The sequence below is a fragment of the Zingiber officinale genome, chromosome 5A (assembly GCF_018446385.1).
Source record: "Zingiber officinale cultivar Zhangliang chromosome 5A, Zo_v1.1, whole genome shotgun sequence".
NCBI lineage: Eukaryota > Viridiplantae > Streptophyta > Magnoliopsida > Zingiberales > Zingiberaceae > Zingiber > Zingiber officinale.
The window spans coordinates 99533597-99605196 of NC_055994.1; the positions used below are offsets into that span (position 1 = coordinate 99533597).

The 71600-nt window shown below is 42.8% G+C and overlaps 4 protein-coding genes and 1 long non-coding RNA gene across 33 annotated transcripts; 3 read left to right on the forward strand and 2 right to left on the reverse strand.

Annotated features, from left to right (window-relative positions):
* Positions 1 to 4686: 4686 nt before the first annotated feature.
* LOC121981198 lies at positions 4687 to 26612 on the reverse strand. Of its 29 annotated transcripts, XR_006111758.1 has the most exons (14): positions 26349 to 26612; positions 26197 to 26234; positions 24442 to 24508; positions 21874 to 22036; positions 21480 to 21792; positions 21294 to 21393; positions 20203 to 20322; positions 19667 to 19786; positions 19449 to 19580; positions 19108 to 19337; positions 18822 to 19025; positions 18638 to 18730; positions 18138 to 18239; positions 4687 to 4899 (listed from the first exon to the last, which is right to left on the reverse strand). XR_006111758.1 is itself a non-coding variant. In XM_042533611.1 (8 exons), exons 3-7 carry the CDS (start codon positions 21307 to 21309, stop codon positions 18205 to 18207), a joined length of 423 nt encoding a protein of 140 aa, XP_042389545.1. In that variant the 5' UTR covers positions 21310 to 21393; positions 26203 to 26234; positions 26349 to 26612; the 3' UTR covers positions 4687 to 4899; positions 18138 to 18204. The 29 variants fall into 29 exon arrangements, 11 of the variants coding, with proteins under 11 accessions (XP_042389545.1, XP_042389543.1, XP_042389541.1 ...); XR_006111757.1 differs by lacking the exons at positions 21294 to 21393; positions 21480 to 21792; positions 21874 to 22036; positions 24442 to 24508 and adding exons at positions 4986 to 5048; positions 5139 to 5186 and having other exon boundaries at positions 26203 to 26234; XR_006111759.1 differs by lacking the exons at positions 21294 to 21393; positions 21480 to 21792; positions 21874 to 22036 and having other exon boundaries at positions 26203 to 26234.
* On the forward strand, positions 24747 to 25148 carry LOC121981200. The gene is made up of 3 exons (XR_006111773.1): positions 24747 to 24838; positions 24912 to 24990; positions 25097 to 25148. It is a non-coding gene; the product is annotated as an uncharacterized LOC121981200 (long non-coding RNA).
* A 472-nt stretch (positions 26613 to 27084) lies between the features above and the next one.
* On the forward strand, positions 27085 to 28603 carry LOC121983060 (putative UDP-rhamnose:rhamnosyltransferase 1). The gene has a single exon (XM_042536044.1). The coding sequence runs from the start codon at positions 27118 to 27120 to the stop codon at positions 28504 to 28506; it is 1389 nt and encodes a 462-aa protein (XP_042391978.1). The 5' UTR covers positions 27085 to 27117; the 3' UTR covers positions 28507 to 28603.
* An 11186-nt stretch (positions 28604 to 39789) lies between these two features.
* LOC121981201 (protein NUCLEAR FUSION DEFECTIVE 4-like) lies at positions 39790 to 42571 on the reverse strand. Its single transcript, XM_042533613.1, has 3 exons — positions 42104 to 42571; positions 40536 to 41449; positions 39790 to 40452 (listed from the first exon to the last, which is right to left on the reverse strand). Exons 1-3 carry the CDS (start codon positions 42410 to 42412, stop codon positions 39921 to 39923), a joined length of 1755 nt encoding a protein of 584 aa, XP_042389547.1. The 5' UTR covers positions 42413 to 42571; the 3' UTR covers positions 39790 to 39920.
* Positions 42572 to 63952: 21381 nt separating this feature from the next.
* On the forward strand, positions 63953 to 65073 carry LOC121983061 (heavy metal-associated isoprenylated plant protein 35-like). The gene is made up of 3 exons (XM_042536045.1): positions 63953 to 64067; positions 64145 to 64220; positions 64293 to 65073. Exons 1-3 carry the CDS (start codon positions 64044 to 64046, stop codon positions 64877 to 64879), a joined length of 687 nt encoding a protein of 228 aa, XP_042391979.1. The 5' UTR covers positions 63953 to 64043; the 3' UTR covers positions 64880 to 65073.
* Positions 65074 to 71600: the final 6527 nt, after the last annotated feature.

Here is a 71600-nt window from a genome sequence, read left to right on the forward strand (position 1 = left end):
CTTAAAAAAAGGCAATGCCTGATCTGCTGATCGAGATAAACCTAGATGCAGTTATTCTGCCCATCAACTTATGGGCTTCTTTCAAATTTTGAGGTGCCTGCATGTCTCGAAGCGCTTGAACCTTCTCCAGGTTGGCCTCAATTCACCGCTCAGTAACGAGGTATCCCAGGAATTTTTCCCCTTAAGCTCTAAGCAGGCACTTTAATGAATTTAATTTTAACCCATATTGCCGCAGTGTACCATAGGTCTCTTCTATGTCAGAAATCAAATGTATTGCTAAGGTAGATTTGATGAGTATGTCGTCTACGTAGACCTCTACGTTCCGACCTCTCTGCTCCCGGAAGATCTTGCCCATCATCTGCTGATAAGTAGCTCCTGTGTTGCGTAGACTGAACTGCATAACTGTATAACAGAATGTACCGTCGGCTATGATGAAGCTGACCTTCTCCTGATTTTCTGGGGTGAGAGGAATCTGATGGTATCTCTGATAAGCATCAAGCATACAGATCCTTTCGCAGCCCGAAGTTGAATCTACCATCTGGTCAATCCTTGGTAGCGGGTAACAGTCCTTAGGGCTAGCTCAATTGAGGTCTCGGAAGTCGATGCGGACCATCCACTTATTGTTAGGTTTGAACACCAAGACCATGTTAAAGAGCAAGGGCAGAAACTGTACCTCTCTAATGTGTCCTCCTTTAGCTCAGATGATCTTATTTTGTTCAGCTGAGAAGTTCTGCTTCTTCTGCTGGACTGGCCAGGAATCAGGCAAGACGTGTAGCTTGTGTTCGGTACCTCAGGCTTAACTTTCGGTAGCTCCTTGGGGGACCAAACGAAGACGTCCTTGTTGTGCGTTAAACATTCGACCAGATCCATCTTGATTTCCATCGACAGGTCATGGGATATGCGGGTGAGGCTCTTCGGGGGTTCAGGATAAAGCTGGATCTTCTCCCAAGGAATGAACTCTTCTTCTATAGGAAGAGGCTCCTCTTGGATGACATGGATTCTTCCATCCTGGGTCTGTTGAGCCTTGCGGGCTTCGACCTTCACCATGTTGACATAACACCTGTGGGAGACCGGTTGCTTACCTCTAACTTCCCCGACCTGGTCTCTCATAGGGAATTTAATCTTCTGATGGAAGATGGAGGTTGCCGCTCGAAACTCATGCAGTGCAGGTCTTCCTAGGATGACGTTGTAGGAGGATGAAGAATTCACTACGATGAAGGTGCTCCTCCGTGTCCTCACCAACGGCTCGCTGCCCAGGGATATGACTAGTTTTATTTGACCCATGGGTCTTACCTTATTGCCAGTGAACCTGTACAAGGAAGTGGCTACGGATTAGAGCTCACTAGCATCGATCTGTATGCCCTCGAATGCATTCTTGAACAACATGTTGACAGAGCTTTTGGTGTCAACGAAAACCCTGGTGGCGATAACAGCTTTGATTATTAGGGCATCATCATGAGGGAGCTTCATTCCCTCCAGGTCTTAAATCCCAAAGCTGATTACGGGCCCTGCAGCCTATTCTCGGCTCCATCCCACCGCATGTATCTCCAAGCGGCGCTCATGGAACTTTCAAGCTCTGGTGGAGTCTCCATCAGTGGGCCCCCAGAGATTATGCCAATCTCTCAGATGACGATATTTCCTCTATTTTCTTCTTCTGAGGATTCTGTTAGATCCTTGCCCCAGTCTAGCTGCTAGCTTCCCTGACTTGTACTCTCGGGCAAGGATTTACCTGACTGACCTGTGGCAGTAGGTGAGTTGGCTAACAGCTTCTGAAGCTTAGGCGCAATCTCGAGTGGAGGTAGGCCCAGTTTGGATGTCCGTCGGGAGTCACAGGCGAACTGGACGTAGTCTCCCATGTAGTGAGTGTGGGATTTATGATAAGTGTAGTAGCGAGGCCCCCACTGGCCAAGTCTAGGGGCTTGGATAGCTGTGACTCGTTACTCCGCCCTAGATTCCTGACCAGGCGGACATCCTGGTGGGGCCTCCTTAGAGCGGGGAAAGGGTCGAGCTGGAGGTTGGGGCGACCTTCTCTCTGGCTTGCTGGCAAGAGCATTGGCAGGAGTAGGCGCCTTGTCTGGGCTTCTTCTACATTAATGTAGCTAGCTGCCTTTCCCGGCACTCATTAAAATTCTTTACTAGCTCTCGGATGAGAGCTCGGATGAACTCCCCCTCCACCAGACCGTGGGAGAAGATGCTCATCAAGATCTTCGAGGTAGCGGATGGGACATCCTGGGCTACCTGGTTGAAGTGTTTGATATAGTTTCTCAAGGATTCCGTAGACCCTTACTTAAGGGCGAAGAGACAATGATCCGTATTCTGATATTTCTTGCAGCTAGTGAAATGATGTAGGAAAACGTTCTTGAAGTCTTGAAAGTAGGTGATGGATCCGTTCGATAATCTATCGAACCACTTTTGTGCCGAGCCAGAAAGTGTTTAAGAACACTCGGCACTTGATGGCGTCACTGTACTAGTGCAGCAATGCAGCGTTCAAAAATTTTTGAAGATGATCATCTGGATCCTTGCTACCATCATATTCTCCAATAAATGGGGGCTTGTACCCCTTCAGTAGCTTTTCCTCAAGTACCTTTAGAGAGAATGACACTTGCTCATCGGACATCTCCCTGGCTCCTCTCGGAGGACTATGGCTTTCCCTTTTTTTGAATCTCTGAGTTGGGAACTCTCGGCCATGGAGGCCTGGTGTTGCTCCTTCTGATTATAATAGTCTAGACCCTTGTTATAAAGTTCGGGCAGGGCTCGCGATAGAAGGTTTGAGGAAAATCCACAGGTTGTTTCCTCTTAGACCCCTGTCAGAAACGATGGTTTGGTCGTTTGAAACTGCAGGCATCTTGTGTGGTGTGAAGCAGTGGTGTGTTTTTCGGTAGCCGCTCGCCTCTTGGCCTCCTTGAATAGTTCGTACTCTCCTGCTATCATGGTGATGTTGATCTTTCTGGTATCCTCCATTGTCACGCTCCAGAATAGGTGAAGGAAGTTCCCACAGACGACACCAAATTGATCCTGTCCAGAATCTGAGACAGACAAAGGCCAGTTGAGATGGTGTCGATTTTGACGGAGAGGCGACTTGGACATACCTAGCGTATGTGCACTGGAAAATGGACCCCCCCCCCCCCACGTAGGGCTTAGGGACAGTGGTGACGAAACCGGCGGTACTTGGGCTCTGTGCACACTCAAACAGGCACACGGAGCATTAAAGACCAGAAACCAAGGAAAAAGTCCCCGACGCAGGCCCTCCGACGCTCAAGTCAGGTACTTTTTCTCCGGAAGAACAGTGTACGAAGGAAAAAGAATTATAGATGGCGAGTGTGTATGTGTGCATACCTGCTCAAGGGAGAGGACCTCTCTTTTTATATGACAATGCGTACCTCTGGAGCCTAATCGTTATTAGAGAATATCGGGTGTCAGGACCGGTTGGGTGATGAAGGACACGTGGTGCCCTCTCATTGGTTGAAAGAAGATTCCATTCTCAGGAAATGACTGACCATTGGAATATTCCCTGGCTGGGGACAGTTATTCTCTGACAGGTGGTTACGATTCTCTGTCGTTAATATTGGGCTTCCCATTTAGAGGTGGTGTTCAGCTTGAGTCTTGATAAGGAAGATGAGCCACGGTGACCCGTCTAGGAGTTATTTGTTACTTGTATATGATACTAGCGGGAGATCCATCCATTGCGTCTTGATCGCTGCAAGGTCGGTCGAGAGTTGTCTTATTTAAAGTGTCAGACCTGGCTACGCGACTTGAGCTGAGGACACCCGACACATCGGAGCAGGCCTAGCACTACTCTAGGCTGCACCTTGTGTTCCAGATCTGGGGATGAGAATGAATTGTAGTGGGTCGGTCAAGTTCTATCGGAGACTATGATGATATGAGAATATGATGAGAGACTCATCTTTCGTGGTTTGACTATTGAAGGACCGGTTGGGAGTTGTATAAGTGAAACTACCGAGACCATTTGTAAAGCCCGAGCTAGGGGATTTGATCAGTCTGGAGCAGGTCGGGAACTAGTTCAAGCTTTGTTATACGTGCCTGGTCTGGGAACCCATCCTGCCTATGATCAATCAGGAATTCTGCGCCTGATAACATAAGGCGGTCTAACTCTCTCTTTCTTCTAATATTTGATTATCACACACTACAAGAAAATTAGTCTATCATGACACATAAATGTCCTTATAGCATATTTATAGTGACATTAACGTTTTGGTGACATCTGCCAAAAACGCCCTATAAAGTGATGTCGTCTTAGACCCTCCTCAATTTCCTGACATTTTATAATGTCGTTATATAATATCAATGCTAACAGTAATAGTGTCCTAATTTAAAGATATAACGACACTCTAAAATGTCAAGAAAAGTCTTTTTCTAAGGACATTTTCATATGTCGTGTTATCATCATAACAGTGATAAAACTAAATGTCACTAAAACTCATTTATTATGATATTTATATTTTTTATAAGGACAATAAAAAATGTCAGTAAAGATAATTTATAAAATCATTTTAAATATCACCTTAACTAATCTATTATGACATTAACAAATGTCATTATAATAATTTATAAATATATTTAAAATGATCATTAATATTTATATATAATATATAACATGAATTCAATATTTGTACTTCATCATAATCCATCCATCTTTTAGAATAGAAAAAAAATCATAAAATATAATTTAAAGTGCAAATAGATAATCTAAATTCATCCAACAAATATTTGAGTCAAAGTTACAAATGCAAACTAACGACAAGTTCTTTACATCCAAAACTAACAACACACTACACTTAAAATATTAAGTTTTAGAACAGAGTCTTATAAAATAGAAACTAACTAGGCAGACCATCTTCAACCATCGTATTGCTTCACAAAAATCCAAGTACCTATCACCTACAAATACAATAATTTTTATTAGTGAAATAAAACAATGAAGACAAAAAGGTAATAGAAATAATGATAAAGATTAAATATCATACCAAACAAGAAAATGTAAAATATCAGATCATATTCACCTAATAGTAATCTTCGTTTACTGTTAACTGCAAATGCATTTCATATGTATTTAAAATTATAATTACATGATAAATATAAAAAATTAATAATATTTCAATGAAAAGTAGAAAATATACCAGATGATAAGGCCAAGATATCATTCCTCCAAGTGCATCCTCAAACTTCTGTAAAAGATCATAAGGTCTAATTAAACTCTCTTCTGGTTCCAGGACAACTTGTATTCTTACTTCACACCAATTTGGTCCTAGTGCTTGTTGTTGATACAGTCTGACCTGGCTGTTGTTTTGATGTTGACACGGATTTAAGTTTGTATCAGATGTTAATTAAACTCGGTTTGATTAATGATCAAGGTTGATCAAGTGGAAGGGAAAAGTCCAAGTTGGAAACTTGGCACGCGAAGTCGGAGAGGGCTCGGTAGCTCGTTCTCCGGACTAGGTCGGAGAGGGCCCTGTGAGCTCGTCTCCGGACCCACGAAGCCCGAGAGGGCCTGAGCTCGTTCTCCGGACCCGAAGCCGGAGAGGGCTCCTGAGCTCGTTATCCGGACTCGACGAAGCCCGGAGAGGCCCAGCTCGCCTCCGACTAGGCCGAAAGGGACCTAAGTGGACATTCCATGATACATTGGATCGCCAGACCGATCCAGTGATACATAAGATGCTGGATCGGCATCGATCCAAAGGAAACCAGTTTCCATGGATCGGCCTCGTGACCGATCGAAACACTCAAGAAGACATCGAGTGTAACTGACCATGACCGATCAGAAACACCCGCAGCACATCGAGTAACTGATCGGTCTTGGAGACCGATCAGGAGAGGGTATTGCGAAGAGAAGAAGGCATGGATCGGTCGTGGAGACCGATCCACCTGCAGTCTGATCGGTCTCCACGACCGATCAGATAAGATGCGGACCGATCAGGAAATGTCCTGATCGGTCCATGGATCGATCTGGTGACCGATCCACACACACAATCAGATTTGTTCGCTGTTTCTGCGATTCTTCCACTGCATTTGATCTGCCTGATTCATGTGATATAATCCTCTGTGTTGTTAGCTTTTGAGTTTGCAGGATCACAGGTATCATTCCAAGCCTAATTTCAAATTAAGTCCATAAGAGGAATACGACAAATGGCCTTTCTGCTGTGATTCGCGGCGTATGGTGCATTTGAAGCATCAACGGCTACTGGTGTGATCTGGCTGCGATCCGCTTGACTCCTGGTGATTGGTTCGAGCTCAGAAGACACCAGTGAAGGCTGTGATTTCATTTGTGTGAGTTCAGAGAACCAGGTAAGGAGGAAGAGGGATTGGCTGCAGTGACGATTCTGTGCAGTTTGACCACGATCCGTGATAGCAGAGAACAGGGGCTTAAGAAGCAGTAAAAAGGGAGAGGAAAGAAGAACAAGAAAGCAAGAAAATGAAAGAAAACAAAACGTTCTGTTGATCGTTGAGGTGTGCTAAGTTCTTGAGCTCTCGGGAGAGAAACTGCTATCTGTGAGTTCTCTGTTTCCACTGATTCTTGCGTGGTTGTAAGCGTTAGTTCATTCTTGTTTGCCACCGAGCTCTGTAAGTCTTGTGCTTTAACATATATATTTCTTGAGACTTTGTGGAGAGGTTACTCCACCGAGAAGGAGGATCTTTAGCCGGAATTTATCCGGGGTGCGATCTACCGAAGATCAAGGGGTCGTCCACCTTACGGACACCCCGAGGAGTAGGGGCAAGTTATCCCCGAACCTCGTAAATCCGTGTGTTAGTGTGCTTGTTTCCTCTTTGTTTTAGTTTCCTAATTCCGCTGTGCTAACAAGTTTCTTTGTAGAAATTTGTGTTTAAGTTTTTAAGAGGCTATTCACCCCCCCCTCTAGCCATCTAAGATCCTAACAAGTGGTATCAGAGCCTGGTGCTCTTCATCTGGACTAACATCCTAAGGAGCAAGAAGATGACCATGAAGGAAGGATTCAGCACCAACAGACCACCCTTCTTCGATGGAGCAGATTTCCAATATTGGAAGAGCCGCATGGAGTATTACCTCAAGACGGATATCTCCATGTGGTTCTCGGTCAAGGAAGGATTCACACCACCAAAGGACGAAGAAAGTAAGGAACTCGATTCATCAAGGTGGTCTACCGAACAAACTCGTAAAGGGCAAGCCGATGCCAAGGCGGTAGTCACCTTACAATGTGGGATTGCCAAGGACCAACTCGTCAAGGTAGGTCCATTCTCGAGTGCAAAAGATTTATGGAACAAGCTTATCGAGCTCCAAGAAGGAACTTGAGATTCTCGGATAGCCAAGAGGGACCTATTCTTGAATCAACTACAAAATCTCACCATGAAGGAAAACGAAACGGTAAGTGAACTACATGGGAGGTTCAAGGAAATCATCAATGGTCTACATTCCGTGGATGAACGCGTGGAGAATCGCGATCTAGTAAGGTATGCTCTTAAAGTCTTTCCAAGGAATGCCTTGTGGTCATCTATGGTAGATGCCTACAAGGTTTCCAAGGATCTTTCCATTGTTAAATTAGACGAATTCTTTTGTGAAATGGAACTTCATAAACTTGCTAACAAAGGTCAAAGATAGAAAGGTATTGCCTTAGTTGCAGGACCAAAGAACAAGGATGGAAGAAGAAAGAGGGAAAAGAAGAAGGAGAAAGAGATTTCTGTTGGTGCAGTTAGCACTAACGATTTAACCCAGGTTTTGATGAATGACAAATAGGTTAAGTTAGTTTTGTTGTTGTCTGACACTTTGATCGAGTGTGCAGGAGAAGTCCAGACAGGTCGACGGGCTAACCGGATGTCTGGCACGAAGTCCAGCTAGGTCGACGGGCTGACCGGATAGCTGGCAAGAAGTCCAAGCGAGTCGACGGGCTGACCGGACGCTTGGCAAGAAGTCCAGCTAGGTCGACGGGCTGAACGGATAGTTGGCGAGAAGTCCAAGCGGGCCGATGGGCTGACCGGACGCTTGGCGAGAAGTCCAGCTAGGTCGACGGGCTGACCGGATAGCTGGCGAGAAGTCCAGACGGGTCGACGGGCTGACCGGACGTCTGGCAGGTAAGTGAGGTAAGTCACCGAGGAGAGTGATCGAGGACGTTCCCAGGAAGGGAACATTAGCGCCGATCCGGCTTAGAACCATTTCGGATGTCTAAGTCGAGATCGACTAGATTCCGGTCCCGGAAAGACGGAATCTAAGTCATACTATTTTGCTAATTCATACTCACTTTGCTTTTGCTAACAATCTGTGTGCAGGTAAATTTGCCTCCGGACTAACATTTGTCTTGCAGACATTATTTGATAATTGGACAAAGTCTCGAGGAAGTGCGGGAGGGAAATTTCATCCTGTCACGTCGCCGCCACGTGGAGCTCACTGGTTGGACTTGCCACGTCACAGGCCGGAAGGCATCCAGGGCGCCCCGAGCCTCATATAAAAGAAGGGTCAGAGGAGAGCTTCAAAACAACAACGAAAAGAAAAGTCTTCCACTGCTCTGCACTTCTGCGACGCTAACAAAGCTCCGACACTACGCTTCTTTCTTGTCTTTATTGTCGGTATTTGCTTTTCATTTTCATTAGCATTCATTGTACTATTTTTTGTAATCATTATTCCGAACTACTAGTGAATTGCCCAACGAAAGTACTCACGGAGTACGGGCTTTCGAGTAGGAGTCGTCACAGGCTCCGAACGAAGTAAAAACATCTGTGTCTATTTTACTTTTCAGCTGCGTTTATACTCGTCTTTTTCGAATCGATATTCACCCCCCCCCCTCTATCGAATCTAACGGTCCTACAATTTCTTCATCTACATCCTCCTCCGAGTCCGATGATGAAGGTGGATCATCATCAAGCGAGATAGCAAATTTTGTGAGGAGGATCATGAGAAGAAGCCGAAGATACAAAGGAAAAGGTAAACCTAATGATCAAAATATCGATAAGACTAATGTTACATGTTATGAGTGTAGCAAGAAAGGCCACTACCGGAGTGAGTGTCCAAAACTCAAGAAGGAGGAACGGGCCAAAAAGAAGGAGGAAAGAGCCAAGAAGAAGAAAGCTCTCAAGGCCACTTGGGATGAATCTTCCTCAAGCTCATCGGAGGAGGAAGAGAAGAAGGAGAAGAGTACTCGGCAATTGGCACTCATGGCAAGGGAGGAGTCTGAGTCCGAGAGTGATGACTCAAGCACTTCAGCCGCGGCTTCATCATCTTCGGATGATGAAGAGGTAACCTCTTCTCACTTAGAAAAATGCTATAAGACTATTACACATTTGTCTACCTTGCTTAAAAAATCAAAAACAGAAAATAAATCATTAAAAGAAGAAGTAGAAAACTTGAGGGCCCTTAGGGAAGATGAGGTTGATGACCTATATCTAGAGGTCCTTGAGGATGAGAACAAGGCCTTGAAGGGTGAGGTTGAAAAACTCAAGAAAATGCTTGAAAAATTCTCAACTAGCTCTAAGACCCTAGACATGATTCTAAATGCCCAAAGGGCGGTCTACAACAAGGCTGGATTAGGATACCAACCTAAGGAGTCTAGCTTTATTTCTTTAGTGTCAAGAACCCAATTTCATAGATCGCATGTTTCTAGGGTTCATGAGACTAGGAAGAAGGTAACAAAGGCATGGGTGCCTAAGTCTTTCATTGTAGATGCATTAGGTCCCAAGATTTGGGTACCTAAAACATCTATCTTTCGTGTCTTGTAGGCATTGGTAAAGGGGGAGCGTCTATCAACTTGGTTTGTTGATAGTGGATGCTCCAAGCACATGACTGGGGACAAGTCACTATTTTCTACCATTCAAAACAAAAATAGAGGTAATGTGTCCTTTGATAATAATGGTAGCCTTAAGGTTATAGGGGTTGGAGACATTCATATATCCGAATATCTCCAAATCAAGAATGTCCTTCTAGTCAAGGGGATGACTTTTAATCTCCTAAGTGTCAGTCAATTGTGTGATACGGGTTATACAATTGAGTTTCATTCGAGTCAATGTCTAGTCAAAAACATTGACACACTTGACACGGTACTAGTAGGCACAAGGGTAGATAACATTTATCAAGTTTCTTTTAAAAGTGCTACTAATGCTCTTGCTAAGTGTTTCATGTCAAAAGAAGAAGAATCGTGGCTTTGGCATAGGAGGTTAGCTCATGTGAACATGAAGAATATCCGGAAGCTGGTCAACAAAGGGTTAGTGCGAGGCTTACCAAGCATCAAGTACCAAAAGACCAAATTGTGTGATGCATGCCAGAAGGGTAAGCAAACTAAAGCGCCTCATAAAGGTAAAAGCGCTGTAAGTACAACTACTGCCTTAGACTTATTACATATGGATTTGTTTGATTGCAGTAGTGTTATTTCATTAAATGGAAGTACATACTGTTTAGTGATTATTGATGACTTTACTAGGTATACATGGACCTTCTTTTTAAAAACTAAGGATCAAACCATAGATATTTTTATTTCCTTTTGTAGAAGAACTGAAAATGAAAAATCAACAACAATTAAAACCATTAGAAGTGATCATGGTGGGGAATTTCAAAATCATAGGTTTTTAGAATTCTGTCAAGAAAAGGGATATAGGCATGAGTTCTCTACTCCAAGGACCCCACAGCAAAATGGGGTTGTGGAGAGAAAGAACCGAGTCTTACAAGAGGCTGCACGAAGTATGCTCAATGAGTACTCACTACCGAGTTACTTATGGGCTGAAGCTGTAAATACAGCTTGCTATGTGCAAAACCGAATCCTGATACATAGGTTTTTAGGAAAGACTCCCCATGAACTTTGGTTTGGAAAACCCCCTACAATTAAACATCTTAGGATGTTTGGTTGTAAGGTGTTTATTTTGAACACCAAGGACCATCTTGGAAAATTTTCGGCCAAGGCTGATGAAGGGATACTGGTCGGGTACTCGCTCACCAGCAAAGCCTATCGAGTCTACAACAATAGGACTAAATTGATTGAAGAGTCCTCTGATGTAGCTTTTGAAGAAATCCCTAACTTAAATGATCAATCAAGGGATGTAGGAGAAATTCAATTTGAACTTAGAAGACTAAGTTTGAATGATCGAAACATAGAAAGAGTCGAAGTTGACTCTGATGATAATGAGCAAAGGCAACAAAGAACTCAATCTGATCCGTTGCCTGATATTGAGTCCTTGCCTGTGCCTAGTGAGATCATTCATGAGGCACCACCAACACCAAGACAATCTAGGATAGCCACTAGTCATCCCCAAGACCAAATTGTGGGAGACATCCAACAAGGGGTTAGGACTAGGTCATTCTTTAGAAATGAGTCTAATGAAGTCGCATTGATTTCAGAGATTGAACCAAAATTAGTTGATGAGGCATTGTGCGATCCTGATTGGATCATAGCTATGCAAGATGAGTTAGGTCAATTTGAAAGGAGCCAAGTGTGGGACTTAGTTCCTAGACCTAAGAAGACCACCATTATTGGAACTAAATGAGTCTTCAAAAATAAGTTAAATCAAAAGGGAGAAGTTGTAAGAAACAAGGCAAGACTTGTAGCCAAGGGCTATAGTCAAGTCAAAGGTCTCGATTATGATGAGACTTATGCTCCCGTGGCCCGATTAGAGTCCATTCGTTTGATGCTAGCTTTTGCTGCACATAGAGGTTTCAAGCTCTATCAAATGGATATTAAATCTGCCTTTTTAAATGGCTTTATTAAAGAAGAAGTCTATGTTGAACAACCACCGGGGTTTGTGAATACCGAAGCTCCAAACCACGTGTACAAGCTCAAGAAAGCACTTTATGGGCTTAAACAAGCACCACGAGCTTGGTACGAAAGGTTGTCAACATATTTACTAGAAAAGGATTTTGTAAGAGGCCAAATAGACCCAACACTATTTCTGCGTAGAGATGGTGAAAACATTTTTGTAGCCCAAGTGTATGTCGATGACATAATTTGTGGCTCAAATAACAAGGGCTATTTGAATGAATTTATTTCTCACATGGAAAGTGAGTTTGAGATGAGTCTAGTAGGAGAATTGACATTCTTCCTTGGACTTGAAATCAAACAAACTCGAGATGGAATTTATGTCCATCAAACGAAATACACTCAAGAGATGCTCAAAAAATTCAACATGAGTGACGCTAAGGAAGTGTCCACTCCAATGGCGACAAACACTCGTCTTGACAATGATGAGAGTGGGAAACCAGTTGATCTAACGCAATATAGAAGCATGATCGGTAGTCTTCTATATCTCACAGCTAGTCGACCGGACATACTTTTTGCTGTGGGTATGTGCGCTAGATATCAAGTTTGTGCCAAGGAATCTCATTTAACTGCAGTTAAGAGAATTCTAAGATATCTCAAGGGCACAATTAGAGTAGGACTGTAGTACCCTCGTACAGAGTCTTTTGATTTGATAGGCTATACCGATTCCGATTATGCTGGATGCAAATTGGATCGGAAAAGCACTAGTGGAGGTTGCCAATTTTTAGGTTCATCGTTGATTAGTTGGTCAAGTCGGAAGCAACATTGTGTTGCTCTCTCCACGACCGAGGCTGAATACATTGCCATGGGAGAGAGTGTATCACAATTGTTGTGGATGATTCATACTCTAGAAGATTATGGACTTTCATATAAAGGAGTGCAAGTGTTGTGTGACAACATTAGCACAATAAACCTAACGAAAAATCCAGTCCATCATTCAAGGACCAAACACATTGAAGTGCGTCATCACTTCATTAGAGATCACGTAGCTAGGGGAGACATTGCACTCACATATGTTGAGTCAAAGTCAAACTTAGCCGACATTTTCACCAAACCCCTTCCGGAAAATGAATTTAGTCATTTAAGGAGAGAATTGGGGATGTGTTTGGCTCAATAGGCCATTAGGATTTCATCATGATCAATAAGGACAACTAAAACTACAAGAGAAATTGGGAAATTAATTTGGGCAACTTGGGGACATCTCACACAAACTATAAGGTTTAACAAATTATTTTTGTTTGCTAAATATGGGGTGAGATGCTAGGATCAACCAAATTATTCAAAATGTATCATGCATCCCTTGAATAATTAGGTTGAAGAGACATAAATTGAGTATGGGGAAGGCCATTATACAATTCATGTGTATTTGGCTCCTAGATCTTACTCATATATTCCAACCAAGGAACCTTGGTTGGACCTGTGTCTAGAAATCATCTAACCTTGTTGATGTGTTGAATGATACTCTTGATTGATACCTTCCTGATTTTGATTGAAAATAGGACAAGTTGGTGAAGAAATTTTGACATATTTTGACAAACTTGTAACTACTCATAGCAAGGATATATTTTGAACCGATAGCCTGAGTTAGATTTATTACCTTGGTTCACTATAGATCATAGTTTCAGCAAACAAACAAAACAAACTTCTCTGGTTTTGAAACTTTGAGATTCGACACATTTGTTATGAAGTGTCTGAAACTTTCGAGCCCTAAATAATTCCAAATCATTAGAGCTCATCATTAGGAAATATTCATTGGTATCACTGAATATAATCTGTGGGCTCTTCAGATTCTAGGTTCTGAACTTGGAAGTTGTTGAACCAAGTTTCAGAGCTTTCGATACGAATTTCAGAGACTGAAATCACTGATTATCAGACACTGATCGATCCAGGGACCGATCAGGATGCTATCTGATCGGTCTCTGATCGGTCCGGGATCGATCAGGAGGTTCCCTGATCGGTCCCCACGACCGATCAGGTGGCTTTGGTACGTGATCGACCTCTGATCGGTCCAGGGACCGATCAGGAGGTTCCCTGATCGGTCCCCACGACCGATCAGGACAGTCCCTGACCGATCAGGACGTTCCCTGATCGGTCAGGATTTCTCCTGATCGGACAGTCGTCCGATCTTATGATATGATCACCCTCTTTAACTTCCCCCAATTCTTCGTCCTCTCATTTCACGCCGAAAACCCTAGCCGAACCACTCCTCAGTCCCGACTCTTCTCTTCATCTTCTCCGAAAGCCTCAAATGGCGCCCAGGTAACTTCCTTTCTCCCCAAAATCTGTTCATTTTTGGTATTTTAGCTTCTTTTCACAGTTTATCTCTGTGTGTTGTCTCGGTTCTCGACTCTGTGGCTCCCGTGGACTCCCATTTGCCCCGACCATGTCTCATTTTTGACCTATTTAGGAAGAAATCAGCCGGTGAGGGTACTTCTAAGTCATCTGCTGAAAAATCCAAGTCCCAGGCACCCTCCCAACCTCAACCTTCTTCCTCTTCGAGATTTCCGAACCGACAGTTTGAACAAGCGTTTCAACAGAGGACATTCAAGCTACTCCCATGTCGGTCTGTGGATCGAAAGTACATGGATGAGTTTTGTCCCTCTGTATCCGAAACCCTGGCTTATTATAAACTTGACTCGTTAGTCTACCTAGAAAGGGACATCAACTATGACCTAGTATCTGAATTCTACAACAATCTTCATCAGGCCAATGATGGTGCTTATAGAACTAGAGTGGCTAAGAGAACTATCGATTTCTCAGTTGTATAATTCTTTGGGTATCTAGGTTGCCGAATGTGTTCAGGAGATCCTTTTCCCATTTATCCTGATTTGCCTCATCCTTTACCTCCTCCATTTGATGTCTCACCTGATTCCATCTATGAGTACTTCTTCGGTCATCCTAGACCAGATGGACTGGATGAGTTGGATGTCGAGTTTCCTACTTTTGCGGCTCTGAGACTATCTCCTCCTGACTATATTCTTTTTAAGGTAGTCACAAACTGTCTTCTTCCAATCACATCCAAACCTCTAGCAGAGATCCGATCCTATCATTGTTTGATGCTTTATGGGTTGCGTCGGCGTCTCGACTTTGACATTATGTCCAGCATCTATTCTTCAATCATCTCATATACTCAGCCTAGCAGCTCCACTATTTATATGCCTTATGGGCATATAATTACAGATTGGCTCGAGACCCTTCTGATAGATGTGTCTAAGGGTAGGATAGTGAAGATGGTCAGACAGGATTGCAGACTTGGGAAACGGGCATTTTCCAAGTCCGATATCTTGGGACAGAATGGGGTTGTTCGGTGGAAGGATGGGAGAGGTCTGGGAGAGTTACCACGGGCACTTCCTCGACAGGTTGCTGCTGCTCCTCCTGCTGCTGATGAGGCCGATCCTGATCTGCGCTGGCAGATCGCTGAGCTAGAGAGCCGCTTCGATCAGCACGATGAGCTGCTGTCTGCTGAGCTTCATGGACTGCGTGTTCGGATCGACCAGCGCTATGATGACTTACGCAATCAGCAGTTGGTGACGCAGCAGCTGCTTCTGGGTTGGATGGCCAACTACCCACCTCCACAGCATTTCTCGGGTCATCCACCTTCGAGCTCCAGCATGCCGCCTCAGGGTTACGTGCCTCCCGCAGATGATGATGAGGTTCCTCTTGTTGAGGATATTGATTGATACATTCTGTGTGTCACTTTGCCTGTCTGTGTTCTGGATGCTATTTGTTGGATATCTTTGTCTGACCTGGATACTTATGCTACTCATATATTTTTGCTATTCATTTGTCTATTTCTTGCTTTTCCTTATGCTTCAGTTCATATTAATATGTTGTTCCTATGCCATGACTTGATTATATCTTATCTCCTTCTTGCTGTCATATAATACACTTAGAGGGAACTCTAGGTGCATTAAGAAAAAGACAGTATGAGTTAAGGGGGAGCCTTATGAGTTTTGTCACCTCATTTGCACTTTTTCGGTGTTTGACAAAGGGGGAGAGGATACCTAAGTTTAGAGATGTATGAAGGCTTGATTTTAGGGGAAAAGATAACGGGAAGGATCTTGATTCCCGTTATTGACTTAGTGGTGCATCCATCTTAGGGGGAGGATCTTGATTCCCCTAAAATTATGAAAATAAGAACATTTCTTATCTAAACTTAAATCGTGTTGTCAAACAACAAAAAGGGGGAGATTGTTGATACAGTCTGACCTGGCTGTTGTTTTGATGTTGACACGGATTAAAGTTTGTATCAGATGTTAACTAAACTCGGTTTGACTAATGATCAAGGTTGATCAAGTGGAAGGGAAAAGTCCAAGTTGGAAACTTGGCACGCGAAGTCGGAGAGGGCTCGGTAGCTCGTTCTCCGGACTAGGTCGGAGAGGGCTCGGTAGCTCGTTCTCTGGACCTGACGAAGTCGGAGAGGGCTCGGTATCTCGTTCTCTGGACCTGACGAAGTCGGAGAGGGCTCGGTAGCTCGTTCTCCGGACTAGGTCAGAAAGGGACCTAAGTGGACATTCCATGATACATTGGATCGGTCGGCAGACCGATCCAGGGATACATAAGACAGTGGATCGGTCGGCAGACCGATCCAGTGAAACTAAGTTTCCATGGATCGGTCTGGTGACCGATCAGTCTGTGGACCATCAGGGAATCCGATCGGTCCATAGACCGATCGAACACCCTTATCCCTTCCGCGATCTTAGACCGATCGGGAGAGGGTATTCGAAGAGAAGAAGGCATGGATCGGTCATGGAGACCGCTGCGGCCCGATCGGTCTCCACGACCGATCGAGAAGATCGGACCGATCAGGATATGTCTGATCGGTCCATGGATCGGTCCGTGACCGATCCACACACACAATCAGATTTGTTATTTCTGCGATTCTTCCACTGCATTTGATCTGCACGATTCATGTGATATAATCCTCTGTCTTTGTTAGCTTTTGAGTTTGCGGGATCAGGTATCATTCCAAGCCTAATTTCAAATTAAGTCCATAAGAGGAATCGACAAATGGCCTTTCGCTGTGATTCACGGCATGGTGCATTGAAGCATCAACGGCTCTTGGTGTGATCCGTCACGATCCGCTTGACTCGGTGATTGGTTCGAGCTCGAAGACACCAAGACGGTGATTTCATTGGTGTGAGTTCAGAGAACCAGGTAAGGAGGAAGAGGGATTCGCTGCAGCGACGATTCTGTGTAGTTTGACCACGATCTGTGACAGCAGAGAACAGGGGCTTAAGAAGCAGTAAAAAGCGAGAGGAAAGAAGAACAAGAAAGCAAGAAAGTGAAAGAAAACAAAACGTTCTGTTGATCGTTGAGGTGTGCTAAGTTCTTGAGCTCTCGAGAGAGAAACTGCTATCTGTGAGTTCTCTGTTTCCACTGATTCTCGCGTGGTTGTAAGCGTTAGTTCATTCTTCTTTGCCACCGAGCTCTGTAAGTCTTGTGCTTTAACATATATATTTCTTGAGACTTTGTGGAGAGATTACTCCACCGAGAAGGAGGATCTTTAGCCGGAATTTATCCGGGGTGCGATCTACCGAAGATCAAGGGGCCGTCCACCTTACGGACACGCCGAGGAGTAGGGGCAAGTTATCCCCGAACCTCGTAAATCCGTGTGTTAGTGTGCTTGTTTCCTCTTTGTTTTAGTTTCCTAATTCCGCTGTGCTAACAAGTTTCTTTGTAGAAATTTGTGTTTAAGTTTTTAAGAGGCTATTCACCCCCCCTCTAGCCATCTAAGATCCTAACACTTGTCTCCCTACTATAGTATTTGGATCCATGCTATGGAGCACTCCTTTTGCCACAATTTTCGTTGAATCAAATAAACTTTTGATCAAAACAAAACATCCAATCTACATAAAAGTGCAAAAGAGTTAAAAATTTAAAGAGTTTGAAGATATGTGAAACGCATAATAAAAAATGAAATTAAATAAACCTTACTCGTAAAGATGGATGATGAGGAACAGACATTTGTGGATTACTATTTGGTGATGTGTGTTGATTACTATTACAATTTGAAAAATGACTCTAGTTTGATTGCTCAGAAATTTTAGCTTCTAACATTGTAATATGTTGGCCTTGCTTTTTAATTTGCTCATCCATTTTTTCTAATTTTGTCAGTTGTTCCATCACTAGTCGATTGCATGTGCCACGACTAGGAACTTCTCCCCATAAATCAGATGGACTAACACCATCACCAAGCATACGTACTCGACCAGGTCTATCTGATCCCATGATTTGAGCAAATATATCATTCTGATTCACTGGATCATTAGAATCTTCAGGAAGTTGATTTGTTAATTCATTCATTGCAACTTTTATCAAAACATAACATGTTGATACTTATTAAATATATAATGATAATTAAAATAAATCATTTTTGCTACAACATAGTTGAAGAGTATAAAAATAGCTTACCAATCTTTCTGCTACAATATTACTTGAAGGACTTCCATTGGCATGAGTAAAGCAAGCCTGGAATAATTCAACTCATGATGGAGGGTATCCTTTTTCTTTTTCCTGCAAATATTCAAGTTCATCTCAATCTAATAAACATGTGCCAAATTAGATAACTTGTTAAATAAGTCAATATTCACTTCTTTGTAAAATCATTGCGTTTTCACAATTAGATAACTTTTATATCTAAATTCAAGTTGTTACAACATGTTATCCATGCATAGACTCACAATAGCTCTAGTTCTATACTATATAAACATGTGCCAAATTTTTATAGTAATTTCAGTTTGGTAACTACAATAATTAAAATGCTTATTTGAGCTAGTTGGTCATGATTTGCTTACTAAATTATCTATCTTTCTTTAGTAAAAAGTGACGAATGAATACAATTATTATGCTTGAACATTCTAGTGGGGATACTAAAACTCGTATAGAATTATAATATGAATAAGAAGAATTACCAATTTGTGTTACACTTGAGCAAAAGATGTCCTTCCAGTGGTTTGATGCATTATCTTGTGCTTTCTGGCAGCTTTATTTTTTTCGCACATTTCCTAATATATTGAAATACACACATGTTAGTCAAAATAAAAATCTATATGCGATTAGAATCAAATTATATTCTAAATAAAAAAAATTATCTACCTTTGATTTTTCTTTGTTCCAAAATGTAATTAGTCACATATACGGTTCGGCATGAGCTCTTTCATCTCTTTGTTCTAACAGGACTTGAATTGATAATTCAGGATTATAGTACTTCTTTTTAAGTTCTGACTTCCAGTTTCTCCATTTTTTTGCTATTGAGAGTAGTGTCCAATTTTCTGTCCCCGGAGGAAGATCATACTTTTCCTACCAAAAATATTTAGATAAATTATCATTGCATAAATTTAAATTCTTAAACACTAAAATAATGCAAAAGTATTTTAGTTACCTTTATAACATTTAACATATCTTTCTTTTTTTTCCGTTGGCATTTTATGCCAATTTTCCACATCAATTGGACAATACTTACCATTTCTTGCCAAAGACCCCAAGAAATCAGTAAATTTATTTCTTTTTGTTCCTATAGGACGCCCCATATCATCACATGTAATCTCAATGTATGGTAATGTGCTAGGTCGACCCCAAATTTCTTTCATAAACGTAGGACCTCTTTTTTTCCTATTAGTATTACGAAGTACATCATCACTATCTATGCACAAAAGTTAAAAAAGATATTTAAGATAACGTATAAATAATAAAATAAAATATTATAATTTTCATATATGTTACCTTCATTAGATTTTTCGTTCATATCATCATTTTGGTCTGGAACTAAAGAATTATTTTCAACATGTGGGATAGGATCTTGTACATCAACATGGAATTGATTTGAAGCTGCATCTCTTTGATTATTCAAGGTACCTTGCATATTTTCCACCATAAATAAAAGTATTGATTCAAATAAACAAATGCAAATAAAAATTTATATGCATAATTTTAGATAATACCTTGTTCAATTGAATGTCGATCTGTGTGATTTGTACGCATAGCTGATGGTTCCATATCAATCTCAGTTTGAAGTTTAAAGAAAGATTTCCTTTTAGTTCGACGCTTAGGAGTTATTCCTACTGCAAATAATAGTTAGTTACAAATTATAGATGATACAGAATCATAAACCTTCTAATATCAATTATAAATGAAGGACCTCTTTTTTTCCTATTAGTATTACGAAGTACATCATCACTATCTGTGCACAAAAGTTAAAAAAGATATTTAAGATAGCGTATAAATAATAAAATAAATTATTATAATTTTCATATATGTTACGTTCATTAGATTTTTCATTCATATCATCGTTTTGGTCTGGAACTAAAAATTATTTTCAACATGTGGGATAGGATCTTGTACATCAACATGGAATTGATTTGAAGCTGCATCTCTTTGGTTATTCAAGGTATCTTGCATATTTTCCACCATAAATAAAAGTATTGATTCAAGTAAACCAATGTAAATAAAAATTTATATGCATAATTTTAGATAATACCTTGTTCAATTGAATGTCGATCTGTGTGATTTGTACGCATAGCTGATGGTTCCATATCAATCTCAGTTTGAAGTTTAAAGCGAGACTTCCTTTTAGTTCGACGCTTAGGAGTCATTCCTACTGCAAATAATAGTTAGTTACAAATTATAGATGATACAGAATCATAAACCTTCTAATATCAATTATAAATGAAGGACCTCTTTTTTTCGTATTAGTATTACGAAGTACATCATCACTATCTGTGCACAAAAGTTAAACATGAAAAAGAAGTGCATAACACCATATATCATTCAATCATCATATAAAAATCCAAATTGTACTGTTATTACAATGATAATTAAATAAGCATAAATGCATGAATCAGATAAATTTTCATCACAAATCAGTATCAATTTCCACTCCTGCAACATCATCTCGAATCCAAACCACTTCTTCATGTTCATTGTAGTCTTCAGAATTACGAATATTACTTTGAAGATATGTATCAACATCTGCTATAGGCTGCATTTTATGCTTTGTTCGTGCATCAGTGGTGATAATGACATGCCAATCACAATCAATTGGATCTTCCACATAAAATACTTGCATAGCCTGAGATGCTAAAATATAAGGCTCGTTATGACGCCTAACATTTTTAAAATTTGCTAACACAAAGCCATCCTCATCCAATTTTAGCCGTTTGCCTTTGGAGACCCACTCACACTCAAATAACACAACTTTTCGACCTCCTCCATAGTTTAACTCAATCACATTTTGTAAAATCCCATAATAATCAAGTTCACTTAATACTAGATTATGATCTCTTATACTTGAATAACTTGAAGTAGTTGCCCTAACAGTTACATCACAATTTTGAGTTTTTCTCTTACGTTCCATTTCCTTTGTATGAAACCTAAATCCATTTGAAATAAATTTTTCATATCGTATGCCAATGGCATCCGGGCCTCTGGCAATTAATCTCAAATCACTTGACACTAGATCATCTGCTGCAAGGTTTATATCTTCAATCTATCATACAATAAGTAATTAATCAATCATATTTGAAAATAATTATAACATATAATTTTAATAACTATTACAACACAACTTACATGACTGACAAACCATGAGGAAAACGTTTCACTATGTAAACGCTCAATTTGATGTGGTGGAATATGAGAATGACTTTGATTCAGAATTCTTCGATGTCCACTACAAAAAAGAATAATAAATTTATAAATAAAGATGACTTAAATAGTTATATATTTGAACACATGATTTATATAAAAAAAACATACTTTATATATATAAGATTGGATGTGATGACAATTGAATAATACATATTGATGTGCCTTCTTTAATATCTCAATGTCAAACTTAGTTGCAATGGTCTTTCCAAGTGCATGACCTGAGTAGTTGAACACATCTAATGCAAATGGAGAGTCAATATTTATATCATCATTTCTTGATGTTTGATTAAATCTTGTCTCTACGTAATCTGCTAAATATAAATAACAGAATGTCAAACATTCCTCAGCTAAATACCCTTCAGCAATAGATCCTTCTGGTCTACTTCTATTTCGAACATAAGACTTCGATGTTCCCAAGTACCTTGTGTCAAAACACAACAATTTGTATTATTTACCTAACAAACTATTTATTAAAAAAATATCAATAAGATTTGTATAATACCTTTCAATTGGATACATCCAACGATAGTGAACTGGCCCAGCAAGTTGTACTTCAGTTGCCAAATGAATAGTTAGATGAACCATTATGTCAAAAAATGATGGAGGAAAAATCTTTTCCAATTCACATAGGATCACAGCAATATCTCTCTTTAAACGAACCAAATCTGTAGGAGAAATTACTTTACAACATAACTCTTGAAAATATCTGCTTAATCTAATCGAAGGAATCTGAACAGATTTAGATAAAGTTTTGCGTAGTGCTACTGGCAATAATTGTTGCATCAAGATGTGATTGTCATGACTTTTTAGACCACTTAATTTTGCCGGTTTCATTTGAACACATCGTGATATATTGGATGCATAGTCATCTGGAACTTTGATTTTTTTTAAGACCTTGCAAAATATATCTTTCTCTTTTTTCCCCCATTGAAAAAGATGCGGGAGGTAAATAAACTTTATTTGATCCTTTCGAAATAGGATGAAGTGATGATCTTATCCCCATTTCTTGCAAATCAAGTCGTGATTTGAGATTATCTTTCGATTTTCCTTCTATATTCAGCAATGTCCTACAAATAGATTCACATACATTCTTTTCAATATGCATAAGGTCAAGATTGTGACGTATCACATTATCTTTCCAATATGATAAATCAAAGAATATACTCATTTTTTTCCAATTGAATGGCAGAGCTGAATTATCATTAACTGTTTTTCCAAAAGTAAATTTCAAATTTTTCAACTCATTTATCACCATGTCTCCTGATAGTGTAGGTGGTGGTCTTCCATGCTCTTCTGTGCCATCAAAAAATTGAGCATTTTTTCGAAATACATGATCACTATTTAAAAACCTCCGATGACCCATATAACAATAATTTTCACCATGTTTTAGCCATTGTGAATGTGTAAATTGATGACAGACTGGGCATGCAAGTTTTCCTTTAGTACTCCATCCGGATAAGTTTGCATATCCGGGGAAATCACTTATTGTCCATAGTAATGCAGCATGCAATTGAAAATTCTGTTTAGTTGATGCATCATATGTTTGAACTCCTATCTCCCATAAATCCTTCAAATCTGCAATAAGAGGTTGCAAGTAGATGTCGATGTTATTCCCTGGAGCGGATGGGCCAGGTATCAATAGTGACAACATAAAGTATAGTTGCTTAATACACATCCATGGTGGAAGATTATATGGCATTAAAATAACTGGCCACGTACTATGTGTCACACTCATATTTTTGAATGGATTAAATCCATCTGATGCTAAACTAAGCCTTATATTCCTAGGATCCTTTGCAAATTCTAGATGCTTATGGTCAAATGTTTGCCAAGATGGAGAGTCAACCGGATGCCGCATGTAACCATCCTTTGTACGGGATTCAGAATGTCATCTCATATGGGATGCTGTTTTGGATGACATGAACAAACGTTGTAATCTAGGCTTTATTGGAAAATACCATAAAACCTTACGTGCGATTTTTCTTTTCTCACCAGTAGGATCATTTTCAGATGTTTCCCATCTAAGCTCACTACATATTTTGCATTGAATTCTGTCTTTATCCAACCTCCAAAACAAAGTGCAATCATTAGGACAAACATCAAACTTTTCATAACCAAGTCCTAATTGCTTCATCAATTTTTTTGCTTCATAGTACGACTTAGGCAAATCATCCATTGCATTTGGAAATGCTTCTCTCAATAAATTTAAAAGCATATCAAAAATCCTGTTGGTCATTTTCCCTAGACACTTCAAGTGAAGCAAACGAATAATAAATGCAAGTTTTGAGAATTTCTTACAACCTGGATATAATTCTTTTTGTGAATCATCAATTAATTTATAGAATTTCTCTGCCTCTCTAGTTGGAATCTCCTTATCATTTTCAAATGCTGATGTGCTGATAATACTATCATTATGCTCTGGAATCCCAAATGCCTCGTAAACTAATCCTTGCATATCATCTGCATCCTTTCGAGATTGGACAAAATCAGAGTTTGTAGATGCACTATAAGCTATTTCTCCATGAGCTACCCAGTGAGTATAACCTTTGATGAATCCATCAACCGTCAAATGATCATAAGCAACCGCTCTTGAAATAAATATACCAATCTTACACCGCACACAAGGGCATAAAATCATTCCATTTATGTTAGCATTAGAAAATGCAAATTGTAAGAAAGACTCAACTCCATTTCTATACTCCTCAGTTTGTCTCGGTAAAACCACCCAACTCTTATCCATAATGATTCTAAAAAAAAATTATTAAAATCAATTTAACATTATGATAAATTGTTAAATTATAAAATGCATATATACTAAATTTAACATTCATAAATAAAGAACTAAGTTACAAGTGAAATTCAAGTATAAGAACTATAGACCACAAATATAGTTTAAATGAAATTTAAAGAGACATGGGATAAGGCTTTACAAATCAAGAATGAAACATCATCACTTAAGAGGATACAACAATATATGGTATCTCATAATTTACCTCACCTAAGAATAATACACAGTATAAAAGAAAAATATACCATACAAAAAAAAAAAAAAAAGGTAACAAGGAAAGACCTTTAAAGCTTAAGCTTCTGGTGTCTTTGACTAAAACCTCCACTCACCTCATAGCTTCCTTTTGTTCCTTCAATTGAGGTTTTAAAGTTCTCAGAACTCCATAACACTTGTTGATCAATGACAAGAAGAATAGTTTGGTTAATTTAAGGATTTCCAGCTTTAGCCATATCAAGAGAACAAATCAATGTTTGGAACTTTTTTTAAGTTTCTGAAGAAGCATAGAAATATTCTGGACCAACTAAAGAAGCTATTATCCTAACATCTATTAGTAATCATTATTCATTTATGATGTTTAGTCCAAGTATCTAATCTTGCAGGTAGTACCCTTTACTCCGAGTGCTGGTATACTTGAATGGGTTGATCGTACTATTCCACTTGGCGAATACCTTTTAGGAAGGTTTGAATCTTATTCATTTTTAATGTGAAATGTTTTATGATCTTGCTTCAGGAAATTATGTGTTACTCTGTAGTGCAAGAAATGGTGGAGCACATGGACGTTATGGGGTTGGCGATTGGACATTTCTTCATTGCAGGGAATACATGATGAATGTAAGTTGAAATTTTTTGAGATTCTCATCTGCAATAATTGCTGACATCTTATGGTGGTATGATCCAAAGCATACATATGTTCCTCATTGGTTGGTTGTTTTAACAGGAGAAGGACACGAGGAAGGCATTTGTGAAAATCTGTGACAATTTCAGGTTTGATATTTATCTACCTTGATTAGTAGAAATTCTAGCCAACTTTATCACTTATATTGTTCAAGCATCTTTCTATTCATATCATTTTGTAGGCTCAACCTCATCGACAACTTTTTCTCAAAACAAACAGTAGAACAAATCTTATCTTCCTTGGTAAGGAAACAACACAACACTATCTATTTATATATATGTTTATATAGCTTGTTAATTGAGTCATCATTTAAATCAAGATATTTATTCATAATTTATCCCATTTATGATTCTTTAGGAACATGAGAATGCAACTTTGAAACAAGAGTGGATTACTAAATCAATAAGATCAATGAAGGCAGCATCACCAATAAATCTAAAGATCTTCCTTGCGTCAGTAAATTATCCAGAGAGAAAAGGACAAGTGATATAAAAGATAAGAGAGAAAAGGACAAGTGATATAAAAGATACATATAAATAATATAATTAGATATCTCTATCAAAAACTTCTTATCCTAAATGTTAGAAAGAGAGGGAGAAACAAGAGATGATTAGTAATAAATCAATTAATAATTTTGTCAAAGGATTCATATAATTTATCCTTGATATCCAGAATGCTCATAAGCCAAGAACAAGATAACAGAACAAAAGAAATTAGTACATTAGAGAAGACAAATATATCCTAAACAGAACAAAAGAAATCAATGCCTTTGACTTCCGATTGGGTAACAAAGATATCCTAAACACAACAAAATAAATTATTATCATAGACACAGGAAGATACCATTCACAGAGATAATAGGCAAAAGGTTAAAACCAACACAAATCAATGCATTAGAGAAGAACAAAATACAACTAAATCAAGATGTTTACATGCATGAATGCAGGTTAGTTGGAACCAAATTCAGAAGATAATAATATTATGATGGTGGATTTAGAATTCTCCTAAAATAAATGAAAAATAGGATGGGAAAATTGAACATGTTTTAGCAGAATACTACTCTACTTACACATAAATGTAAAGCAAAACAAAACAAAAAAAAAATCTGCAAAACCTAGAAACAAGAGAGAATTAGCACATACACAAACCTAAGAAGATGAAGGGTGGATTCGGCGCATTCCTGGAAAAGGCAGCAGAGGTCTATGTGAGCGGCGGTTTGCGGCGTTAGCGAGAGGTGTGGCATAGGGAAAAGAGGAAATCTAAGGAGAATGAGGTGGTGTGCAAAAAGCAAAACCTGGTCGTGTGCGGTGTGAGAAAGAAGTTCGACGCTGTAGAAAGACGTCTGTGTAAGCGGCGGCTTGCGGCGTGCGAAGAACAGAACCGTGTGGCGTAGGGAAAAGAGGTCGATCGAAGGAGAATGAGCTCGATCGATGGAGAATGAGCTCGATCGAAGAAGAATAGAGGTTTTGTGCGAAAAAGCTAAGAAACCTAGCCGCGTGTGTGCGGCGTGAGAAAAACGATCGGCACAGGAAGGAGAAGGGTTTTAATTAAAATTATAAGTTACGCTTGAAAATATCATGAGAAGGGTTTAACTATAAGTTACGCTTAACTCATACTTATAAATTAAACTAATTGTTCATATATTAATAATGATATTTATTAAAAATGTAATGAAAAAAGGTCTACTTTGTTTTTTTTTTTTGTTTTTGAATGTCACTATAAGGTATTTATTATGATATGTATAAATAAATATCGTTAAGATAATATCACACTAGATTAATTTTCTTATAATGATATCTCCTTGATTTATGACTGTCTTTAACTGTCATGTATCTTTAATTTTTGATTATCTATATTGATTGGATCTACCTTTATAGACTGTATCACGTAGTTATTTATTATAATTTTTTGTATATATTGTATTGATAGTAGGTGTAAAACAGCCACGTGACTCGAACTGACAATCATCAATAAAGAAATAATTATTTTCTTTATAATTAATTTTGTCTCTGTTCTTATTCTTTGTCTATGCGTTTCGACAGATAGCACTGTATTTTCGAAGCATGGCCGAGCATGGAAGTGGAGCTGCTCTTCACGTTGCCGTCTTCCCATGGCTCGCCTTCGGCCACATGCTTCCTTTCCTCCAGCTCTCCAAGTCGCTGGCCAAGCGCGGCCACCGCGTTTCCTTCCTCTCCACCCCGAGAAACATCGCCCGCTTGCCCGAAATCCCTCCCGACGTCGCCCCGCTCATCGAATTCGTCCCCTTCACCTTTTCTTCCGTCGACAACTTACCGCCGGAAGCCGAGTCCACCGCCGACCTCCTTCCCGAACAAGTTCAGTATTTGAAGAAGGCACTCGACGGGCTGCAGAGCGCCTTCTCGCGCTTCCTCCGGGCGACGAGGCCGGACTGGCTCGTGATCGACTTCTGCCAGCACTGGGCACCGGAGATTGCCTCCGATCTCGGCATCCCCTGCGCCTTCTTATCCATCTACAACGCCGCGTGCTTGTTCTTCTTGTTGGAGAAGATGGCAGGAGACATACAGCCGACGAGACCAGAGGAGCTCACCAAGCCGCCCGGTAACCTTCCTTTCCCGACCACGGTCTCGTTTCGCCTCCACGAGGCCAAGGACGTGATCTGGAACTACCGGGACAACGCCTCCGGCATCAGCGACGGGCGGCGCCTCAGCGCCATAGTAAAAGACAGCGATTTGGTCGCCTTCCGCGGCTGCTTCGAGCAGGACGCCACTTGGTTATCCCTCTTCCGGACGCGAATTTGCGGCGGCAGCAAGCCCGTCGTTCCGCTCGGCTTACTGCCCCCGCCGTTGGAGGAAGCAACAGCACCCGACTCCGACGTCGGCGAACCTTCGGCCACCTTCCGGTGGCTGAGCGAGCAGTCTCCGAGGAGCGTCGTGTACGTCGCGTTCGGCAGCGAGGCGACGCTGAGAGAAGAGCAGGAGCGCGAGTTGGCGTCGGGACTGGATCTGTCGGCGACGCCGTTTCTTTGGGCCACGAGGAAGCCGTCCGGCGGCGTTGAGCGCCGCAGCAGCGGGCTGGTAGTGGGCGGCTGGGTTCCACAGCTGGAGATCCTCCGCCACGGGGCGGTGGGGGCCTTCCTGACGCACTGCGGGTTCAGCTCCGCGGTCGAGAGCTTCCAATTTGGGCATCCGCTGGTGATGCTGCCGTTGGCCATCGACCAAGGGCTGATGGCTCGGCAGTTCGAGGAGATGAAAGTGGGAACGGAGGTGGCGAGGAACGAGGAGGACGGGTCGTTCACAGGGGAAGACGTGGCGGCCGCCATAAGGAAGGTGATGGTGGAGGAAGAAGGGAAGGCGCTGAGAAGCAACGTAGAAAAGCTGCAGGAGGTCTTCGCCAACCGGGAACTCCATGAATCCTACATCGACACCTTCGTCCAACTTTTGAGAGATCTAAAGCACAAAAAAACCTTTGAATGAAATTAAGGTCGAGTAAGATCACGAACATGATGCTCAATGAAATTTCGTGAAGCTGTAATCGTTAATTTATTGTTAAGTCGTCTGATAATCATATTTATCGATCGTGATCTGTTTAATTATCATCATCAATCGCAGCTTTAAATAAGAGATTCGTGTTATTTGCTTGATGATGAGCTTATTGAAATTAATTGTGAGTGGCACTGGTATTTATATTTGATCCGGCGGATAGAACATGTGACCCTCGTTTGGAGGGGTCAACGCCATGTGAAAGTCAAAAGGCCATGTGGACAGGTCGGTTGACCGGAGAGGGAGGGGCTGACCTCCCGGTCGGATAGGAGTCGGGATCCGGCGTTCAATGGAACAGTAAAGAATGGTCGAGCGGAAGTCAGGCTTGGTCGAAGATATAAGGTAGCATAGTGCTAACAGTCCTTACGTAGCACCCGCCCGGAAGTCTCCCCAGCATATCAATGCAAACGACAGGCGGGACGTGATGGGCGTGCCGCCCGGCCGGCGCAGGGGATGAGGGTCGTCCGGACGACGCTCTTCGTCCAGCCGGCCGGATGGACGTCCCGGCCGGTGGTGGGTAAAGAAGGACAGGAACATCTTCTGACAAGTCGTCAAGTCCTATGGCTAGGCCATACTCCAAGTCTGACAACGAGGTGTTCTGTTGTCCCATCGAAGACGTGATTGGACTGTAGCAGTATGTCGTCAGGTAAGCTTTCTGACAGACACATACCGAGGTATGGGCTGCGGATACGTACGCGCCTCGGTGGACGTGTAGGAGCTCTTTCACCGCTCTATATAAAGAGCCGCATACTTCACCGGAGGTAAGGGGAGACATCTTTGAAGCCACCTTTTTCACTACTTGCTTGCCTGACTTGAGTGTTGGAGGGTCGCCGCCGGGAACCCCTTCCCGGCCCGACTTCTGTGCAGGTTCGCCGGAGCTTCGTACGACTAGCCGGAGATCTATATCAGCAAATCGGAGAGCACCACATGCCCAGCGTCCGTTGAGTCAGCGTTCGGACAGGATCAAATTGGCGCCGTCTGTGGGAACGCTCCTGTATCCGAACAGAAATAATGGACGAGGCTGGACGACAACACACGGTGACGCTTTCCACGGAGGAACTCGACGCTCTGATCGAGTTGAGGGCCGCCAAGCTTGTGGAACAAAAATAGAAAGCAACAGCCGAGCGGCCAGAGCAGCAAGCAACATCAGCGTCTGGCGGTCGAGCGGAAGCACCACCTGCCACCGTTGCATTTCATCGGGCTCTATTCCGCACCCCCGAAGCCGCACCTACTCATAGAGATCGGGGATCTTCTTCTGATGAGATGCCGAGACGAGATGACAGAAAAGGGAAAGCCCCCCGAGCGGACTCATCGCCCAAGCGGATTAATCGCCAATTTTCAGAGGCTATCCTACGAGACCCTCTTCCCAAACACTACGTGCCTCCAACGATCGGCGAATACAATGGAACCACCGATCCGGATGATCATTTAGGCAAGTTTGATAACACGGCAACCCTGCATCAATACACAGATGGGGTGAAGTGCCGGGTTTTCCTCACCACCCTATCTGGATCGGCTCAACGTTGGTTTCGGAGGCTGCCGGACGGATCCATCTCAAGCTTCAAGGACTTCCGAACGGCTTTCCTCCATCATTTTGCAAGCAGTCGGCGCTATCAAAAAACCAGCGTTAGTCTGTTCGCCATTAAACAAGAAGCCCGTGAATCACTCCAAGCTTACATCCAGCGATTCAACAAAGTGGCCATGGATATTCCAACGACCACCTCGGAGATCATGATGAATGCCTTCACACAAGGCCTCGTGGATGGGGATTTCTTCCGATCGCTCATTCGGAAGCCGCCCTGAGACTATGACCACATGCTACACCGGGCTAACGAATACATCAACGTGGAGGAAGCGCAAGCGGCCAGGAAAAAAGAAACTCCAACCGAGCCGGCTACTCCTGCCGAGCGGAAACAGCACGTCGCTCATCAGCCGCCCAGAGGACCGAGGGCCGAAGCAATCCGCTCCCCCCATACCAGGTCTCATGTGCAAGAAGTAGCTGCCGCCCGGCCCAAGCCAAAGAAGAAATGGACCCCGATGTTCTGCTCCTTCCACCGGACGGACACGCACAACACAAGGGATTGTCGAAGTCTTCCCTTCGTGGCTCATCCCGTTCCCCGGAATGGCGGCCGACGGTCTCCCTCAGTCGACCGGCGACAAAGAACTCAGGAAGCCGACCGGACGCGAGCTGATAGGCGACAGCAACAGACTCCCGATCGACATCGCTCTCCAAGGCAGGAGAATCGCCGAACGTCAAGAGAACGGTCTCGACCATCCGCTCGGGAGGAAGAAAATAGAAGTAATACTTCCCGAGGCGAGATCAACATTATCGCTGGCGGGCCGACCGGAGGGGACTCCAACCGAGCAAGAAAGGCGAGCGTCCGGCAGCTCCAGATCCATGCAGTCGGCTGTAGCCGAGAGCGGGCGAGTGGACTCGAAATCAGTTTTGGACCTGGGGACTTGGAAGGAGTTAAGTACCCCACGACGACGCTCTGCTCATCAAAGCAGTAATAGCTAACTACACTATTCACCGCGTTTTTGTTGACACAGAAAGCTCGGTCAACATAATATTCAAAAAGGCATTCGATCAACTACAAATTGACCGTGCCGAGCTACTGCCCATGACAACCCCCCTCTACGGGTTTACTGGCAACGAAGTCCTTCTGGTCGGACAAATCCGGATGGCTATTTCATTGGGAGAAGAGCCGCTCAAAAGGACGCGTACAGCAAACTTCGTGGTGGTCGACTCTCCCTCATCATACAACGTCATTCTGGGACGACCGGCGCTCAGTGAGTTCCGAGCGGCCATCTCTACCTTCCACCAGAAGATCAAGTTCCCCGTCGAAGACAAAGTGGGAGAAGTACGGGGAGATCAACTGGCAGCTCGGCGATGCTACGTCGAAATGGTCCGAGCCGAAGCAAATTCCGCTCGGAAGTCGCCACGGATCGAGGTGAATGCTATAACTGAAAAACCTCCCTCTTTAGTTTATGAAGAAAAAGAGGAAGTGCAGATACACCCGACCCGATCGGAGGCCACGACATTCATCGCATCTGACCTGGAGGCGAATCAGAAAGAGGAAGTGATCCAGTGCCTCCGGAGAAACCATGATGTCTTCGTCTGGTCGACACATGAGCTGCCTGGAATTTCACCAAGTATAGCGCAACATGAACTACACGTCCGACCGGACGCACGGCCAGTAAAGCAGAGAAAAAGAGATTTCAGCGCCGAGCAGAATTCCATCATCCGAGCGGAGGTGGAAAAGCTCTTGGAGGCCGGCCATATCCGCGAGGTGCAGTTCCCGAGCTGGCTGGCGAATGTAGTATTAGTCTCCAAGCCGGGCAACAAGTGGAGAGTATGCATAGATTTTCGGGATCTCAACAAAGCTTGCCCGAAAGACTTTTATCCTCTGCCCCGGATAGATCAGCTAGTGGACTCTACGGCCGGCTGCGAATTAATATGTATGCTCGACGCTTACCAAGGCTATCATCAAGTGCCGCTCGCCCGTGAAGATCAAGAAAAAATCAGCTTCGTGACGGCCGACGGCACCTATTGCTATAATGTGATGCCGTTCGGATTGAAGAATGCGGGAGCCACATATCAGCGCTTGATGAATAAAGTGTTCAGAGAGCAGATCGGGCGAAATCTGGAAGTGTATGTGGATGACATTCTCATCAAGTCTGTCCGAGCGGCCGATCTCTTCAAAGACATGGAGGAAACCTTCCGAACGCTACGCAAATATGGAGTCAAGCTAAATCCCCAGAAGTGTCTGTTCGGAGCAAAAGGAGGGCGTTTCTTGGGGTACATAGTGACCGAACGGGGCATCGAAGCAAATCCCAGCAAGGTGAAAGCTCTACAAGACATGCCGCCTCCATGAAATACAAGAGAAGTGCAGCGTTTGACCGGGCGGATAACTGCTCTGTCCAGATTCATCTCCAAAACTACCGACCGGAGTCTTCCTTTTTTCAAAATCTTGCGCAAGGCCACTAAATTTCACTGGGATGAAGAATGCGATCGGGCGTTCGAAGACTTGAAGACATATCTGAACTCCCTCCCGGTATTAGCCAAGCCGGCTGCGGGTGAGCCATTATGTATTTACTTGTCTTCAACCGAGCAAGCAATCGGCTCAGCATTAGTGAGGGCGAGCGGAGAAAAGCCTGTGTATTTCCTTATTCATATTTTAAAAGATGCTGAATCTCGCTACACTGGGCTCGAGAAGCTGGCTTTCGCTCTGGTCCTCGCCGCTCGGCGCCTTCGTCCATACTTTCTGGGGCATACCATCATTGTCAAAACCAATAGCCCGCTCGGACGTGTATTACTGAATCCAGAAGCGTTCGGGCGGCTCATCAAATGGACGACGGAGTTAAGCGAATTTGACATCCAGTACCAGCCCCGATCGGCAATCAAAGCGCAGTCCTTGGCAGATTTTGTGACTGAGGTGCAGAATTCAGAGCCAGAAGCTATGTGGAAAATATTTGTGGACGGATCCTCCACTCGGCTCGGAAGCGGGATTGGAATACTGTTGCTCTCCCCACAAGAAGAAAAGATGCACTTATCTGTCCGGATGGATTATAAAGCTACAAACAACGAAGCAGAGTATGAGGTCCTCATAGCCGGCTTGCAGGCAGCACGGCATGTGGGTGCTGGTCGGGTAACGGTTCACTCGGATTCCCAGTTGGCCGCTCAGCAGCTCACAGGTACTTTTTGAAATCAACAACGCTCGGCTCAAGCTTTACGCTCAAGCCTTTGAGAAACTCAGGGTCGACTTTAGAGAAGTTATTATCCAGAAGATACCCCGAGCGGAGAACCAAGCGGCTGACGAGTTAGCCAAACTTGCAAGCTCAATAACACCGATCGCCATCCAGCAGCCAATTGAACAAGTATCTTTGGTGGCGCATGTCGACCGGATGGAGGGCCTTACGTTTCCGAGCGACTGGAGGACACCCATCACGGAGTTTTTGCGCTCGGGAGCCACACCGTCCGATCAGAATGAAGCCCAGCTGTTAAGGAGGAGAGCCGGTCGGTTCACACTCATCTGCGATCAGCTTTATAAGAAGGCTTTCTCACGCCCGCTGTTGAACTCGGAGGACTCGGCTTACATCCTCCAAGAAGTACATCAAGGATCATGCGGAGGGTATCCGGGCGGACGATCGCTGGCTAAGAAGATCCTGTTGGCAGGGTACTTCTGGCCAACATTACAAGCAGACGCCGCTCGGACCGTATCGACGTGCCTTTCGTGCCAGAAGTACCATAACTTCTACCACCGGCCGGCAGAGGAAATGAAGGCATCAACAGTCTCATGTCCGTTCGATCAGTGGGGAATGGATATCGTGGGTCCATTTCCTATGGCGACCGGGTAGCGAAAATTTCTGCTAGTGGCGGTCGATTATTTTTCCAAGTGGGTGGAGGCCGAGCCACTAGCCAAGATCACCGAGCAGATGGTCAAGAAATTTATTTGGCAGAACATCATCTGTCGGTTCGGCATCCCTCGCCGACTGATTTCCGACAACGGACGGCAGTTCACAGGAAAATTTCTTGAAGATTGGTGCAAAAGCTATGGCATCGAGCAACACTTCACATCTGTAGCCTATCCCCAAAGCAACGGTCAAGCCGAAGTAGCCAATCGGGAAATTCTTCGCATTCTGCGCGCTCGGCTCGACCATTTGGGAGGAAGTTGGGTGGATGAAGTGTCGGGCGTCCTATGGGCCATCAGAACGACTCCAAAGGAAGGAACGGGTGTCACGCCTTTTCATCTGGTGTATGGCGGCGAAGTGGTGATTCCCGTCGGAGTCGGTGTCGAATCCGTCCGGACCCAGAATTACGATGAGGGCAACGCCGAGCGGAGGAACATGGAGCTGGATTTGGTTGATGAAGAGCGAGCCAAGGCGTCCGTCCGGCTAATGGCGTACCGTCAACGGATGAAGCAAAACTACAACAGGTGCGTAATCCCCAGATCATTCCAAGTCGGCGACCTTGTCTGGAAGAAAGTCAAGCCGGTCGGCGACGTCGGCAAGCTAGAAGCTCCGTGGGCGGGTCCTTTCAAAATCATCGAAAAGCTCCGCTCGGGCGCTTACTATTTGGAGGATGAAGACGGACGGCAGCTGGATCGGCCATGGAGTGCAAATCATCTCCAGCCTTATAGAGCTGGGTGAAAGGTGCACTGATGTAACTCACTTTTGTGTATATTCTAGTCGCCCATGTTCTTGTAATGCAGGCAGCAAAATTAATTCAGAGGATGGCCAATGGGTTTGCCGAGCAGCAGTATTAAAGTTAGCCTTAAATAGGTCGTCGAGCTCCGACGTTAAAAATCGAGAGACGAGCCGGTGTCTATAAACCCTCCGAGCGGAAGACCGTCGAGCTCCGACGTTGAAAATCAAGAGACGAGCCGGCGTCTATAAACGTCCGAGCGGAAGACCGTCGAGCTCCGACGTTAAATATCGAGAGACGAGCCGGCGTCTATAAACGTCCGAGCGGAAGACCGTCGAGCTCCGACGTTAAAAATCGAGAGAAGAGCCGGCGTCCCTCCAAGCGGAAGACCGCCGAGCTCCGACGTTAAATATCGAGAGACGAGCCGCTGAAACCGTCCGAGCGGAATACCGCCGAGCTCCGACGTTAAAATCTAGAGACGAGCCGGCGTCTATAAACCTCCGAACGGAAGACCGTCGAGCTCGACGTTAAAATCGAGACGAGCGGCGTTTATAAACCCTCCGAGCGGAAGACCGCCGAGCTCCGACGTTAAAATCGAGAGCCGGCGTCTATAAACGGTCCAAGCGGAAGACCGGCGAGCTCCGACGTTAAATATCGAGAGACGAGCCGGCGTCTATAAACGTCCGAGCGGAAGACCGTCGAGCTCCGACGTTAAATATCGAGAGACGAGCCGGCGTCTATAAACGTCCGAGCGGAAGACCGTCGAGCTCCGACGTTAAATATCGAGAGACGAGCCGGCGTCTATACACGTCCGAGCGGAAGACCGTCGAGCTCCGACGTTAAATATCGAGAGACGAGCCGGCGTCTATAAACGTCCGAGCGGAAGACCGTTGAGCTCCGACGTTAAATATCGAGAGACGAGCCGGCGTCTATAAACCCTCCGAGCGGAAGACCGTCGAGCTCCGACATTAAATATCGAGAGACTAGCCGGCGTCTATAAACCCTCCGAGAGGAAGACCGTCGAGCTCCGACATTAAATATCGAGAGACGACTGGGCGTTTATAAACCCGCTGATCGGACAGTAGGCAAGTTCTGAAGGTAAAATTCGACGGGCGACCGAAGCCTATAGGGCCGCCGGATGGATGGTTTTCTGCGTAGCCCTCGGTCGAATCCGACGTAAAAGCGTAAGGCCGAGCGGCCCCTTTATAAAATGTACTTGGGGCGCAAAAAGCTCAAGACCAAGGTGAAAAACAAAAATCGGACGCAGGAAGAATGGGCAAATAACAAGACACAGTTCATTCACGCCGACCGGCGGATAGAAAAAATTTCTAAAGTTTGCCCCGACCGGCACGGATACAGAAAAATTACAAAATAGCCTCACAGATAGATTCTTAGTCACCAAAATTAAAAAGATGATCAGGGATGGAGCCCATCATGGTCGCCAGGTCTTCGGCAGGGACGGACAGATCGGCAGGAGCATGGCCTTTGTTCTTCATGTAGTCCACCGCCACTTTGATTGCCTCCTCAAAAGTCAAGGAGAGCTTGTCGGTAAATTTCTCGCCAAACTCGTCCGAGCGGACGAAGGCTTTGCGTACCTCCGCCGATCGACCGGGCTCTCCATCGTGGTAATCCTGGAGAGCGGTCTGGGAAGCATCCAGGGCAGCCTGAAGATCTTGCAAGGCTCCTTCTGCTCTGGTCCGATCGGCGGAGCGACCCTCCCGCTCGGCAGTTAGTGAGGCGTCTAGCTCCTTCACCCGTTGTTCCAGCCCCCGGTTCTCCACCTTCATCAAGTCCATATCATCAATGGCCTTGAGCTTCCGAGCGGTCGCGGTCTTTACTTCTTTATCCCGCTGCTTGACTAAGGCTTCGAGGCGGGCAACCTCGCTTGTCAAGCCGGAAGTCTTACCCCGCTCAGCTTCCAGCAACCTTTTGGCCTTCTCCAGAGCGGCTGTCGATTGTCTGCTGTCCCCCGCAGCCTTGAGCATCTTCAGTTCGTCCTCCAGTTCAGCCAGGCGATTGCTGATGGCAATCTGCTCCACCCAGTTCTGCGAACGAATATGAGCAGGTTAAAAGCTTGATCCGAAGTAACTATCAAAGCAAGACAACATACCCCGGTCGCCTGTTGTAGATTGCTGTCGCCGAGCTGACCAGGAGTCATCATGGTAATCCGAAGATGAGCATCCTCCCAAGCTTTGGCGAGGGGACCCGTGAGTGTGATTTGCTGCTCGGGGACGATAGGCCGATCAGCGGCTGCCATGTATTCTTCAGACGGGAGGCGGAAGATGGTCTTTATCAATTTCGGACCGCTCGGATCACCTTTAGAAGCAGTAGCCTTGCCGGACGGCTCACCGGCGGAGGAGGAAGGACGGTCGCCCAATCTCTTAATACATCGCAGCGTTCTTGGAGGACTGGAGGGCGGCACCTCAGAGGTTGCCCTTGGCGAGCCGAGCGGCGTTGGGGTACTCTCAATAGAAACCGTCCCGGACAACACTGGAGCTTCGTCGCCCCGCTCGGATTACGGTTCATCGGATGGAATCGGTTGAGAGGTTGCCTCCGGCTGTTTGCACTTCCGAGTTGCCAGAGGAACGTCGTCGGCCGAACGGCTCTCTACCTCGACTTGAGCGGAGGGTTCTATGTCGCCCGCAGCCTCGTCGTGAGGGGCAGGAGCGGCTAAGGCTTCGGGGACATCCTGGGTCCCCTCACCTTCTTCGCCGGCCGGATCTACTGGAGCAAGGCCCCGCTCGGCGACCTCCTTGTTCTTGGCTGCCTCGATCTCGGCGGCTCGCAGTTTCAGCCGCTCGGTAGCCTTGGCGCGCCACATAACTTTAGCTGCAGAAGCAAAAAATAAATCAGTTAGAACAAAATAAACGAGAAGATAAGGGAACTTACTCATGCTGCAGGGCAGATCGGCTGGGGTAGAAGACAAGCCGAATATGTACATTACTCCCGGAGCAGCTTGTCGATGTGATATCGTTGGCCGACCAACCGATCAGCTGCATGAAGATAGGCTGCATCGCCTCTAAATTTGCCGAGCTTCGGTTGCGCTGGCATCGCCGTCTGCCACTTGATACGGAAGGTCGGTGGCTCGGGAAAACATACGTAGAAAAAATGCTCCTTCCAATGTTTGTTGGAGCTCGGCATGTTATCAAAGAGGACGAAACCTATCCTAGACTGGAAAATGAAAGTACCCCACTCGGCTTGCTTGGGGTAATAAAAGTAATGAAAAATCTTAGGGTCGAGGGGGATGCCGTTCAGTTTAAAGAGAATTATCACCCCGCTCAGTAGCCTAATGGAGTTAGGAACTATCTGGCCGAGCGGGATGCGGAAATAATTGCAGACTTGCAAGATAAACTTATGGGGTGGGAAGCGTAGCCCGACCAAAAATTGGTCTCGGAAGAAAAGAACAGTGTCGGGCGGCGGTTCATGAGGCCGATCGACCGGTGTGGTAATACTATGTGATGGTCAGGAGGAATATCGTAGGTCCGAGCAAGACGCAACGCGTCCTCCTCGTCGAAACGGCTCTCCATGGTCGTATACCATAGACCAGGAGCGCCGCCGGTCGACTGTGAAGTACTAGTCATGGTCTAGGACCGGGAATGAACACGGAATGGAAGGGGAAGAAGAAATAAAGCCAGGAAAGAAGGCAGAATGGCAAAGGTGACTAGCAGGAAGAAAAGGAGCGAAAAATCGAGGAGAAGAAAGGCTTACTAGTAAAAAGATAATCGCAAGGGGCTTTGAGGTCGTCGGAGGTGCAAGGTCGCCGGAGAAGAAGAGAGCAATGAGGTGTCTGGATCGATGAAGCCAAAGTGCGGCGACAAGCAGAGGTCGGGGGCTTTATATCGCCGCCTGAGAGCTACCCCCACCGTCCGATCCAGGTCGTGAAGAACGAGGCCATCATCTAGCCGTTCGTTTCAAACGGCGGATGTCCCATCGGAGGTGATGTCACCGCCATACCCTGACAATAGAAAGGTCGCCACGTGTCAGCAAGATACGGGTTACATTTAATGAGCTCCCTATACCGCACGCAACGCACGTGTTTGGCAGTAGAGAAGAAGATTCGGCATAAATTCCAAGGCAATACAAGGCATGGGCAAGGTATCGCCGAACGGATTAGCGTCCATAAGCCTGGCCGAGCGGATTAATATGACGATCGTTACTCGGTTAGATCGGCAGTCCAGTCAGTCGGACTTCGCCTCCTTCGACTAGACTTGAAGGGGAGGCAAGTGATCCGGCGGATAGAACAGGTGGCCCTCGTTTGGAGGGGTCGACGCTATGTGGAAGTCAAAAGGCCAGGTGGTCCATCGGAGAAGGAGGGACCGACGGGCTCATGAGATAGGGCGGATCCGATCGGCCGAACAGAGAAGAATGGGCCGAGCAGGCTTGGTCGAAGATATAAGGTAGCATAGTGCTAACAGTCCTTACGTAGCACCCGCCCGGAAGTCTCCCCAGCATATCAATGCAAACGACAAGCGGGACGTGATGGGCGTGCCGCCCGGCCGGCGCAGGGGATGAGGGCCGTCCGGACGACGCTCTTCGTCCAGCCGGCCGGATGGGCGTCCCGGGCGGTGGTGGGTAAAGAATGACAGGAACATCTTCTGACAAGCCGTCAAGTCCTATGGCTAGGCCATACTCCAAGTCTGACAACGAGGTGTTCTGTTGTCCCATCGAAGACGTGATTGCACTGTAGCAGTATGGCGTCAGGTAAGCTTTCTGACAGACACATACCGAGGTATGGGCTGCGGATACGTACGCGCCTCGGTGGACGTGTAGGAGCTCTTTCACCGCTCTATATAAAGAGCCGCATACTTCACCGGAGGTAAGGGGAGACATCTTTGAAGCCACCTTTTTCACTACTTGCTTGCCTGACTTGAGCGTCGGAGGGTCGCCGCCGGGAACCCCTTCCCGGCCCGACTTCTGTGCAAGTTCGCCGGAACTTCGTACGACTAGCCGGAGATCTATATCAGCAATCGGAGAGCACCACGTGCCTAGCGTCCGTTGAGTCAGCGTTCGGACATGATCAGTATTGTTCTGCAAAGATCTAAGTTTTAGAATTAAATTTTAAGACTCATTTAAATTAATCTACGTAACTTGTTTTGGAAGTAAATTAAATTAAAAGACATACAAATTGAAGTGAGATTTTCCTTGTAGTTAATAAGTTAATTGGCATCGAATATTTTCTGTGTGCATGGATTTGTTTTGTTAATTAGCCAGCGGCTGGCTCTGGCTCGGGCTCGGGCTCGGGCTCGACCACTTGCTCCCCTGCCGGCGGCGGGTGCGGCCGCGGGCGCGCAGCGCGCCGATACAACGCCTTTGTCCGGAAGTACAAAGCCAGGCTCGAAGCCAAACTCACCAGCGAGATGCACGCCCACCACAAGAACGTCTTGGCGTAGCACTTCCTCCCCATGCAAACCACCATTCCGTCGCGCAGGACCACTACCGGCGCCATGGTTTTGCCGTTGGCGTCGTAGATCAGGGCGGCGAGCAGGCCGTAGAGGAGCGACCCCAGAGGAATGTTGGTGATGAGGATGTTGTGGTTGACGCCGAGGCCGTTGGGGCCGAAGAGCTCCGAGGTGACGCTGACGGCCGCGGAGAAGATGAACCCTGAGCTGAGCCCGATCAAGGCCGTGCCGGCCAGCAACGCGTCCATGTCTCCGGACTCTGCCAGGAGGAAGAACGCCACCGGCAGCGGCACCACCGCTACGGCCAGCCACCCTGTCCTCGGGAAGTGGATCTTCCTGCCAGAACCATTATTTTACTGCGTTGATTCATTCATTAATTAATGATGCTAAATTTGAGAATCAATGGCGATTAAGCGTACTGGCGGAGGAAGTCGGGGGCGGAGGAGAGCAACCGGCCGAAGAATGAGCAGGAGGAGTAGACGGTGATGAGCGTGGTGGTTTGGGAATCCTTCTCCAACGACTGCGCGATCTGGCCGAGGTTGTTGCTGTAGACCAACCCGACGGTGGCGCCGCAGAAGTAAGCGACGTAGTAGAGCCAGAAATCGATGCGGCGGACGAGCCTCGCGACGCTGTGCTCTTCTCCGATCGCCGCCAGTTTGCCCTTCATCAACCCGCGGCAAGAGCAATAGTGTTGCCCGGCATCAGCATCGTCGCCGCCGTCCCAGTCGTTATCGTTCATAATCACGTTGCTGCCGGTACTCTCCTCCTCGTCGCTCCCGACGAGTTGCTTCTGCAGCTCAAAGTCATCGACGGCGCCGCCGAAGAAGCCGAACAGAGAACTGGAGTAGATGTTGCGTCGCGACCAGTCGCGGGAGCAGATGAGGCCGGGGACGCAGACGGGAAGAATCAGGAGGATGACCGCGCCGGCGAGGAGGATGCGCGCGTTGGTGAGGCTCGATGAGGAAAGGGAGTTGAGGAAGAGGAGGTAGAGGCCGGTGAAGAAGGCGAGGATGTGGAGGAGGACGAAGATGTGTGAGTCGTGGGAGGGGGAGTCGAGGAGGAGAGCGGCAGAAGGGCGGCGGAGGATGGGGAGGAGGGCGGCGGTGGAGGCGAGGAGGGGGAGCGCGGCGTTGAGGAGGAGGTAGGCGGAGGAGGAGGAGGAAGAGACGGCGTTAACGGCAAGGGCGTAGAGGGAGGCGCTGAGGCCGTTGAAGCTGATGGTGAGGCCGAGGGCGAGGGAGCGGTCGAGGGAGAAGTTGCGGATGCAGAGGACGAAGCAGACGGTGTTGAACCAACAGATGCTGCAACCGGCCAACAAGCACAACAGAAATACCTGTACCAACCGAAATAACTGTTCATCAATCATAGATGAACGCCGTTTATAAATTCACATAGATACCATTTAAAATATGAACCATTACAATTTCATAGCTACTAACTACATAAATATTATGTGAATATGTTGAATCTAGTGGTAACAACTAGGAAGTCATAGTTATTATAATCAATTCGATAGATTTAGGATTTAACGTGGATGGAAATTAATAATGTTTTTGAGGTTGATTATGTTATTTTACTTAGATCCTTTTTATTAATTTTTTTTTTTTAAAAACTCCCTTTAATAAAAAGAGCCTCCTTTTGACTCTTACCCGTAATATTTTACCTTCGTGTGGAAGAAATCTAAGGAGTTGTCTCAATCTAAAGGCGGATGAGAGTTGACTTGGCGTTCGGTCGGCCAAGCAAATTGGAATGGTGTTCCTTTGCTCTCTCCATTCAATCAGAATCTCACAGGATGAACAGAGGAACGACACAGATGGTCTAGAAGGGGAAAAAAAACTATAGAGAAAGATGATAAATGAACGATACTGAGAAAAAAAAAAGGAACGATCAGAAAACCTTAATAACTTGTCGAGAAAAATCGTAGGAAAGAAGGAAAACATCTATATTTTAATAGGAAAAAATATACTAGGAATGAAAGGGAACGTACAGGGAAGTAGGAGAGGGAAATGCGGCCGGTGATGAGGAGCCACTGGGCGCCGTAGGCGGCGAGGCCGATGGCGGCGGCGAGGAGGAGGACGACGGGCAGGGGGAGATAAAGGAGGGCGAGGCCGGAGGACCAGCCGAGAGCCTTGCCGAGGTCGGAGGCGGTGGCCAGGTAGTTGAGTTGCACCTGCGAGATCCTCATCGCCGCCTTCAGCTCAGACGAGTAGGCCGAGAAGTCGAAGTTGGTGCCGGTGAACGCCTGGATCCACACCGCCGCCGCCACCACCATCCACTTCCGCGATTGCCCCGCCATGGATGAGAGAGACAGCCGCCGACGCCGCGGCCCCTGCTATTAACTCCGATTTGATCTTCAATTTTTCTTCAAGAGATTTCTTTCTTCCATCTAACAATAACAATATTGGGGAAGGAAGGGTTGCCTTCCCTCCTCCGTACCATACGAAATGTATGATATCTATCTACGCTTCTGGTCATTTTTTTACTTAAAATAGAAAGCGTAGCTAGTGTGTTGGGCTTCACTGATATTGGGCTTTACTTGAGAGGCCCAATTGTCCCATCACAAGGACAACATTTTTCTAAGAATAATAAAATAAAATAAAAGTATTTAATATTTTAACTTTATTTTTTATAATCAAATATATAAATATAATTTATACACTCAAGCAATCCCTACCATGATTTATTCTTACAAAAGAAAAGGAAATTATAAATTGTAGCGTGGTTTCTTTTTGACAAAAGTCCTATGGATGTATTTTTTTTATTGGAACGATATAGGACGTTCTTTTTTATATTTATTATTAAAATTCGAAAGCGCCTTTATTTTTATACTATTATAGCAACTACACCATCAAAATTAAAACGTAATTATATTAGTTACGATTCCATAATTATTGCATAATTGTAATAGAATGATTCCATAGCTAGTATATTATACGGTTATAGTAACTGATTTTATAACTATTATAACATAATACTAATTAGTATTGACAAAAAAATAAATTATTCATGTGGTAGCAATTATGGTTCGTAATTACTAAACTTAATTTTGACCTATATTCACCAAAATAAAGCATATGTGTTATAAAAGTTATGAATTGTATTATTGGAGCAATTTAGGTATTTTAGATTTTGATATTTAGGCAAATGTTTAATTTAAGTTTATTGTTGTATTTGATATACTTTGTGAGTGTATAGGATACAGGTACAATAAGGAGAGTCCAAGGCTGCGTTTGGTAGCCTGTAATCTATCTTGTAATGTAATCCAGATTACATTACAAAGTCGATTATTTTATTTGGTTTGATTTAAAAGTTGTAATGTAATGTAATCTGGATTAAAAGGTAGTGAAGATTTGTAATCTGGATTACAAAGCAAATGCTATGTAATCCGATTACATTACGAGGTCATTGTTTCACCAAATTTTAAATGCCGAATATACCCCTAGTCTGTTGTCGACCGCCGCCCGCCACCGGTAGCCGACCTTCGTCGTCGGCCGCCGCCGGTCGCCGGCCGTCGCCGGCCGCCGCCGGTCGCCGGCCGTCGGCCGCCGCCGGTCGCCGGCCGTCGGCCGCCGCCGGTCGCCGGCCGTCGGCCGCCGCCGGTCGCCGGCCGTCGGCCGCCGCCAGTCGACGGCGCCGGCCGCCACCAGTCGACGGCCGCCGATCGCCGGCCGTTGGTTGCCGATGGCTACCGCAAACTCTGGCAGAGGTGTGGTGACCGCCGATAGAGGTCACAGGATATTTTTGTCATTTTATAATAATATGAATTACATTCTTATAAAAAATAATGGACACCAAACAAAAGAATGTAATCACATTTGTAATCAAAGATTACATACATTACATTACCAAACGTAGTAATGTAATCAAGATTACATTACATTACATTACAAATTTGATTACATTACAAGCTAGATTACATTACACCCAACCAAACGTAGCCTTGCAAGTGTGATCTTTGCCAAGGAGAAAAGTTCAAAGGTGAGTATTGGCGGTGTAAGTCCAAACATGTAGTCTTGACAACGTAAGTCCAAGTGTGACTTGACAATGGATGAAGTCCCGGAAGCGCGACCTCTTAGCAAAGAAAAACCCGATAATAATAACAAGAACGATGGAAACTCCAGAAGGCAAGGTGTGAAGGATGGGGAGGCATCCGAGAGACGCGAGGCTGATGGAAAAGGCTAGAATGCTAGGTCTAGGTTATGTGGGCAAGGATAAGTGCATGAAAGACTGTACTCAGGGTAAAATTTCAGTGTCACTATAACGTTACTGTAGCAGTCGACTGGTGTTTTTATCAGTCGACTAGTAGTCGATCGTTGGCTTGTAACGGTCAAATTTCACTTAGGACCAATCGACTAGTGGTTGTACCAGTCGACTGGTGGTGGGAAACACAACTTGTGTTTTCTCCCGAATTCTATTTAAGAAAGTTCGGGGTGCTTGGCCATGGTTGACTAAATAGGCTTAGTTAAAGTCTATTAGAAGTCTCCTAAGTGCTCCAAGCTCTTCTTGTGATATAAGGGTTTTGAATCAACGTTGTGGTGAGGTTTCTCCATCAAGAAGGAGGTTTGAGCTAGCCGGAGTTTTCTGAGGAATTATCCACCGACAGATCGGGATCGTCCACCTTACAGATATCCTTGGAGTAGGAGCTTTATCTCCGAATCACGTAATTGAGCGTGTCTTTGTGATTTACTTGTCTTCACTCTTCTTGTTTTAGTTTAACTTTCTACTTGTTAATTTGTTTTGTATTATGCTATGCACTAACATTATAAGAAGTGAATGATTTAGATGAGAAGCTATTCACCCCCCTCTCCCTTACGGCAAGGTCCTAACAGTTATTAGTGTTGATCAAAATCGAATGAACTATAATTGCTACAATATAATTTTTTTTTTAGTATTGATCAGAGTGAAGTATCCATGTGATAGCAGTTATAAATTTATAACTACTACATCAAAATAAAATTTATAATAATAAAATAAAATAAAAGAGTATAAAATTTATATTATCATAATAATAATAATAATAATAATAATAATAATAATAATAATATTATTATTATTATTATTATTATTATTTAACCTTAAGAGTATTCATTTGATTTACAAAATGACTCAATTTAAAGGTCAACAAAATAATTAACATAGCAAAAGTTATTGAATATTTTATTTCAAACACAAATGTTGAAAATAATCTTTTAAAGATCTATTGATTCCATGAATACCAAGTAATAGACATCTAAAATCTCGTCATTTTGGAAAAAAAGAAACGATAGAATATTATTGATAAAAAACTAAATAAATATTTAAATAATCTCAAACCCTAACTCTACAAAAGACAAGGAAAAAAATAATAATAAGACAAAAAATAATAAAAAAAAGATAAAATATTTGGAGCCTTCAAAAAGGTTTAAAAGATGTTTGTTAAGAGTAAACATTGGAATTAACTATAGATATCTAAATGAGTTTTAGTTTGATGTATTTGTAGGAAATGGGGAGAGTGGGGGCGTGGGAACATATCCACGTTCCCCACTATTTTTAATGGAAAAGTTCATTTTACCCTTGGGTCATTTCCCTTTATAAATGATGCGTCCAAGGATCATCAGGGGTGTGAAATTGCGAGAAGGCAACGAGAGCTAGAGAAGGACATCTGAGGCGGTAGGATTTGGTTCGTGGAATCGTGGAGGGCTTTCCGATCCTGTGATCGCTCTTCCAACAACGAGTTTCGTCATTAGCGATTGCGGATCTGCGGGAGATCGCTGTAAGTTTTTACCGCTTTAATTAATTCATCTTTTATGCATTTAGAATAATCTACCTTGGTATCAGAATGCATAGTTATTTCTAAATGCTTAAGACGAATTATGAAATCGTCGTACGAATATTTTCTCGCTTTGCCATTTCTTGTGGTTGTTTTTGCATGACTAATGTGTCGTAGCAAACAAGCGTCGGCAACTACATAACGGCAGGGAGATCGGCGACAGGGTCGTTGGTAAGAGTCACCATTGGCGTTAGCATTGCTACTCGACAGCGCTGTGCCAAATTTGTAAAATCACGACGCTGCAGGAATTTGCCGGCAACAGCAGTCTGTGGTCGTCGATGGCGTCCTGGCTGGCCGACTATGTGTTGGTGGCTAGGACGGGCAGAACCATCGTCGGCGATCATGTCAGACCTATAGAAGGTTATTTGGTGTCGGATAGGACCGGCGGCCACCCTAGTAGGCTGGAGATTGACCTTCGTGACCGGCGACTTTATCTATCACGATTGCATGGAGGTAATGGGTGGAAGGTGCAACATCGGTGTGGTCGATCGTGGCCATGGCGCCGGCGGAAAAATAGTGCATTCGTGAAGCACGGTGCATGCAAAAAAAAAAAAAAAAAACTAAAAACAAAAAAGTTGTCGCATACAAAATAAAATTAAAAAAAATATATATATGTATATATAACTCATGCACGGTTGAATTTTTCCAATGCATACTTGCGGTTAATGTTTCATTAATTTTATTTGCATGTGTTAATTAATTGAAAATTGAGTTTAATTAATTCATCATGTATATAATGGCCGCTAGTAATTTTGATCCACTTAGACCCCGTTCAGATTTAAATCATTAGTTAGTTTAATCGAATCAATTTAATTCAAACCCGAATCAATTTGAGTTGATTAATTAGGCATAGGTCAAATATGATCAAATGACCAGATTTGTTCTATTGGGTCATATTTGATCAAAATGATTAGATTTGTTCTAATCAGTCTGACTTAAACTAATGGACATTGGTATGATCAAACGGACCTGAGTTTGATCAATAAGTCTGAAATTGGTAGAAATAGATTTAGATCAAACAGTAACAGGACATAGGTACAAAAATTCCTGTCCAATTAGATTAGTTTTAATTAAGGAAAATGGACCGAGCTTAGGATCTGGATTCTTAATCAACCGATCCAATGTGTCTGACCAATTAGATCAGTTCTAATTGTCGACTTGAACTCCTGAAAATCGAGAATATTTGTTTTTCTTGATTTATTATGTTGGTACTACGCCTATATAAATTGAAATAAATCGATTTTGTACTGGTTAGTCGGTTTTGTACTGACTTATTTTTAATTTCAATTTTTCATATGGTACGGACGATTACCACATTGACTCGTCGCGAAGTGCGACGAAATTAGCTCAAGGAGGATATTCAGGAGATAGAGTATAACTCTACTTATGGAGTCGACGAACACATTGAACAGCTTGATGATCTGTTTTGGAAACTTAAGCGAGAAGAGTTTCAGTCCTAGACAGCTATAGGATTTGGGCTTTAATGCATTCATTGCAAGAAAAATCCAAGGATGATAGCATACTATATTTGGGGGCGTCATCAAGGACGCGTCACATATTCTGTATTATGTGAGGAACTATTTCACCATATGACTGAAGAGGATCCTGAAGAGTTCGAAGAGGACCCAGAAATGATCGAGGAGGAACCAGAAGAGGATCCAATTGTGGATCCTATAGAGAATCTTGAAGCTGTCCTGCCTGAGATTACCCCAAATAAGTCCAGGCTGAAAGGGATAATATTGGCCACTGCACTAGTGTCTGCCTTAGTGGGAGTGGTAGTAGCCTATTTAGTTTACTAGAGTTCTGTTATTGCTATTGTCGTTATGTGCGAACAATATTTAGTCCATTTTCATTCATGTCAGTTAGTTATATGTTAACATTATGTAGCATAATTTTATGTTAATGATATGCTCATTTATTTATGATGTTTACTTGACATGATGCATGATTAGTTCATGAAGTATTAAATGATTAGTTCATTTAATTAAAAAAATCATGATATATTAAATGATTAGTTCATTTAATTAAATAATTCTTGATATTAAAAATGATTGGTTCATTTGTTGGGATGTATGTAATATAATTGATTAATATTAATTTAATTGGTCATACGAATGATGAGCGAAAACATAGTTGTCACTTGATTTTGTAAACCAACTCAAAGTAATATTGAGTCAATCATAAATTACATGCATATGATTTACACTGAATACTAAATAATGTGTTTATTTATGATAGATTATGACAACCAAAAACATAATAGCTGAACTCAACAAAGGTGAAAAACTTAATGGGGATAACTATAAGATCTGGCATCTCACGATACAGTATGTACTTGAGGAACAAGAAGTTCTGGAGACTGTAAATCAGGTTATGGAAGAACCTGTAAATGGTGCCACAACACAGACGAGATCTTGATGCCTATAAGGGATGGAAGAAAAAGAACTCTACTGCAAAGGGCATATTGATTAGTTCAATGGTAGACGACCTAGCTTTTGAGTATGAGTCATATCTTACGGCTCATGTAGTCTGGGCAGCCCTTAAAGAAAAATACAGTGGAGTAAGTCTGAGCAAGGTTCGACAACTGACAATCAAGTTTGACAGCTACAAAAAGCGTCCGAATGTATCAATGGTTCAACACCTCAGGGAGATGTCGAACATGATTCGGAAGCTTAAAACTGCTGGTCATGAGTTGACTGATGAATAACAGGTTCAAGCAGTTATTCGTTCACTTCCAGATTCTTGGGAGACCATGAAGCATCCTAACTCATAGTGAAAGTATCAAGACTTTCACTGACGTCTCACACCATGTAGAATTGGAGGCGGAGAGAGTTGAATCCGGAAGGATTTATGGACAAGCCTATGTGGCTGTAGGTGTTGGGACCGAGATGTAGCTAGAGGGGGGTGAATAGCTCGTCGCAATCGTCGTGCTCGTCGTTGCTTGCTCTTGGGATGATGTGCAGTGGAAAGACAAGAAAACAAACACACAAACGCTAACTCTAGGGATTTACTTGGTATCCACCTCAAGAAGATGTGACTAGTCCAAGAATCCACACACTCACGCACCCTCCACTATAAAACACTCCTTTTCGGTAACTACCGAAGGCGGAGAAGCCTTACAACCTCACGATACAATAATGAGAAAGAAAGAAGTAAAATACAAATGAATCTTACAAGATTACAATGAAAACCCTAGCTTCTTCTTCTTCTTGTTTCAACTCGCCTCTTGACTTAGATGCGCCTCCAAGAACCTTCAAGAATTGGCGGTGAGGAAGAAAGGATAGCTGTAGAGCTTTGCTGTGATTGCCCGTGGAGAAGAGATGAAGCTCTATCAAAGAAAACGCTCGCCAACGTCTATATTTGCGCCAACGGTCGAATCCCAATCGATTGGATTGCTCCCAATCGATTGGGGAGGCTTTGGATTGATCGACCGATCGATCCAGAGAGCCTCTGTGCTCTCTAGAATCATCCTAAATTGATTGCTCGATCGATTCAAGGCTTCTCGAGCAATTTCCAACGCTCCAATCGATCGACCGATCGATTGGAGGTTTCAATCAATCAATTGATCGATTCAGAAGCTTACTGTTCACTCAGAAACTCTCTCAATCGATTGACCAATCGATTCAGCCCATTTCTGCATGAATTCACATCAACCAATTGATTGACCGATCGATTGAACCCCCCCCCAATCGATTTAAAAGTAGAAAACTGGATAGAGCTTGAAATTAGCTTCGTTTTGCATCCAAGATCACCTCATTCCGATATCCGAGTCAAAAGTTATGGCCTTCGGAAGTTTACTACGTCCGAACTTCCTAGTTCCATGCCAACTCCCTATTGGACTTACGACCGCTAAGTGTTCGGTCAACTTTTGACCCATCTGGACTTTCTCTTTGCCAAATGTCAGGTCAACCTTGATGCACTTGGACTTAGCGTCTCGTGCCAAGTGTCCGGTCCTCCATGACCCACTTGGACTTCCACCAGATGTCCGGTCACTCTTGACCCATCTGGATTTTCTCGTGCCTGGCTTCACTCACCAGGTCTTTCCATTGCCTGGCTTCACTCATCAGGACTTTCCCCTGCCTGGCTTCACTCACCAAGACTTTCACATACCTGGTTTCACTCACCAGGACTTCTACCTGCCTGGCTTCACTCACCAGGAGTTTTACCTGTCTGGCTTCACTCACCAGGACTTTCCCAACTGTCTGGCTTCACTCACCAGGACTTCCAACTGCCTAGCTCCACTCACTAGGTCTTTCACCTGGCTTCACTCACCAGGATTTTCCCTTGCCTAACCTCCAATTAGGACTTTCCCAGTCAAGTATCCGGTCCTCCTTGACCTACTTGACTCTTTATCACATCAACCTGGTCAACCTTGACCAGATCTGCAATCTCCATGTATTGTCAAACATCGAAACTCAAACATCAAAACTCAAGCTTGAGCCAACTCAAGCTTAGTCAACCTGGTCAACCTGACCCAGGGGATATTGCATCAATAGTAGGTTCTGCTGGATAATATGGATCCAAGAAAAAGAAATGGTTCAAGAAAGGGAAGGGAAAGAAGCAAGAAGCTGCTACTGTGCGACAGTGCCCAATCAAGAAAATAGTAAAGACCGGAAAGAAATCTAAAAACAAGTTGACTTGTTTTAACTGCGGTAAGAAGGGTCACTTCGCTCGGGAGTGCACTGAGCCAAAAAAGGTAAATCCAAGTGTCTTCTTTTCAAGAGCATTTTGTTGCTAGCTCAGTGTTGTTAGCTGATTCTTATCCTTTGTGGATTATAGATTCGGGAGCAACCAACCATGTAGCTCGAGAGTGAGTTACATTTGTTGAGTACCGTCGGGTATCAGCTGGCAACAAGTGGAACTATGTGAGAAACAATGCAAGAGTTGAAGTCAAAGGAGTCGACACTTGCAAACTCAACCTCCGTGGTGGTAGAGTTTTGTTTCTACATGATGTCCTGTATGCTCCTGAAATTCGATGGAATCTTGTTTCCGTTACGTGTCTTCTTGATTTAGGGTATTGTATTAATTTTTACAGCCGGTCTGTTGAACTTAAGATTGACTCAGTGTCAATCGGACATGATTTTTCAACAAATGATTTTATGGTTCTTGATGTAGAACCAGATGTCAATTATGCTACTGATGGTTGTTTTTCAAACATTGCTCTAACTAGTGATGTAGATATAACTGATGGGATTTGGCATGCTAGATTAGGACACATAGGACAAGAACGTATGAATCGGTTGGCTAGAGAGGGTCTATTAGGCACTCGGGCTAAGATTCAATTGTCTATATGTGAGCATTGTCTTGCTGAAAAAGCAACTAGGAAACCATTTAGTAAGACTATTAGATCTGAATCAACATTGCAGTTAATTCATTCGGATATTTGTGGCCCAATGAATGTGAATGCTAGACATGAAGCTTCCTATTTCATTACATTTATTGATGATTTCTCTAGGTTCGGTCATGTGTATTTGATTTCTCACAAATCTAAATCATTAGATTGCTTCATTCGTTATATGAACGAAGTTGAGAATCAAACGGAATATAAAGTTAAGACTTTACGCACTGACCGTGGAGGGGAGTATTTGTCTGATATGTTCAAGACAATATGTAATGATAGAGGGATTATTAGACAGCTGACAATCCCTGGAACTCCACAACAAAATAGGGTAGCTGAAAGAAGAAATAAAATTCTTCTTGAAATGATTAGGTCTATGATGGCACAAACTAATTTGTCAATCTCCTATTGGGGAGATGCATTATTAACTACAGCCTATATACTTAACAAAGTGCCTTTAAAGTCAGTTCCATCTACCCCATATGAACGTTGGACAGACAGAAAACCAGATTTGAGTAATCTGAGACCCTGGGGGTCAGCTGCTTATGTTCATAATAGTTCTCACAAGTATGGAAAACTAAGGCCTAGAGGTAAGAAATGTATCTTTATAAGATATCATGAGACCTCCAAATGTTATGTTTTCATAGGTGAGCAACTAGATGGAACCATCTCCGAAATAGATTCGAGAGATGCGATTTTTCTTGAAACAGAGTTTTCAATCAGAGGTAATGTTGATAAAAATGTTCCTCTATTTGAGGAGGATGAGATATTATCAATAAGAGAGGTGTCAAAAGGGACACCTGAGTCTAGTCAACCGAGTGGGAGTGATATGCCGAGTCATGAGTTGACTTCTCAACAGCCCAACTTACGGAGAAGTGTTCGTAAGATCAAACCTAAGAAGAGGTTTGATATTGAGAATGAGGCATTGGTTATACTTCCAATTGACGACGACGAACCTCAATCCATTGAGGAAGCATTGGGATGTAGAGTTAGAGAAAAATGGAAAACTGTAATGGTTGAAGAAATGAAGTCCATGATTCATAATTATGTTTGGGACTTAGTCGATCCTCCTCTAGGCCGAAGGGCTATTGAGAATAAGTGGATTCTCAAAATAAAGAGGAAAGCTGATGGATCGATTAATAGATACAAAGCTCGTTTAGTTGCAAAAGGATATACCCAAATGGAGGGTATTGACTTTGAAGAGACATTTTCTCCCGTAGTTAAATTTGTGTCAATACGAGTTATTTTGGTCTTTGTGGCACATTATGACTTGGAATTATATCAAATGGATGTAAAAACTGTTTTCCTTAACGGTGATCTTGATGATGAAATCTATATGGTTCAACCAGAAGATTTCATTACTGAAGGCTAAGAGCAGAATGTATGTAGACTTAGAAAGTCTTTATATGGGCTAAAGCAAGCGTCAAGACAATGGAACATAAGATTTAACGAAGTCATTTTATCTTATGGTTTCGAGATGATCAATGAGGATCATTGTGTTTTACTGAAAATGGAAAAAGAAAAATATGTCATTTTATCATTATATGTTTGTAACGACCCGCCTCCTACTGAATAGGCTGCGAGGCCGGACCGTTACGTTATGCTGTGCTAAACTACTATTGCGGAAATCTGGATTGATTAAAATTTTGCTAAACTGATTACTGTAAACTCTGATCTTAATATTCTAGGTGTACCTAGGAGTTGTACACATGCTAGGGAAGACAATCTATGCCTCTCGGATGTCCTACTAGCTATAATCAGGCACTTCAATCGATCCACGGATCGATTGAAGTGCCTGATTATAGCTAGTAGGACATCTGAGAGGCATAGATTGTCTTCCCTAGCATGTGTACAACTCCTAGGTACACCTAGAATATTAAGATCAGAGTTTACAGTAATCAGTTTAGCAAAATTTTAATCAATCCAGATTTCCGCAGTGTTCCATACTTCCTACACACACATCAGCATTGAACTTGCAGCTTCCAAGTAAGAATACCTCTGCTTTAATTAGGTTTCTTGCTTTCTTATTATAGTTCATGTTTATAGATAACTGATGCATGTTAGTATGTGATAATAGATAACATGATAGCAATAGTTATACAATTATAATTGTATTAGTTATGCATGTCCTGTCCTTCATGTCTTTAGAGATGGCACGAGGACGCCCAGCTAGAAGGACACCAGCTACTGAGCCCCAGCATGAGGCAGGCAGTTCAGTGCCTCCCCCAGACCTTACAGCGTTAGTGGCTCAGTTACAGCAGCAGCTAGCTGAACAACAACAGGAGATAGCCACCCTCAGGGCTAATCAGCAGAATACCCCCACAGTCACCCCGGAACCAAATCTGACGACTCCAGTGATCTTAGAGGTTCCACCAGTCCAGCCTACAGCACCAGTAGCCCCAGCAACAGAGGCAAGGAGAGAAGCCTATCTGATCCAGTGGCAGAGAGTCAAGCCAGAGAACTTCTCAGGCACTAGTGAACCATGGGATGCACAAGCCTGGTTCAAAACACTGGAGAGTACGATGGAGCTTCTGGACTGGCCAGAACACGAGAAGGTGAAGTGTGCCTCCTTCTGCCTGACAGGGGATGCACGCATGTGGTGGGAGAGAATCAGAGCGAAGCGCCCAGTGAACCAGATGTCATGGGCTGACTTCGAGAAGGAGTTCTTTGAGGAATTCTTTCACATGCGGGTCACGAACCGCCACTATGACGAGTTCACGAGTTTCGTCAGGGCAACCTTTCAGTGGAGGAAGCCGTGAAGAAATTCAACAGGTTGGCTCGTCTATGCCCGAACTAGTCGGCACAGAAAAAGAACGAGTCCGGTTGATGCTCAAAATAGCAATGAACGTGGCTGGCGGCATCCACAGGCCACAAACCACCGAAGAACTAGTCAGCAGCGCCTTGACCACTGAGCACGACCAGAATAATCTCAAACAGCAGAAGCAAATCCTCCCAGAACAACCAAAGGTCAAGGAGGGCCAGGTACTCAGAAACAGCAGGGCCACAACTCTCATGGCTCTAACTGGAGAGGGAACTCCAACAACAAGCGCAAACCAGGAGTTACCCAAAAGGAGGACCAGCCAGAGCAACCCAGTTATCCAAAGTGTTCTACTTGTGGGAAATTTCATCCAGGAGTTTGTCGTAAGGGCACACGAGGATGCTTTGAATGTGGACAAGAAGGGCACATGGCCAAGCGGTGCTCAAACAAGACCATCTTTCCTCAGCCACAGCCGATTCAGTACGGAGGCCAGCCAGCTCAGTTACATCAGATGCAGGCCGCTTTAGATGGTCCACACATCAGCCAGGGCAGATTAGAAGCCCCTCCAGCTATGACCAATGCGAGGATCTACTCAATCACCAGAGAGGACATAGCAAATGCCTCGACAGTTGTTACAGGTCAGATTAGTATTTTTCAGCAAATAACAACTGTCTTATTCGATACGGGGGCAACCCATTCTTATATAGCCAGGGCATTCGCAAACAAGTTAGCAATACCTCCAGAGGTACTCAGTAGTCAGTTTCTGACGACATTACCTTCGGGAGAAATTATGGCATCTACGCACTAGCTCAAAGCAGTATCAGTTATTATAGCAGACAGAGAATTCTTTTGTGATCTGATAGTGCTAGATATGACTGACTACGATGTCATCTTTGGAATGAACTTCCTGATTAGATATGGTGCTTCCATAGAGTGCCGTAAACAGAAAGTCATATTCCAACCCGAAGCAGAAGCACAGTTTGAATACATCGGGGAACCAAGAAGAAAGGTCAAGAAGTTTCTCTCAGCTCTGAAGGCACAGAGGTTGATGGATTCAGGATGTACGGGGTTCTTAGCACACGTAGTCGGTACCAGTCAGGACAAGGACCAACAGCTAGCAGAGGTCCGAGTCGTATGTGACTACCCAGCAGTCTTCCCTGAAGAGTTACCAGACCTAGCACCAGACAGGGAGATCGAATTTGAGATAGAGCTCATTCTCGGTACAAATCCTATCTCCAAAGCACCTTACCGCATGGCTCCAGCAGAACTGAAGGAACTACAGGGCTTGACAAGGGCTTCATCGTCCTAGTCACTCACCATGGGAGCACAGTATTGTTCGTGAAGAAGAAGGACGGAAGCATGCTTTGTGTATGACTACAAGACCGCTGAACCAAGTTACCATCAAGAACAGGTATCCTCTTCCCAGAATTGATGACCTGTTCGATCAGCTAAAGGGAGCAGCAGTGTTCTCTAAGATAGACCTCAGATCAGGTTATCATCAGGTGAAGGTCAAAGAAGGGGACATACCGAAGACAGTATTCAGGACCAGATACGGACATTATGAGTTCGTAGTCATGCCCTTTGGCGTGACAAATGCTCCAGCTACTTTCATGGACCTCATGAATAGGGTATTCAGAGAGTACTTAGATAAGTTCGTTATCGTGTTCATCGATGACATTCTTATCTATTCAGGAACTCAGGAAGAACACGCAGAACACCTGAAAGCAGTATTGCAGACCCTTCAGCAGAACCAGTTGTACGCCAAGTTCACAAAATGTGAATTTTGGTTAGATCAGGTGTCCTTCCTGGGTCACATCATCTCAAAGGATGGTATCATGGTAGACCCCAGTAAGATAGAAGCTGTGAGCAATTGGAAAAGACCCAAGAACGTCAGTGAGATCAGAAGCTTTCTGGGATTAGCAGGTTACTATAGGAAATTCGTAGAGGATTTCTCCAGGATAGCCTCCCCACTGACAGCTCTTACCAGAAAGAACAGAAAATTTCAGTGGACAGAGGACTGCGAGAACAGTTTCAGCGAGCTGAAAAGGAGATTGACCAGTGCTCCTATTCTAACTTTACCAGAAAATACAGACAGTTTCGACATTTACAGTGATGCCTCCAAATTGGGACTAAGAGCAGTACTGATGCAAGATGGTAAGGTGATAGCCTATGCCTCCAGACAACTCAAGGACTATGAGAAGAATTACCCTACTCATGACCTTGAGCTTGCAGCAGTAGTGTTCGCTCTCAAGATTTGGAGACATTACTTGTATGGAGCTCAGTGCAGAGTGTATACAGATCATCAGAGTCTGAAGTACTTCTTCACTCAAAAGGATCTGAATATGCGACAGCGCAGATGGCTAGAGCTGGTCAAAGATTACGACATAGACATCCTCTATCACCCAGGAAAAGCAAATAGGGTAGCAGATGCCCTCAGCAGAAAGTCCAGTGCTACCCTATTATCTTTAGCAGCCATGTCACCGCCCCTACAGAAGGAGATCTCAGATTTCGGTCTCGAACTCATAGTCGGACAGCTCTCTACTATGACATTAGAGTCTACCTTGCTTGGTGACATCCAGACAGCTCAGGAGCAGGATCCTGAAATTCAGAGAATCAAGCAAGGTTTAGCAGAATCAGAAGGTGGAGAGTTCAGAATATCAGATAGCGGGGTGTTGTACTTCGGTGACAGGCTATGTGTTCCAGATCAGGAGGAACTACAGAGGAAAATCCTAGACGAGGCTCACAAGACTCCCTACGCGATGCATCCTGGCTCCACCAAAATGTATCAGGACTTGAAGAAACATTTTTGGTGGCCTGGGATGAAGAGAGACATCGCTCGATATGTTAGCACCTGCCTAACCTGTCAGAGGGTTAAGGCAGAACACCAGCGACCAGGAGGAGTCTTGCAGCCTATTCAGATTCCAGAGTAGAAGTGGGAAGACATTTCTATGGACTTCATAGTGGGATTACCTAGAACCACGAATGGTTTTGATACCATCTGGGTAATAGTCGACAGATTGACTAAATCAGCCCACTTCTTAGCTATCAGGATATCCTACTCCATGGAACAGCTAGCTCAGTTGTATCTCAAGGAGATCGTTAGATTACATGGAGTCTCACGAACCATTATTTCAGACAGAGACAGTAGGTTCACATCACACTTCTGGGAGTGTGTACAGTCAGCTTTGGGCACGAAGCTAAAGTTCAGCACAGCTTTCCATCCTCAGACGGATGGACAGACGGAGCGAGTAAATCAGGTACTCGAAGATATGCTCCGAGCATGTGCCCTAGATTTCAAAGGAAGTTGGTGCAAATATCTGAGTCTAGCAGAATTTGCATACAACAACAACTATCAGGCCACTATCGGCATGACACCTTACGAGGCTCTCTATGGGCGGAGGTGTAGATCTCCAATCTGCTGGTATGAGAGTGGTGAACAGAAAGAACTAGAGCTTCAGACAGATCTAGTAGCAGATACCACAGCAGCTATACAACAGATCCGCCAGAGGATAGAGACAGCTCAGAGCCGCCAGAAGAGCTATGCTGATACACGGCGCAGACCCTTAGAGTTTTCAATCGGGGATTCAGTGTTCCTCAGAGTAGCTCCCATGAAAGGAGTAATGCGTTTTGGGAAGAAGGGCAAGCTAAGTCCCAGATATGTGGGACCATACCTTATTAGCAGAAGAGTGGGCAAGGTAGCATATGAGCTAGAGCTACCCCAGGAAATGTCAGCTGTCACAACGTATTTCATGTCTCTATGCTGAAGAAGCATACCCCAGATGCCACCCAGATGATTGAGCCCCAGTAGGTACAGATCCGTGAAGACCTCAGCTATGACAGTCGGCCTATTCAGATAATAGACCGAGCAGTTAAGAAATTGCGGAACAAAGAAGTATCATTAGTCAAAGTTATTTGGCACAGTCACACAGCAGAAGAGGCAACTTGGGAGACAGAAGCCAACATGAGACAGAAGTACCCAGAATTGTTCTAAGCTTGAGGACGAACTTTTTATAAGGTATGGGGGATTGTAACGCCCGAAAATTCTCAAAACTATTTTAGAAATATAGTATAATTATTCTGGAATTTTTAGATATTTTTCCGGAATTTTTAGAGTAGCGGAAGTAGCAAAAATAATTAGAAAAGCAAAATAGCCTAAGCGGGGATTGAACCCGAGACCTATGGCTTAGGGATAATGTTAGTAACCAGTTGAACCCAGCAGGGCCGTGCTGAAAGAGAAGGAAAACATTTATATTTAAGTTTAAGTTGGGCCGAAATTACCCACTTAATATAAATAGGAAATTAGAAGAGGAGTTATGAGATTTTTATTCGTGACTTTCTCCTCCTCACCCTAACCTCACGCCGACTCCCCTTCTTCTCTCCCTCTCTCGGCGGCAACCACAGGGAAGACCTAGGGTTCTCTCCCTAGGGCCCCAAGGACATCTTCCGGCGATAACTCCGGCACGAGGACGCTCTCCTTCGCGAGGGGAACGCTTAGACGCGAGAAGATCGTCGAGAAGTTGTCTCCACCGGAATTCTAGCGAATAGAATTGTAAGGAAATTAGCGTACGAGGTAAGAAACCCCTCACCTACAGTATAAGTAGCTTCCGTTTGGTTTTCTATGCATTAGTTTAGTTATATGCAGATTTTTCGACATACAGGGTGTATTTAACCCTCCTCGCAGGTTTAGGGATTTAGTGAGTACCTTTAGATGAGCCGGACACGTCTTCCCCCTTCAGTTGGAGGTTTAGATGCTGTTGGGTGCCTAAAGGTAGTCTCCCTAATAGAGAGGAGAGTTAAAGCACACTAGGTGTTCGATAAAATAGCTAGTTAAGTAAAATTGCAAATTAGGCATTTTAACAGCTCAGTTGAATGCATTAGAAGCATCTAAATCAGTAAATCAGTTTATTCTAGCTTATATGGGACTACGGTCCAATGGGTGGGCTTCCACAGTCGCCTCTGGGTTCAGACAACCTAGCTCTAGGTTCAGATAACCTAGAAACAACAATTTAGGACAGTTTAGCTATATTTAGTATTTTACTTTTCAGTTGGCACTGTACCGGATTAGATATCCATTGGGTTGGACTCCCACAGTCGTCCCTAGGTTCAGATAACCTAGTAAACCTTACTGAATTCGGGACTTGCAAACCCGGGTTTAGTTAGGGATGCGCACACAGTAAGTACAGTTGCCGGGCCCAACAGCACATGATTATTATTTTGATCTATTATGTATATAGTTTTCAAAACTCATAAAATCAGTTATGTTAATTGAGTTTGATTTCAGCTTCAGGTTAGCTCCAGTTAGCTTAGCTCTCTATTATTGTTCTATGTGATTGGCTTGCTATGCCATGTTTCAGCTTACATGTTCAGTTATTTCAGTTTATGCTTGCAATCATAGTATGCCATGCCAGTACATGTTTTCAAATAGCATTCTTTAAAAGCATGTTTGCATCGTTGCATGTTTTAGTGAGGTAGATGGTTTCTTACTAAGCTTTAAGCTTACAGATTCTACTTTCCTTATACTGCAGATAAAGGTAAAGGAAAGATGGACTAGCAGAGGAAGCTGGAGGGCAGTGCAGAGATGATGTGTATGGCAGGAACTTGGAATAAAAGATTCTTAGGGGATTTAGCAAATTCCAACAATTGAACTCTCAGTATTTCTATTTCCATGCACTTTTAATTTGTTAAATGTCACGAACTAGTAAACCCTGTTTTATTTCAAGTTTAGAATGCTAGCTTTATGTTATTAGGGTATGTTCTGTGTATAGCATGAGTGAAATGTGAGATTTTGGCACGCACAAGTGCTGAAATCAGGGGTTCTGATTCGAAATCAGAAACCCAGATCGGTCTACAGACCGATCAGAGATGGGCTGTGTCACTGGATCGGTCAGCTGACCGATCCAGTCGCGAACAGAGAGTTGGCCTCTGTTATGGATCGGTCAGCCGACCGATCCATATGCGAACAGCGAGCACAGAAGCTCACTGATCGGTCAGCCGACCGATCAGTGAGCCACTGGATCGGTCAAGCCGACCGATCAGGGTGCTCCTGGATCGGTCGGTAGACCAATCCAGCCGCATACAGAAGCGTTGTAGCCTATGGATCGGTCAGCCGACCGATCCAGAGTTTCCGTCCGTGCCAGTATCAAGCTGGATCGATCACTGGATCGATCCGATAGCCCCAATCGATCCACGGATCGATTGAAGTGCCTGATTATAGCTAGTAGGACATCCGAGAGGCATAGATTGTCTTCCCTAGCATGTGTACAACTCTTAGGTACACCTAGAATATTAAGATCAGAGTTTACAGTAATCAGTTTAGCAAAATTTTAATCAATCCAGATTTCCGCAATAGTAGTTTAGCACAACATAACGTAATGGTCCGACCTCGCAGCCTAGTCCTTAGGAGGCGGGTCGTTACAATGTTAATGATATGCTGATAGCTAGAAATGACATAGGATATGTGAATGAAGTCAAGAAGTAGCTATCATCACAATTTGATACAACTGATATGGGAAAAGCTGAATACATCTTAGGAGTGAAGATCATAAGAGATCGTCCTAAAAGACTTTTGGATTTGTCACAAAAGTCTTATATAAATAAGATGTTACATCATTTCAGCATGTCTAATTGCAATACAGAACATACACCTATTGTGAAAGGTATTGTGTTGAGCAAGAGTATGTGTCCTAAAACTCCTGAGGAAATAGCTGAGATGAATAAAAAAGCATATACCAGTGCTATTGATAGTTTGATGTACACTATGTTGTGTACACGTCCCGATATCAGCTATGTTGTGGGCTTGGTCAGTCGCTTCTAGTCAAACCCAGGACCGAGACACTGGAAGGCAGTAAAAAGGATATCCAGATATCTGAAGGCGACAACAGATTATTATCTCTGCTTTCAAGGATCAGATATGAGTCTGAAAGGTTATTCAGATGCAGATTGGGCTAGGGACCTAGATAATAGAAAATCTACATCAGACTATGTATTCTTGCTAAATGGTGGTGTCATCTCCTGGAACAACAAGAAACAAGCTTGTGTAGCTTTGTCGACTATGGAAGCTGAATATGTGGCATGTTCAGCTGCTGTACAAGAAGCAGTCTGGTTAAGAAGATTCCTGAAGCATCTGAAAATTACTGAGGATAGTGGGAGTCTAATAACTGTCTACTGTGACAGTCAAGCTGCAATAGCTTTTTCTAAGGACCCCAAATATCATAGCAAAGACAAGCATATAGAAATTAAATATAATTTTATAAGGGATATTGTGGCTAAAAGAAAAGTAATTCTTGAATATGACCCTACACGTGTTATGTTTACAGATCATTTTACTAAGCCAATGACTAAAGAGTCATTTAAAGAACATGTAAAGTCTTTGGGACTTCATAGAATGTAACAATATTGAAATAACAATAAGACTTTGTGTTATGATTGTGTCATTTGCCATAATTTATTCAGTGTATATGTTATATTTGTTACATTCATATAAGATCTCGGTGAGCATGTTGGCAGGTGGAGATTGGTCCACTCACATGGACAATCATCTCTGTTTGTTAAGAACAAATAGGGGTAAGACCGTTACTTATGAAATAGCTTAAGTAGTTGAAATTAGAGACAGATCCATAAGTTGAGGTCGTCTTGATAATTGTGTCAAGATAAGATCATTTATGTGTTAATAATGATCGAAGTAAATGAACCCACCATTTACTGAACCTGTTGAAAGTCATATTAGAATTCATATGTTGAATTCAGGATTAGACATTAGGTATGTCTAGATCAAAATCTGTACGATGTTAAATTTGAAGACAACATGCACTCTTTTTAGTAAAGAGAATAATATCGTAGCATGTGATTCATACAACATATGCTATTGCGTCAATAAAGGTAGTAGGAGAATGAATCCACATGTTTCTCTGCTATGTGAGACCTTTGAGATTATATGTTAATCTCAGTTTTTGCCTTAGTGACTATTTAGCTGTTTACTTGAAATTTTAATTAGTGTCTGCTGCTTTAGCGTGTATCCTATGGCTATGTATGATTCGGTCTATGGAGCATAATTAGGAAAGCGACTGATTAAAATGAATAGATTCTAGCTAAAAAGGAAGATTAAATATATTTATATCTTTTGATGTTATTCACTGGTCGACCCATTTCTGTTATGTATAGAAATGAATGTGAATATTAGATATGGAACATGCTCTTGACATAATGGTCATTATAAGGGATTAGAGATGTTCATATTGATGTAAATGAAAATTATTTAATCTGGGTAAATAGCAAGACATGGATATCTCCAAGATAATGGTTGTGTGCCACTTGAAGATTGGACGAATCCTGGATAAAGGCTATGTGCCACCAGGAAAGAGGCTATGTGCCATGAAGAATATGTCTCTAATTTATCTGAGTAGTTAAGTAAAGTGTAACAACTTTATTAGCATTGATTGCTCAAAGAGCGGCTAAGTAAAGGTGTAACAATCTTCTTAGCAACTATCGCTCAGTGTGCTTGCTGTCGCATGAACCATTTTCTCTAAGTATGGATTGAATGTTCTCATATGGTCTATGTGACCAAACTCTCTAATAGTCTATGTGACTTATTAAGTCTTTGTGACTTACCTGAATGAACTAGTCTTAGTGGCTTACCTTGGACGAGTGGGAGATGTAGGAAATGGGGAGAGTGGGGGCATGGGAACATGCCCACGTTCCCCACTATTTTTAATGGAAAAGTCCATTTTACCCTTGGGTCATTTTCCTTTATAAATGGTGCGTCTAAGGATCACCAGGGGTGCAAAATTGCGAGAAGGTAACGAGAGCTATAGAGGGCATATGAGGCGGTGGGATTTGGTTCGTGGAATCGTGGAGAAACTTTCTGATCCTGTGATTGCTCTTTCGACAGTGAGTTTCGTCATTACCGATTGCGGATCTGCGGGAGATCGCTATAAATTTTTACCGCTTTAATTAATTTGTCTTTCATGTATTTAGAATAATCTACAGTATTATAGGTCTTGTGGTTTAATTCGAGTTAAAAATTATGGTCTCTTAAAATTTCTACCGATTCTATTTTGATCCTATTATGATCTTATTGATCCTACTATAATTTTACTGTAAAAATTGATTTTGCAAATTCTGGATCGATTTCTACTCCTAGATCATAAAATCATATGATCTAATGATCTAATATCATGATTTTACAAACTATGGATGTGACACCTTTTTATAATGATAAAAAAGGGAATTCCCCTTTAACAATTTCAATAAAAAGATGCTCCTTTTAATTTTTGCCGTTTATTCTTTATGAAATAATAAACTTTTATAATAAAATCTTAATTATTTCGCTATTTGCATATTTAATTTTGAATGAAAGGATAGCCAAAAGGGTGGTGTAAGTGGAAGCCTTACACTAACTATGCCCTCTTTGAGTTGGCCAATGCTTTATGCTTCCTCATGCTACTCTGTGCTGCACTTCTCCTAACTATTTTACAACCCCTTTACAACATGATCCCAATTCAAAATACTTTACATATGTCATTTGTACTAATCCAAATCATTCTCCTCTAATCACTCTTGAAATCCTTAAGTATCATCCTCCATTTGGTTTAATTCGAAAATGGTTGTCATGGGAAGAAAAAAAGATAGGGAATCTTCCAAACATTCAAAGCTTAGATGGTCTCAATCAGTTTGATGCTGATGAGAAAATGATGATGGTCTCATATTCCCTTTACGTACGAACACTGTACACTGCTTGAGCTGTCCCATTCGATGTTGTTCAAAGATTAATGATTATTGGCTTGGGGCTAAGAAATGAGACGAGATTCCTATCAGTTATCTTCAAACTTAATTGATAGTAAGAATTAGATATTAAATTAAAAAAGAAAGATTAACTATGATTGAGATTAAAATAGAGAGAATTCCTCAGGTAGACCCTCTCTTTCGATGCATATAAAAGGCCTCCACAGGCCCCTACGAACAAACCAACACACCCAAAGTAAACTGAGCTTCCTCTCCTCTTAGCTCTCTGCTTCAAGAGTTGTATGGCAAAGGAAGCCGAATTGAAGGTGAGCCAGAGCATCTCTGAGTTCGTCTAGCTAGCTAGATAGCTTTGTGTTTAGTTTAAAATCTGGTATTTGTGCAGAGTGTCGATCTGAAGGTTTCTGTTAACTGTTGTGAGGGATGCAAGAGGAAAGTTTTGAAGGCCTTGAGCATCAAAGGTAATTGTTCATAATTTTTCATTGTTTTGTGTGTTTTTTGTGTGAAAAATTATTGTTGTTTCATGGTTTTAGGTGTACTGAGGGCAGAGATTCATCCAACCCTGCCCAAAGTGACTGTCATCGGCAATGTTGATGTAGGAATCCTGATAAAGAAGTTGTCGAAAGTCGGGAAAAGTGCTGAAGTATTGGCCGAGGAGATGCAAAAGCCGCAAAGAGATGATAGGGTAAGCGAGAAGGAAAAGGAGAAAGGGAAAGAACCCGAGAACGATAAGAGTTCTTCGATCGACAATGGAAAGAGTAATGAGAGCAAAAGCACCCTAAACAAGGATGAGATTGGCAAAGATAAAGGAGAAAAGAATCCCGTGGTTGTCGAAACAACAAAGGGTGTGTATCCTACAATTGTAACCACCATTCCACAAGTGAGCTTGTACCAAACTATAGCACCACAAGCCAAAGTTTACTACCCGATGGAGCCTGTTGTAGTTCCCATGCCACACTACCCCATGAATGCCGACCCTGCTCCGGCCGCATTCTACATTCAAGACTATCGCTACTACGAAACGCCGTCCTACCGCCATTCACCACCGCAGTCGCAAGCAATGGCTGCTCTCGGAGACTACTTCAACGAAGACAATACGGTAGGTTGCCGGATCATGTGAAGGATTGAACTTACCCAATTTTTGTTTGACAAAGGGTAGAGGATGAACCCTATTGAGGTGGTCATGGACCACAACTTTCTTGATATTCATATACGGAAAAGGCGGGGGGAATTGAATGTCTCCCTTGCAACTTTGACTCGGCTCTTAGAGCTTAGAATGGCTTAATTCCTTATCAATGTCATTGTTGTCATCTATGAGCTGTTCAAGTTATTAACAAGTAGGAATCTTTTGCTAAGTGAGCTTGAAATCATGCTTTGGAAGCTGTTTACGACAAAATTTAGGCCAATCGCAGTGGAACTGAGGATGACTTCTCGACAAGTGAAAGGTGGATTCCTGTTGGGGGCCAAGGAATAAAGTAAGAAAGCCATTAGCCACCAAAATTTTGATACTCAATGATGGTTTTGTTCATAGTCAATGTACAAGAATATCAAGGAAAAGTTGAAAAAGACAGCTTTTGATGCTGTCTAGATTTTGCTACATTAAGTTTTGTGGAGGAGCAAGTCCAGTCCAGTCCAGTCAGTTATGTAGTTGAGTTTTGTGGAGAAGATGCTCCTTGGGAAGATATTTTGACTCCATTCTGCGGCTAGAACAGCTACTTTATACCGGTTGAGGCATGGATTCTAGTGTGTTGGTGTTAACTTAGTAACGAAGAAGAGAATAAAGGTTTCAGCTCTGAAAACAATGATTGATGATGTATATTAAAGAACATTGAATTAACTGATACGCTCATGGTTATACTGATTGAAACTAGCCTAATCAATTATATATATATATATACACATCCAGACCCTCAAAAATAAATCAGGGCGCTTGAAAATGACTCCGAGCGTCTGGACCTGTGAGGGTCGCCCAAGAGTGTGCATCAAACGGGTGTGCAGAGCAACAAAACCCTAAATATATATATATATATGGAGAAAAAAACTTAGCCAGCACACCCATTCAGTGCACACCTCTCCTTGATGATTCTCATAAGTCCAGGCGCCCGGATGCACCTCCGAGCACTCTGATTCACTTTTGAGAATCGGAGTGCCCAGACTGTGAGGGTCGTCCAAAAATATGTACTGAAGGGTGTACAGACTATCATTTTCTTTTATATATATATATATACCCATTCAGTGAGTGACGCAACTCAAAGTGAATTTGGGCACCCAAACCACTCTCAAGCACCCCGAGTGGAGATATGCTCTTCGACTGGCATGCACGACTCTCGTCTGTGACTCTCACAAACATTCGAGTGTGTCGCACACCAGTCAGACACAGGGCCGAACAACATATCATTTCCTTTTATATATGTGTATATGTGTGTGTGTGTGTTTTGTTGTTATTACACTGCTGAGTGAGGCGCGGTGTCTGGATGACTTTCGAGCACCCCACCTCACTCTGTCGCGTAATAGCGTCATGCAAGTGAGGTGTGCAGCTTAACAAACTCACACACACAAACATGTTATGTTGGACACCTACACCGTGCGCGCCTGACATAACTCAATTATTTTTTTATTTATTTTTTTAAGTTCGCGGTTATGTTAATCAGATTTTGCCTTTAGAGTTTAGGGGTTGAGTTATAGTATTAAGAAAAAAAATCAAAATGAAAAAAAAGTTTGAGGTGCTCACGGGGTGTATAGTATAAAGGGTATGGCACATATATACGCGCGCGCGTGCCCACATACACACACATATATAGCAGGGTTACCTTGCATATCCACGATAGATAACCACCGTGGGTGCCTTTCACACTTAAGGGTACCTCTGATCACACACATATGTAGCAGGGTTACCCTGCATATCCACGATAGACGACCACCGTGGGTGCCTCTCACAGCGGAGGTGCCTCTGATCATTGGAGGCGCCCTTGCATGTGAGAGGCATCCACGGTGGTCGCCCACCATGGGTGTGCAGGGTAACACTTACGTGTGTGTGTGTGTGTGTGTGTGTGTGTGTGTGTGTGTGTGTGTGTGTGTGTGTGTGTTATTGGAGACATTAGGAAATAGTGAGAATTGAAATTATAAATCGAAATTGGATTTATTTGTCAAGACGGCTAGAGCTTATGATCTCAAGATACTAGCTTGAACTGGTTAGGTCGAGTTGTTGGGTTATCCAAGCTGCTGAGGGCTTGAGCTAATCGAATAGTCATCTGCCATACTACTGAGTGAACTTGCCCTAGTCTGACTGGAATGTCACTTGGCTGAATGTTGAGTGCTCCTGAATGCTACGAGATCTAAGTAGCCCGAGTGCTTCCTAAGTGGTATGCCGAGTGCCGAGTCGGAAAGCCAAGTGGTAGCGTCACCCGACTGTCGACTGTTGAGTCAGTCAAGTGCAAGTGGGTTGTTGCATCGCCTAACTGTTGACTATTGAGTTGGCCAAGTCTGAGTGGGTTGTTACGTTGCTTGACTGTTGATTGTTGAGTCGGCTGAATCCATGTGGGTTGTTGTTGCTTGAGCTCCGAGTTGGGAGACCGAGTCTGAGTTCGAGTGGGAAATTGAGACTCCAAAGCATACATTTGACATCATTTCCTTAAAATAGATTTATCCCTTCCGTTGGTACTTCGAGGTCACACTAGCTGTTTATTTCCCAAGATACAATAGTAAAACCATGATCACAAACCTAGCACAAGTTGTTTGTGACGAACTGAGCACATACTTGAACATTATCATGGAAAGGTCTGTCGAGCGGAGGGTACGACAAAGAAAGAAAATGAGGGAACGAAGTTGGAAGACTCCTGCATCTTCTTATTATGTCTTTTTCTCTGCTTGTGGTCGCAACCTCCTTATATAGGAGCTCTGAATCAAGATCATTTTAATGATAACAAAGAAAATAATTATAGAAAATAATCTCGAATTGATTTCAATCAATCAAGATTTATCATATTTGGCATCGTAAGCAAAAATCGACAGCAAAATATAATATTTCTAAATTTATTATATTCACTGCTACGATTATTATTATTATTATTATTATTATTATTATTATTATTATTATTATTATTATTATTATTATTATTATAATTGTATGTTATATTTAATATTTCAATTATTAGTTAGATAATTTGTATAAATAAACTCTTTGACTTCATCAATAAAATCATCTAGAAATAATTATTCTCTCTTTTCTTTATTTCTATCATAGTATCAGAGTCATGATCCTCAACAGTTCATCTACATGTTTCTTCTACTGCCACTGTTAGCCACGCTCTTTCTCCTCTTCTCCGATGTCGCACAAAAATTCTTCACTTTCTCCTAATTTTCTCCTCTCTTAATCTTTTTTTTTCCTGCAGTCCAAAATTTTCCAACAAGCAACAGAGTGCTCTTCTTCATATCAGAGTGTTGGTTTCTTTTCCAACAATTATTTCCTTTATCCTGTCATTTCTCTGCCACCTCTTCCTTTGTGTCTGGAATTTTATAAGATAGCAACAGCAAGCTCTGGAATTTCCTAACATAACACTCCATAAGTTTTCTATGATAGCAGCAACGACATCAAGGGATGAGTTATTTATTTTCAATGTTAGATACTCAATGACATCAAGGTGGCCAAAAATAAAGTTCAGATTGATATCAAATTTATAGCATCGTTAGTCCTATTAGTATTCATTGCTCTAGAAGATTTGATTGGTCTTATAGTCGGAGAAGATGTCAAATTTGTCTTAAAGTTGGACATATTGGTATTCAATATCTTAAAAGATTTGACTCAAATTTTACTAGTGATACTATAGCACTAGGACAACCAACTATTTCACAAGGAGAACCTGCATCTTCAAATTGACCACCACTTTCTTGGAAATCTACAATTCAGCCATCTCATTCTAAATCATTCTTACTTTCCATCTCTCTTAATATAGTTTCATCAACTCCTGAGAACCCAGGATAGCATCCAGCTTTTGGAGCAACTTATCATGTTATACTAGAGTATGAGCTTCTCACAGAAGCTTCACCTTGTCATGGACCTGACATGGTATAAATAGGTAATGACTCATGTTTGCAAATTACTCACCTTGGAAACACATCCTTTGACTCATGTGATTAAACTTTTCATATGCATAACACTCTTTATATTTCTTCTATCACTAAAAATTTACTCTCTGTGCGTCAATTTGCTCTTAATAATAATATATTCTTTGAATTTCATCCTCATCATTGTTTTGTGAAATCTCCCATGACAGGAACTATTCTACTCCGAGAAAACATTAAAGACAGCTTTTATCATCTTCAACCCACCTATACTAATGCTTTTGTTGGATAACACACTGACAAATTCTCTTAGTACATACGTTTTGATCATCCATCTCAACATCTTATTTAGAATATCATTAATTAATATAGTTTATCAATTTCTTTAGCCTCCTCATCTCATTTATATGAAGTTTGTATGAAAGTAAAATCTCATAAATTACCTTTTGTGTCTTCTACTCACACTTCTAGTTTTCCTTTAGAAATTATTCACTCTGATATGTGAGATAGTGCTCTTATTCTATCTAATCAAGGTTTCTTTATTATATTATTTTATTGACAATTTTAGCAAGTTTACTTAGATTTTTTCAATGAAAATAAAGTCTGATCTCTTCGATATTTTTTATCATTTTAAAAAGCATGTTGAGCATTATTTTGATCATAAATAGTCTTTGTTCATTCTAATTGGGGAGGAGAGTATCAAGCCCTTCATCGTCATCTTACCTCCTCAAGCATCATTCATCGAGTCTCTTGTCTCCATACTCCTGAACAAAATAGATCTACTGAGAGGAAACATCATCATAGCATTGAAACTGCCTTAGTTTCACTTAAATTTTGGAATGACACTATCTAAACCTCAGTATACCTTATCAATAGTTTGTCCACTCCACTACTTCAAAACCAAAGCCCCTTAAGAAAACTTTATAATTACTCTCCGGATTACTTATTATTCCATATCTTTGGTTGTGCATGTTATCCTTGGTTGCAACCTTACTCTACACATAAGTTATGTTGAAGATTATGGCCCATCTAGAAGGGAGGTTAAATATACGATCACTCCAAATTGTTCGCTTCATAGGTATTCGTTAGTGCACAATGGAAATACAAAACTAATACGAATACAAAAGCTAAAGACAAGAAAGAAATCAAACTTTAACACATTCACTTAATGTGGTTCGGAGATAAAACTTCTACTTTATGGCTATCCTTGAGATGGACAATCCCTCAATCTGTTAGTGCATTAGTCCTCGGAACTCCGGCTAGTACAATTCTCCTTGTCAGTGAAGAAACCTTACCACAAACTCGATCAAGACCTTGGATTGCACTTGAGGGCTTGGAAACGTTAATTAAGGGTTAATCACTTCTAATTTCATCACCCAAGTAGCCACCCCGAGCTGCATTATATAGAGTTTGAGAGGAAACACACAAGCTATGTTTCCGCTACCAATCAACTGCCAACATTACTAGTTGATTGGCCTATATGGAAATTCAATTGTTGCAACTTAACAGCTCGATACTAGTTGACTGATTACTTAACCAGTAAACTGCTCCACAATGGTTGAACGAATAGGGCCCTTTGTTCGCTCCCACCAGTTGACTGGTAAAGTCACTAGTTGACTAGTAAACCCTAAACCTAGGATTTTACCCCGGTATAATCTCTCATACACTCGTCCTTGCCCGCACAACCTTGACCTCGCCTTCTAGGCATCTTCCCTCATCTTTGGGTCTCTCAAATGCTTCCCCATTTTTCACGTTTTGCCTTCAAGATGTTTGCTTCGACCTTGTCCTTTTTGTTCGGTCTTCCTTTGCCAGCACAACCATGACCTTGCCTTCTAACCATCTTCCCTCAGCCTTGCATCCCTTGGATGTTTCCCCATCCTTCAAGTCTTACCTTCAAGATGCTTCCTTCGGCCTCATGTCCCTCAGATGCTTTCCCATCCTTCACGCCTTATCCATGTTGTCGGGTCTTCACCATGCCAAGTCACACTTGAAGTTATGTTGCCAAAACTACACATTTGGACTTACACCACCAAGGCTACACACTTGGACTTCACCATGCCAAGTCACACTTGAACTTACGTTGTCAAAGCTACACACTTGGACTTACACTACCAAGGGTATACACTTGGACTTCACCATGTTGTACCTATATCATGCACACTCACAAGCACATATCAAATATAATAATAAACCTAACTTAAATCTTTACACAAATATCAAAACTTAAAATCACACTGATTGCTCCAACAATCTCCCTCTTTTTGATGTTTGGCAACTCATTTAAGTTAGAAAAACAAATAATGCAATAACATGTAAAGAAATATGCAATCTGTTGATGCATATATCATGGAACCTAATCCTAAGCCTCCCTTCACCTAAGCTCCCCCTTGAGTTAGTATTTCTTGTAAAGGTGTTTATATTTTCCACTTAAACCTAAATTTATTCCATTTTGTCATACATAAAAAAAGTTCTAACAATATCCTAATTATTGGACTCTTAGACCTTTAATAATCATAAATATCATGTTTTAATCTCTGATAAGATTATATACATATATATCACCCTTTTTGGTCATTTCCTAATGTTGGAAAATAATTTTAAATTGTATTAGTCAACCGCCATAGACTCTAGTCGATTGCCCTCATCAAATCCAATTCACAGAAATATTCTATATTTAATGAACATTATTACCAATCGACTGATAACTGATGCAGTCGATTGGTACTCCTATTTCAACCTAAACTACATTCTGAACCAAATTTTTAAAATACACCAAATTT

What these genes read in the sequence shown, in the direction of transcription:
- LOC121981198 (XM_042533601.1), bottom strand. Translation starts at nt 23,229, where the DNA reads ATGCGGCATCCGGTTGACTCTCCATCTTGGCAAACATTTGACCATAAG.
- LOC121983060 (XM_042536044.1), top strand. Translation starts at nt 27,118, where the DNA reads ATGGCCGAGCATGGAAGTGGAGCTGCTCTTCACGTTGCCGTCTTCCCA.
- LOC121981201 (XM_042533613.1), bottom strand. Translation starts at nt 42,412, where the DNA reads ATGGCGGGGCAATCGCGGAAGTGGATGGTGGTGGCGGCGGCGGTGTGG. An exon ending in TTTCCCTCTCCTACTTCCCT is followed by an intron (nt 41,450 to 42,103) that starts GTACGTTCCCTT and finishes CGGTTGGTACAG; the next exon opens with GTATTTCTGTTGTGCTTGTT. An exon ending in GCCCCCGACTTCCTCCGCCA is followed by an intron (nt 40,453 to 40,535) that starts GTACGCTTAATC and finishes TGGTTCTGGCAG; the next exon opens with GAAGATCCACTTCCCGAGGA.
- LOC121983061 (XM_042536045.1), top strand. Translation starts at nt 64,044, where the DNA reads ATGGCAAAGGAAGCCGAATTGAAG. An exon ending in CAAAGGAAGCCGAATTGAAG is followed by an intron (nt 64,068 to 64,144) that starts GTGAGCCAGAGC and finishes GTATTTGTGCAG; the next exon opens with AGTGTCGATCTGAAGGTTTC. An exon ending in GAAGGCCTTGAGCATCAAAG is followed by an intron (nt 64,221 to 64,292) that starts GTAATTGTTCAT and finishes TCATGGTTTTAG; the next exon opens with GTGTACTGAGGGCAGAGATT.